This window comes from Mya arenaria, chromosome 4, assembly GCF_026914265.1.
Source record: "Mya arenaria isolate MELC-2E11 chromosome 4, ASM2691426v1".
In the NCBI taxonomy this organism is placed as follows: domain Eukaryota; kingdom Metazoa; phylum Mollusca; class Bivalvia; order Myida; family Myidae; genus Mya; species Mya arenaria.
In genome coordinates, this window is record NC_069125.1 from 62,766,952 (window position 1) to 62,839,040 (window position 72,089).

Sequence of the window (72,089 nt, forward strand, 5' to 3'; positions counted from 1 at the left end):
AACCTTCTTTTAAAACACCAACACTTTTAGCTCCAACTTCGCATTGCGGTGCATTGCAGTATAATTTTTTTATATTGTACATATATATTGAACGTAAGTGCTCGAACTGACAAGACCACGGTGCTTTATGTTGACGTACTGTTTATGTATACAACATATATAGATATATATATATATTTACGTATTTAGGATAAATGAACTTATTCACAATACCTGAGGCACAATGACTGCCTGTATAACCAGGACGGCATACGCATGTGTAGTCATGGATACCACTTATGCAAGTCGCATTGTTCTGGCACACATTGTCAGCACATTTGTCTGAAAATGTTAATTTATACATGTATAAATATAGGTTTTGCAAGGCTTTTCCAAATTAAAATTCTTGACACCAAGTGACATCCAAACACAAGATAATATTTTATACATGTTTTTGAAAAATACTATTTTGGAACGAGTCTTTTTTAAGTTAAGACATGTTACTCAGTACTATAGTCATTTTCGTCTGTGTTGCTGAAAATATTTAAAACGGGATATATATAAGAAACACGGCCGGATAATTATATTTTAGTCCGTTTGAGCACGAAAAACGTGCGCAGAAATGATCTGTACAAAATGTTTTATGTAAGTCTTGTCCGCATAAGGATAACGATGATCAACATAGTGATTCTTGTCATGAAATCGTGTGTTTTGCACATGAAACAAAACAAGCAAGTATTACTCACAGCTGACAGAGCCGACACACTCCTCTCACAATCACACCTGACGTCTATGTTGATAGATACGCCTTATCAAGAGTATAAATAAAACGTTATTTTAAATATGAACGCATTATCAAGAACACTTTTCACAATGGATTTACAACTGACAAGCGCAATTATTTTAACGTTATTATGTGTAACAACTATAAAAGCACAAGGTAAGGATACTTTTAAGCTTTATTTTGTACAACATTTGTTACTTGAAACTATCAATTATTTTTACTTATTTTTTATGTAAAATAAATTTTTGAAAGTCGTTGCGTATTTTTTGTTTATTTTTATTAAATATTTCATAAAAGTAACGTTGGATTTCATCTATTTATCTAAATTTAACCTCACATATCCTAATATCCTTCATGTTTTAAGTTCCAGTCCCAGTACTTTTTAGTAATGTAAACTTATCGAAATGAATGTATATCCAAATGACTTATCTTAATCTTTTTGACAGTTTTAAATGTTTAAAAAAATGCATTTAACGTGATAATGAACATGCTATAAAACCGAATGCATAGACTAACTTTAGCGCGCACATCGTCAATAGTAAATCTGCATATCACGTGACATTCTTAATGCCTAGAATACCATATTGCTTCATATACTAATAATTTTAATATTGTTACTAGGAAGTTATACCAATACGTTTAAATATAAGTTTTTCATAAAATATTTCAATTAAAAGCTTAATTATATTAATTGTTATATTGATTGCAAAACGATGTAATAAGACAATATAACGGCCATGCTTAGCGCATAGTTGAGTTACCTACAGTGCCTACATTATATCATTCATATTGTTATATGTAATAAATTGTCACTGAATTTTCAAGTTTACCCATTTCCTAAAAAAAGAATTATATTAAATATGCTAAACATTCTCCAAAACTTTTTCTGAGCTGATGAATCGGGTCCTACGGTTCGTAAACCAAGCTATATAAAAAAACGTAGCCTACGAGTTTGGGGACAAGTTATTAAATAACCATTATAAATGTCCAAATGCTTGTACTAACAGTAAAAGACATAGGTTTTTTTTTGTATCTTGATGTCTTTTTCTTTAATCAATTTATACAATTGTTTGTTCATATAGGATGTTTTTTATCAAACACATTTTATAGTTTTATTTTACAATAATAATGTTAGCTGGTCCATTTTGGGCAAATGATGAGTATACACTTGAAATATGTACCATACGAAGTTTTGCTTTATTTGAGTTTATTCATGGTGATTTGCATGGTTTGCATTAGGGATTACTTTAATTCTTCATTAAGTTAAATGACAAATGTATGCATGTATATGTTAATTTGTATAAAACCATTGTTGGTTCTCCATGACAATTGTTGTAGTTATCGTGTTACTATAATGTATCCTCTAGAGAAATGATGGAGACAGCGCAAACATAGATGAAGGTTGTAAATTATTTACGCTGTAATGTTTTAAACAATAAGAAAACCAAAGTATAATTAAACGTGTTCTAGTATGAAATATGTATATTTGCATAACAAATACATTATAGCTGCTGTATATACATATATATGCTTATTCGGTAATAGGATGACGTTTGCCTGTCAGTTAAACATAAACGTAGATTTATATTCATATATAGGATGCGAAATATATAAACCTTATTTATAACAGTTATGATGTATACTTGATAAGATTCATTTATACACATTTCCTTTAAGTGTTTAATTTGTATAAAATATGCATTGGCATCATCCGTTAACACTGTTATTTATTTGTTCAAATTGGCCACGACCTTTTGGTTGTTTTGTAAATAAGTCTTGAAATCGGGAATATTTTTACTGTTTAAATGTGTTTTGTTGTACTGACACTTGACCAATGTTTCATTATTCAAGTGCAATGTCCAACCAAATGGAACCAATACGCGACTGATCAAAGACGGACCACGTGTCTTTGGCTCAGCCAGCAGGAGAAGGCTTCGTGGATAAATGCTCATGTAAGTTGTAATGTTAGAGTATTCATATCTACAATGAACAAACATCTAGCAATATTGACAACTATAAAACACATTGCTTGGCTTATACACGGCTAAACGATATGCTCCAGTGCATCAACACAAAGCTTGGCTTATACACGGCTAAACGATACGCTCCAGTGCACCAACACAAAGCTTATTTATACTCGCACTCGGACAATGCCCATTCGGAGAGTGCTCCTTTAAGAGTGTTAGTCATATTAGTTTTTTAGCAAAGTGCACAGAATATAACCAATGTTAGATCTACCCCGGTTTTTAAATGTACAACAGTGTATAACACCGTCACACGGGACCCTCAGTTATCGTCCTTCCCGGACCGGAAGACGATTAGTTCTTTGTAAGTCGTTTGCCGGGGATTCGAACCAACGACCCCTGGATTTAAAGTCAAGTGTTACCACTAGACCATGGATCCGCCACCTGACTATTCCTATGCCTCTCGCTGCTTTTATATTAACTAACATCATGAGACCAAACCGGAATGTTCCATTTGAACAACATTCTTGGGTGAACCTATTATATATAATTTACATTATAGAGTACAGTGTCCATAAATCTTTAGAAAAAGACTAAACCATATGTCAATATCACAATATGAAATCATCACAATATCAATTCTTTCATATCAATTTTATACCAGCTAACTTTAGACATTTAATTACACGGTACACTTTCAGGCCTTCTGTCACCTGATGGGGTCATCCTTGGTAGATGTTTCTGACTTTTATATGAATGTACGACTGGCCAATCTGATCACTCAATTCGGAGGTATGGTAATCTGTTTTCGTTTGACAAAAATGCATGGCTTTGTATTTTACATTGCGTGTTATGTGCTGAATGGCCCATGTCTTTACCCATGTTAACGAAGGATTTAATTATCAGGATCAAAAATGTGTATAACAAAGGACGTCCACACTAACGTCAAGGACATTTGAAGTTACAGCGCTCTCTTTATTGTGCTCACAGCCGAACCACATCAACCTGCTATCTCATACACTAACGTTCAGTTTATTGGTGATTGGCATATTTGTCAAAAATCTGAGTCCGTCCGGCAGCTTCAACTGTCAGATAAATTCATAAACTATTAAATATTAAATTCCTGACAGTTGGCACAATCATAATTATGAAAATATATATTTGGTTACACGTAGGTTCACTGCGGCGAGGTTTATTGCAAATACTTTGTATGATTCCTGAATAATTAAAAAGATAATGTTTATGTCACTCTTGGGGAGTTCCAAAGTGCATAGGTGGGTTTGAAATACCAAAATATGAAAGTGCTTTTTATTTAGTTTTGATGTGTAAAACATACATCTCTAGAATCAATTGTATTACATACGTCCTTTGAAACATGAGGAGAAAATACATCATTTGAAGCAAGTGTAATACATATATCCTTTGAAACATGTGTAGTACATACAACCACTGAAGCAGGTGTAGTACATACATCCCTTGAAACATGTATAGTACATACATCCCTAAAAACGTGAGTAGTACATACCTCCTTTGAAACATGTGTAGTACATACATCCTTTAAAACATGTGTAGTACATACAACCACTGAAGCATGTGTAGTACATACATCCCTTGAAACATGTGTAGTACATACATCCCTTGAAACATGTATAGTACATACATTCCTTGAAACATGTGTAGTACATACATCCCTTGAAACATGTGTAGTACATACATCCCTTGAAACATGTATAGTACATACATCCCTTGAAACATGTACAGTACATACATCCCTTGAAACATGTGTTGTATATACCTCCCTTGAAACATGTGTAGTACATACATCCCTTGAAACATATTTAGTACATACATCCCTTGAAACATGCATAGTACATACATCCCTTGAAACATGTGTAGTACTTTCATTCCTTGAAACATGTGTAGCATGTACATCCATTGAAGCATGTAAAGTACATACATCCCTTGAAACATGTTAAGTACATACATTCCTTGAAAACTGCGTAGTACATACATCCCTTGAAACATGTAAAGTACATAAATCCCTGTAAACTTGTAAAGTACATACATCCCTTGAAACATGTACAGTACATACATCCCTTGAAACATGTGTAGTATAAGCATCCTTTGAAACATGTGTAGTATAAGCATTCTTTGAAACATGTGTAGTACATACATCCTTTGAAACATGTGTAGTACAAACATCCTTTGATATGGGGAGTACATACATCCTTTAAAACATGTGTAGTACATACATCCTTTGCAACATGTGTAGTACAAACATCCCTTGAAACATGTGAAGTACATACATTCTTTTAAACATGTATAGTTCAAACATCCCTTGAAACATGTGAAGCACATACATCCCTTGAAACATGAGTAGTACATATATTCCTTGAAACATGTCAAGTACATACAAACTTTTTAACATGTAAAGTACATACATCCTTTGAAACATGTGTTGTACATACATACCTTGAAATATGTGTAGTACATACATCCCTTGAAACATGTGTAGTACAAACATACCTTGAAATATGTGTAGTACATACATCTATTGAAACATGTGTAGTACATACATCCCTTGAAACATGTGTAGTACATACAACCTTTGAACCATGAGAAGTACATACTTCCCTTGACACATGTGTAGTACATACAATCATTGAAGCATGTGTAGCATATACAACCATTGAAACATGTGTAGTACATACATCCCTAGAAACGTGTGTAGTACATACATCCCTTGAAACATGTGGATTACATACATCCATTGAAACATGTGTAGTACATACATCCCTTGAAACATGTGTAGTGCATATATCCTTTGAAACATGTGTAGCACATACATCCACTGAAGCATGGGAAGTACATACATCCCTTGAAACATGTGTAGTGAATATATCCTTTGAAACATGTGTAGTACATACAACCACTGAAGCATGTGTAGTACATACATCCCTTGAAACATGTATAGTACATACATCCCTAAAAACGTGAGTAGTACATACATCCCTTGAAACAAGTGTTGTATATACATCCTTTCAAACATACGTAGTACATACATCCTTTAAAACATGTGTAGCACATTTATCCTTCGAAACATGTGTAGTATATACATTTATTAAAAATGTGTAGTACATACATCCCTTGAAACATGCGTAGTACATCAATCCTTTGATATGGGGAGTACTTACATCCTTTGAAACATGAGAAGTACATACAACATTTAGATATGGGGAGTACATACATCTCTTATAACATGTGTAGTCCATACATCCCTGGAAACATGTGTAGTCCATACATCCCTTGAAACATGTGTAGTATATGCATCCCTTTAAACATCTGTAGTACATACATCCCTTGAAACATGTGTAGTATATGCATCCCTTTAAACATGTGTAGTACATACATCCCTTGAAACATATGTTGTACATATATCCCTTGAAACATATGTAGTACATACATCCCGTGAAACATGTGTTGTATATACATCCCTTGACACATGTGTAGTACATACATCCCTTGAAACATATGTTGTATATACATCCCTTGAAACATGTGTAGTACATACATCCCGTGAAACATATGTTGTATATGCATCCCTTGACACATGTGTAGTACATACATCCCGTGAAACATATGTTGTATATACATCCCTTGACACATGTGTAGTACATACATCCCTTGAAACATATGTTGTATATACATCCCTTGACACATGTGTAGTACATACATCCATTGAAAAATGTGTAGTACATGCATCCCTTGAAACATGTGTAGTATATGCATCCCTTTAAACATTTGTAGTACATACATCCCTTGAAACATGTGTAGTACATACATCCCTTGAAACATGTGAAGTACATACATCCCTTGAAACATATGTAGTACATACATCCCGTGAAACATGTGTTGTATATACATCCCTTGAAATATGTGAAGTACATACATCCCTTGAAACATATGTAGTACATACATCCCGTGAAACATGTGTAGTACATACATCCCTTGAAACATATGTTGTATATACATCCCTTGAAACATGTGAAGTACATACATCCCGTGAAACATGTGTTGTATATACATCCCTTGAAACATGTATAGTGTATGCATCCCTTTAAACATGTGTAGTACATACATCCCTTGAAACATGTGAAGTACATACATCCCTTGAAACATATGTAGTACATACATCCCGTGAAACATGTGTTGTATATACATCCCTTGAAAATTATGTAGTACATACATCCCGTGAAACATGTGTTGTATATACATCCCTTGACACATGTGTAGTACTTACATCCCTTGAAACATGTATAGTTCATACATCCCTTGAAACAAGTGTAGTACATACATCCTTTGAAAAATGTGTAGTACATACATTCTGTGAAACATGTGTTGTAAATACATCACTTGAAACATGAGTAGTACATGCATTCCTTGAAACATGTGTAGTATATACATCGCTTGACACATGTGTAGTACCTACATCCCTTGAAACATGAGTAGTACATACATCGCTTGACACATGTGTTGTACATACATCCCTTGAAACATGAGTAGTACATGCTTTCCTTGAAACATGCGTAGTATATACATCGCTTGACACATGTGTAGTACATACATCCCTTGAAACATGAGTAGTACATGCATTCCTTGAAACATGTGTAGTATATACATCGCTTGACACATTTGTAGTACATACATCCTTTGAACCATGTGTAGTACATGCATCCCTTGTAATATGTGTAGTTCATACATCCCTTGTAACATGAGTAGTACATACATCCCTTGAAACATGTGTAGAATATACATTCCTTGAAACATGCGTAGTACATACATCCCTTGAAACATATGTAGTACATACATCCCTTTAAACATGTGTAGTACATACATCATTTGAACCATGTGTAGCACATACATCCTTTGAAACATGTGTAGTACATACATCCTTTGAAACATATGTAGTACATACATCCCTTTAAACATGTGCAGTACATACATCCCTTGAAACATTTGTAGTACATACATCCTTTGGAACATGTGTAGTACATACATCCCTTGAAACATATGTTGTATATACATCCCTTGAAACATGTGTAGTACATACATCCCTTGAAACATGTGCAGTACATACATCCCTTGAAACATGTGCAGTATATACATCCCTTGAAACATATGTTGTACATACATCCCTTGAAACATTTGTAGTACGTACATCAATTGAAACATGTATAGTTCATACATCCCTTGAAACAAGTGTAGTACATACATCATTTGAAACATGTGTAGTACATACATTCTGTGAAACATGTGTTGTACATACATCCCTTGAAACATGAGTAGTACATGCATTCCTTGAAACATGTGTAGTATATACATCCTTTGACACATGTGTAGTACATACATCCCTTGAAACATGAGTAGTACATGCATTCCTTGAAATATGTGTAGTATATACATCACTTGACATATGTGTAGTACATACATCCCTTGAAACATGAGTAGTACATGCATTCCTTGAAACATGTGTAGTATATACATCGCTTGACACATGTGTAGTACATACATCCCTTGAAACATGAGTAGTACATGCATTCCTTGAAACATGTGTAGTATATACATCGCTTGACACATTTGTAGTACATACATCCTTTGAACCATGTGTAGTACATGCATCCCTTGTAATATGTGTAGTACATACATCTCTTGTAAAATGGGAAGTTCTTACATTCCTTGAAACATATGCAGCATATACATCAATTGAAGCATGTGTAGTACATACATCATTTGAACCATGTGTAGCACATACACCCCTTGCAGCATGTGTAGTACATACATCCCTTGAAACATGATTAGTACATACATCCCTTGAAACATATTTAGAATATTTATTCCTTGAAACCTGTGTAGTACATTCATCCCTTAAAACATATGTAGTACATACATCCCATGACACATGTGTAGTACATACATCATTTGAACCATGTGTAGCACATATTTCCCTTGAAACATGAGTAGTACATACATCCCTTGAAACATGTGTAGAATATACATTCCGAGACACATGTGTAGTACATACATCCCTTGACACATGTGTAGTACATACATCATTTGAACCATGTGTAGCACATACATCCCTTGAAACATGAGTAGTACATACATCCCTTGAAACATGAGTAGTACATTTATCCTGTCACCTGCATACAAATCGGTCCAATAACAAGGTGCCGTGTAAACTTTAGTTTATTAGGATAGTAGACCACGTGATGTTTATCTACAGTCAGGTGGTCATGTGACCGCGAAAACGAACTTCTTTTATATATTCTGCAATGTCAGAAGAAAAGCAGAACTGCCGTTTCAGTATCTTATCAATGGACCACTAACAGCCGACCTCAGCAATCACTCGCCCATAAAGTCCCATCATTATGCAAAATAATGACACTGGCAAAACAATCGACCTGAAATCTTCATGAGATGTGAAAATCTTACCCCACCCGCAAATGCTGGAAACTGTGAAACAGCATTCAACGATACTCGTCGATAGTTTATTCCATTTCTGTGGTGAATGACAAAATCTCACTTACAACAGAAATGAATGATCTCTTTGCCGGTGCAGTTATGACCATTCAACACTATCAACATCATTTAAATCCATTTAATATGTTGCGAGTGTTTGTAAACACTCGTGATCTTGAATTTTGACCTGTGTACTTACTCTGACTTGCGGAATAATTGTTACATCATCAGATAATGTTCAGAGACTGATCCATGCTTATGCACGTTTAAAAGTATTTTTATGTTTTGAATTGATATTGACGTATTAAAATGCAATGACTTTGAATATAAACGTACTAAAAAAGTTGAACAGTTTTACGAACTATTTTGGGGGCGATTTAAACATGGATACCGAGTGTGATGACGTCAACAGGGAAAAACAGTTGTCCCCCTTACTTTTAAAGATTCTTATTAATTTTAAGGGTTTATAGTGTTTAATTAAACAAAGTAACAGGATAAATAGAATACTAGGTTAGTGCCGTGGATGGAGAAAGTTTATCTGGCTCGGCTGCGGATTTTATCGGGTTCGCCTTCGGCTCACCCGATAAATTCCTCCGCCTTGCCAGATAAACTTCCTCCATCCACGGCACTAACCTAGTATTCTCTATACATCCCTTGAAACATGTGTAAAATATACATCCCTTGAACCATGTGTAGTACATGCATCCCTTGACACATGTGTAGTACATACATCTTTTGAACCATGTGTAGCACATACATCCTTTGAAACATGAGTAGTACATACATCCCTTGAAACATGAGTAGTACATACATCCCTTGACACATGTGTAGAATATACATTCCTTTGAAACATGCGCAGTACATACATCCCTTGAAACATATGTAGTACATACATCCCTTGACACATGTGAAGCACATACATCATTTGAACCATGTGTAGCATATACATCCTTTGAAACATGTGTAGTACATACATCCTTTGAAACATATGTAGTACATACATCCCTTTAAACATGTGTAGAATATACATTCCTTAAAACATGCGTAGTACATACATCCTTTGAAACATGTGTAGTACATACATCCCTTGAAACATATGTTGTACATACATCCCTTGAAACAAGTGCAGTACATACATCCCTTGAAACATGTGTAGTACATACATGCCTTGAAACATTTGTAGTACATACATTCTCTGAAACATTTGTAGTACATAAATCCCTTGAAACATGTGTAGTACATACATGCCTTGAAACAAGTGTAGTACATACATGCATTGAAACATTTGTAGTACATACATTCTTTGAAACATGAGTAGTATATACATCCCTTGAAACATGAGTAGTACATACATCCCTTGAAACAAGTGTAGTACATACATGCCTTGAAACATTTGTAGTACATACATTCTTTGAAACATGAGTAGTACATACATCCCTTGAAACATGTGTAGTACATACATCCCTTGAAACATGTGCAGTACATACATCCCTTGAAACATGTGTAGTACATACATCCCTTGAACCCTTGAAACATGTGAAGTAAATACATCCCTTGAAACATTTGTAGTACATACATCTTTTGAAAAATGTGTAGTACATACATCCCTTGAATTATTTGTAGTACATACATCCCTTGAAACATATGTTGTACATACATCCCTTGAACATTTGTAGTACATATATCCCTTGAAACATGTGTAGTACATACATCCTTTGAAACATGTGTAGTACATACATCCCTTGAAACATGTGTAGTACATACATGCCTTGAAACATTTGTAGTACATACATCCCTTGAAACATGTGTAGTACATACATGCCTTGAAACATTTGTAGTACATACATTCTCTGAAACATTTGTAGTATATACATCCCTTGAAACATGTATAGTACATACATCCCTTGAAACATGTGTAGTACATACATCCTTTGAAACATGTGTAGTACATACATCCCTTGAAACATGTGTAGTACATACATCCTTTGAAACATGTGTAATACATACATCCCTTGAAACATGTGTAGTACATACATCCCTTGAAACATGTGTAGTATATACATGCCTTGAAACATGTGTAGTACATACATCCCTTGAAACATGTGTAGTACATACATGCCTTGAAACATTTGTAGTACATACATCCCTTGAAACATGTGTAGTACATACATGCCTTGAAACATTTGTAGTACATACATTCTCTGAAACATTTGTAGTATATACATCCCTTGAAACATGTATAGTACATACATCCCTTGAAACATTTGTAGTACATACATCCTTTGAAACATATGTTGTACATACATTCTTTGAAACATTTGTAGTACATACCTCCTTTGAAACATGTTAAGTACATACATCCCTTGAACCCTTGAAACATGTGAAGTTAATACATCCCTTGAAACATTTGTAGTACATACATCCTTATATATGGGGAATACATACATCCCTTGACAGATGTGTTGTACATGCATTCTTTGAAGCATGTTTAGAACATATATCCTTTGATATGGGGAGTACATACATCATTTGAAACATGTATTACAAACATCCCTTGAAACATGTGAAGTAAATACATCCCTTGAAACATTTGTAGTACATACATCCTTATATATGGGGAATACATACATCCCTTGACAGATGTGTTGTACATGCATTCTTTGAAGCATGTTTAGAACATATATCCTTTGATATGGGGAGTACATACATCATTAGAAACATATGTATTACAAACATCCCTTGAAACATGTGAAGTAAATACATCCCTTGAAACATTTGTAGTACATACATCCTTATATATGGGGAATACATACATCCCTTGACAGATGTGTTGTACATGCATTCTTTGAAGCATGTTTAGAACATATATCCTTTGATATGGGGAGTACATACATCATTAGAAACATATGTATTACAAACATCCCTTGAAACATGTGAAGTAAATACATCCCTTGAAACATTTGTAGTACATACATCCCTTGAAACATGTGTAGTACATACATCCCTTGAAACATGTGAAGTAAATACATCCCTTGAACCCTTGAAACATTTGTAGTACATACATGCCTTGAAACATTTGTAGTACATACATCCTTTGAAACATTTGTAGTACATACATCCCTTGAAACATTTGTAGTACATACATCCCTTGAAACATGTGTAGTACATACATCCCTTGAAACATGTGAAGTAAATACATCCCTTGAACCCTTGAAACATTTGTAGTACATACATGCCTTGAAACATTTGTAGTACATACATCCTTTGAAACATTTGTAGTACATACATCCCTTGAAACATGTGTAGTACATACATCCCTTGAAACATGTGTAGTACATACATCATTTGAAACATGTATAGTACATACATCCTTTGAAACATGTGTAGTACATACATCCCTTGAAACATGTATAGTACATACATCCCTTGAAACATTTGTAGTACATATATTCCTTGAAACATGTGAAGTACATACATCCCTTGAAACATGTGTAGTACATACATCCCTTGAAACATGTGTAGTACATACATCCCTTGAAACATGTGTAGTACATACATCCCTTGAAACATGTCTAGTACATACATCACTTGAAACATGTGTAGTACATACATCCCTTGAAACATGTGTAGTACATACATCCCTTGAAACATGTGTAGTACATACATCCCTTGAAACATGTGTAGTACATACATCCCTTGAAACATGTATAGTACATACCTCCCTTGAAACATGTGTAGTACATACATCCCTTGAAACATGTATAGTACATACATCCCTTGAAACATGTGTAGTACATACATCCCTTGAATCGTATGTAGTTAATCTTCCCTAGAGACATGTTTTATTGTACAAGTTGAGCAATTTTATTTTTGCATTGTTTTTCGAAGAAGTTTTTATTACAACTTAAAAATAGGTTTTTCTGTCAAAACATTCTAAACTATACAATCAACACATGTATTGAGGCTTTGTGATTGTTGCAACTTTTTTAAAAACAATATAATGTAACCTGAATTTTGTTTCCACATCACACATTTCCCTCACTTAAAATTCGGCAAACACAAAACACGTTGGACCCCCTGACTAATACGTCGACTCGTTTTTATTCTTTAAAAAAACGGACGAGCGGAAAGGCGATATCCAGTAATGTTAAACAATGCTTATATTACATTCTGAGTTAAAGCTGGTGGCCTTAACCTTTTTAACGTGTACAACTAACTGGTATGTAGTATTTTGGATTAAATATATTCCATTGAAAGAGCGTTCTGTCGCGACTGTTAATCAGTTACTCCAGAGAATACAGTTTTACGGTAAAAATCTGACTTTCGCATGCTTTTTTATTATCTACACAGTTTTATTTATTTTGTAGAGTTATCTCGTTACCCATCAGATACGCAAATACATGAAACGAGATATACGGGTAGACCTGCTTCAATATTAAATGGTGAAATTTAAATTGCTAATTGAAGGTTATACATAAACATTGTATATAACATAACATAAATAATACTATTGTTATAGCATCTAATAGTATAAAGTTACAGGTAAATATTGGATAAACGCCAATGATGTCGAAGATGACGGGACATTCAAGTCGACAGTGTCCGGCAAGGGGCTGACGTACAATAACTTTATCGGAGGGCAGACGATCTTAGATCCCGCTAAGAACTGCGTTAGCATCGATCAGAAAGGACTATGGACCATTGATGCTTGCAAAACTGAGAACCACTTCATTTGCCAGAAAAAGCCATAGTTGCTTACGACATTTACAGGGACATATATCACATGTACTTCTATTGTATTAGCACAGGCAAATAAATAATACTTCAACATGAAAATACGTTCAAACATTGATTTAATTTACAGCTTAGAAATTGGTTGACATGTGCACGTTTTGAAAACAGGCATGACAAGTATTGAGATCGAACAATTTTCGGCATTGATAAGTCCTCCATTTTTAAACACAGTATACAATTAAAAATACAGGAAAAACCCAGTAGCCAAACTATTCTGAAGACCCTGATTTAGGGCACAGGGATAATGCACAACAGTCACTTACACGACAGAACCACACATACATCAACATGTATGTATTACCAATAGTGCATAACATTTGTTTAAAGACCTCTTGCACTTATTTCATATTCACTACAAAAGAAGTGATTGACGTTAATAAAATTTAAAAGTTAACGTTGATAATAAACACAGCAACCAGTGCGAAAATGGAATTAGAAAGTTCCTTAAAATTTCATTTAGTTAAAAATAATAATTGCAATGTCGTTCATGTAGTTTTATTTGGTTTAGTTTCGTTTAAGTCGAAATTACATTAAATGTAAATAAATCGGACTTCGAGATAATCAGAATTTAATAAGATTTCTGTCTTGTATATAATACACAGGATTTATTTTAATGAACGATTTTTGTCAAATCGAAGCGTGTTCGTTTTAATCTAGAATGCATTGAAAAAATGCCACCTCAGATTTTATGTATTTATTAATTGTTCTGTCGAACGTTTTTACATTAATCTTCAAATGTTATCAATAATGTCCTATGGGGCAAACTACAACAATTCAGAAGTGCCTACTCATTGTTGCATGCCTTTATTTTCTTTGATTATCACATGACAGTGAATCACAGCATGGTTATACCATCTCAGACTATTGGCTACTTTCCATATTTATTGATTTTGAAGCTTATGCAGTGCTTGAATTCATCATAGTACGTAACTCAATACGACGTGACGCCCAATGACCTGTCTGGCGTTTTGAATTGTTATGATTCGCAATAAAAAATCTTACATAGCTTGAAAAAGATTAAACTATCATTTTGTTTGTTTAAACATTATACAAAGTATAAAAAGAAACAAATGCCTGGTTATTTTGAAAATAAAAACAGAATATTTAATAAAGGATATCAATTATATTTTAGTAGTTGTCTCTGCCGAGAATGCTCCATTTCGGATTAAAAAAAGATTAAGCTCGGTAAAACTTTCCCCATCAGTGCCAAACCCCATTTAGTAGTTGTTGGTTTCGGTCACCAAAATATGTACGGTACATGAGAGATTGAACAAAAATATAAACACATTTCCTTCTGCTGTATCTGGACAGTATTATCGTTGAAAACACCTCTAGTCTTAGTCAATTTTTAAACTTAAAATGATCGAAAGATGTTCTTAAGTGTAAGTAAAGCAGCCATACATGGCATCCGCGTGACTAACGATTCAGAATAAGTAAAAAAAGAGTTAAGTTCACTAACATGTATATTTTGCGAAAACATTCTGATTTTTTCAATTGAAATATTTTCCTTCTCTAATAAAGTCCATAATCAAAACGAGAATCCTTTAAAAGGTTTGCCAACATTTCATTGAACGGCTTGTAAAACTGATAAAGAAGAGTTCGTGTTGAAAGCCACATATCTCCTATGGAAACGTCTGCTTGCCGACGCCGATTACTATGTTCGCCACGAGAAACCAATTCTAAATCTGCCTTTGACATTGGACCTTAAACAAACAATCGACACATAACTTAGTAATATTAAGAAAGACAAACGAGAGATGCTTTCCTTGGGAGGGAAAATCTGTAACAAAACAAAAACAAAGAAAAACATATCAGTATTAAAATACAAATTTATGTTTGAACACTTCTTGGATTTTACAAAATTTGGAGACGGCATTCAAATACATTCGCCTTAAGGGGCTAGACACCAGATGGTCCAAAATCGGCAATATAATATTTCCACAAAACAAGCCTAGATTTGTCAATACGAGCTTGAATGAAGCCGATAATATATAATTTTACATGATTCATATAACATTCTGTCGCTGTCCCATCTAACCAATTAGCTTTAAAGTGACTCGCTAATGTTTTTGGACCAAAAAATTAGTTTTCCCGATATTGCATCTGAAAACACTTATTTTATCATTGTTTTACTCTATTATATATCGAAATTGCAGAAAATATACAGTTATAGCATAACAATGTATTTTGTTTAGTGGGATTCGAACCCAAGACGGTAAAGTCAATATTTATTTAGAAAACAGCCGACTAATCCACACCGCCAGCGGGAATTTAACAACAGTTAAAGATATGTTGACCTGTTAAGGATACATTGATAACATTACGTAATAATGTCAATCAACCAATCAGCAACACCATAGCCGTAATCGATTTTCAATCGTCTTCAAAAACGATATTTGAGCAAATATCGACATTTGCTGAAAGGTTCCAGCTTTAGGTATTTTTGTTTTAACACTCCTTATGATATACCAGACTTTATTTCGTAATTAAAAAAGTGAATTTTGCAAACCATAAGCGAGTCACTTTAAACTAAATTGTAAGGCAATGTATGAATGTCATATACATGAAACGCTAGAAATGGCATTTTTCCCGATCTGTGTTGCATGTTTACATTGAAATAGACAGGAAAATTATTCGTGTAAAATGTAAAATAAGAACTTAATAACTGCATACATTCATCTGTACGTATTGAGGTATACTTTTATAGCGCTCAAACAGGCAATAAGGTAAATAAAGCCATTCATCATTAAGATGCAAACCAATGTTAGTGCGTTTCGAGATTATTTCTATGTTTAATTTATATTGGTTAACCAATGTATTTTTTTGCATGGATAACAATTTTGAATAACACTATAATGACGCTTCTATTATGAAATTATATATGAAGGGAAGTTATAAAATAATAATTTTACTATTTATATATCAGCTGTATATACTCGTTTCTTTAATGCCACCTGCCATTATGAAAATCTCTCGACGAAAACGTTTAAAAATAGTTCGTAACTTAAATGAAACTTTTCCAGGAGCAATTGTTTGTATTAATGATGGATGGCTTACCTTAAAATGTATTTTTTGATATTTGGCACTGTAGCAATATAAAATGCGTTCAAGTATAATACTGATATAATCTTATTATAGATCAAATTAAGACCATACTTACGAAGTCCAAGAAATACATGTGTTGTATTAAGAACATGTTCCCTATCATCAGACATGTCCTCGAGTCTGTGCACGAGAATCTGATCACGTGGAAAAACAGACAAGTAGTCCGCGAGAAAAACGCTGTACAGCCCGCGACGAAGGTGCATCTTGTAAAATATAAACATGTTTCATATCAGTGATCAAGTTAAAAAGACAATTAAAAGGTGAATTATTGTAAGCGTCAATACAAAGGCAAATGTTATTTTTGGTACTTCTTTAAATAGCACTTTACATTTCAGTTAGTTTATTAATTTGAATATACATCGATATATAAATACTTAAAGATATAATTAATTTGGATTAAAACACAGAACTTGTAAATACCGCGGATCTACTTGCTCTACTGTTTGGGCAGTATGGTATTAATCTTAAAATCGTTAGTATACGTACAATTTTCTCGGGTTTGCGTATGCAGTTGTCCGCTGCCATGTGTCTTTGTGTATTATTTATCTGGTAAGGAAAATACATTCTAGTACAACAATGACTTTCTGAGTATGGTATATGTGGATATAATGAGCATAGAGCAAATACAGTACGAATAGCCATTGCACATACCCGTCTAATGTCTTCGGGTTAAAGCAAACTGCATGAAATAAAGAAGATGACAACCTTAATTAAGCTGAAAAATGTTAATCAAGTGTATTCATTAGTGAAACAATGTTGGAAATTGACTTGATTTATCTCTTGCAAAAGTCGTTCGTCTACAGTAGTTATTAGTCATAACCTCTCGAGCTAATACTATCAATAAAAATATCGTAATTGGCGTACATCAACAGTTCTATCTTAACAAGTAAAATATTAAAACGCCCCATATACAGTAAGCCAGCTTTAGCCTGCAAAAAATATTATTGTAAAAATAATAATGATTTAAAAAACAAAATAGCTAAAAGCCAAGACAATAAAAGGGTAATGAAGCAAACATAACATCTTGATTTCTGACTTGTTTTTCTAACTTTCCAACTGTATATTGAGCTTTATTGCATTCTTAATCTAATTCGTCATTTAAACAACTAGTTACCATCGCGAACAATCTAGGGACCAGGCTACTTGGCAGTTCAGTTCAGTTCAGTTCATTTTAAACGCAATGCCGGTTTGTAATAATCTGTAAACTTGTTTAATCTCATGTTGGTACTTCAGGAGTATTCCATATATTCAGAAACTTCAGATCCTTTCATCACATTTATTGTGTTTAATGGTTTTATCGACTAACAATTCATTAAGTTATGTAAGAAAACACTTTGTAACAGCACGTAAAACAGTTCCATATTTTACAACAGAAGGCGCAAGCTCGGATTGTTATACGGAACTGGCAAGATAGAATAGCAGCCTCTTTGCCGTTCCCTATGAAAAGCATTTGTATAAAAAAAACCCGGAAAATATAGGCGTAGCGCCGCCTGGTGTTACACTTTGAGACACTCGTTTTATGCAACCGAGTGGCGAATTGCATTATGTTTGCTACATTCGGCAAAACGCTATTCGTCGATCGGTGTTGCTATGCGTTATTCGTAGATCGATGCTCGCTATATTCGGTTATATGTTAATCGTCGATCGATGTTCGCTATATTCGGCTATGCGTTATTCGTCGATCAATGCTCGCTATATTCGGCTATGCGTTATTCGTCGATCGATCCTCGCTATATTCGGCTATGCGTTATTCGTCGATCGATGCATGCTATATTTGGCTATGCGTTATTCGTCGATCGATACTTGCTATATTCGGCTATGCGTTAATCGTCGACCGATGCTTGCTATATTCGGCTATGGGTTATTCGTCGACCGATGCTCGCAATATTCGGTTAAATATATGCTTGATATATTCGGCTATGCGTTATTCGTCGACCGATGTTTGCTATGTTCGGCTATGCGTAAATCGTCGACCGATGCTTGCTATATTCGGCTATGCGTTATTCGACGACCGATGCTTGCTATATTCGGCTATGCATTTTTCGTCGATCGATGCTTGCTATATTCGGCGATCGATGCATGCTATATTCGGCTATACGATTTTCGTCGACCGATGCATGCTATATTCGGTTATGCGTTTTTCGTCGACCAATGCTTGCTATATTTGACTATGCGTTAATCGTCGATCGATGCTTGCTATTCGTTATATTCGGCTATGGGTAATTCGTCGATCGATGCTCGCTTTATTTGCTATGGGTTATTCGTCGTTCGATTCTCGCTATATTCGGCTATGGGTTATTCGTCGACCGATGCTCGCTATATTCGGCTATAGGTAATTCGTCGATTGATGCTCGCTATATTTGGCTATGGGTTATGCGTCGATCGATTCTCGCTATATTCGGCTATGCGTTATTCGTCAATTATCGATGCTCGCTTTATTCGGCTATGAATTATTCGTCGACCGATGCTTGCTATATTCGGCCTTGGGTTATTCGTCCATCGATGCTCGCTATATTCGGCTATGCGTTTTTCGTCGATCGATGTTCGTTATATTCGGCAATGCGTTATTCGTCGACCGATGCTTGCTATATTCGGCTATACGTTATTCGTCGACCGATGCTCGCTATATTCGGTTATAGGTTAATCGTCGATCGATTCTCGCTTTATTCGGCTATGGGTTATTCGTCGATCGATTTTCGCTATATTCGGCTATGTGTTATTCGTCGATCGATGCTCGCTGTATAGGGCTATGCGTTTTTCGTCGATCGATGTTCGTTATATTCGGCTATGGGTTATTCGTCGATCGATGCTTGCTATATTTGGCTATGGGTTATTCGTCGATCGATGCTTGCTATATTCGGCTATACGTTATTTGTCGATCGATGCTTGCTATATTGGGCTATGCGTTTTTCGTCGATCGATATTCGCTATATTCGGCTATGGGTTATTTGTCCATCGATGCTTGCTATATTCGGCTATGCGTTTTTCGTCGATCGATGTTCGCTATATTCGGCTATGGGTTATTCGTCGACCGATGCTTGCTATATTCGGCTATGCATTATTCGTCGACCGATGCATGCTGTATTCGGTTATACGTTAATCGTCGATCAATTCTCGCTATATTCGGCTATGGGTTATTCGTCGACCGATGCTCGCAATATTCGGTTAAATATATGCTTGATATATTCGGCTATGCGTTATTCGTCGACCGATGTTTGCTATGTTCGGCTATGCGTAAATCGTCGACCGATGCTTGCTATATTCGGCTATGCGTTATTTGACGATCGGTGCTTGCTATATTGGACTATGCGTTATTCGTCGATCGATGCTCGCTATATTCGGCTATGTTTTATACATCGATCGATGCTTGCTATATTGGACTATGCGTTATTCGTCGATCGATGTTCGCTATATTCGGCTTTGCGTTATTCGTCGACCGATGCTTGCTATATTCGGCTATGCGTTATTTGACGATCGATGCTTGCTATATTGGACTATGCGTTATTCGTCGATCGATGCTCGCTATATTCGGCTATGTTTTATACATCGATCGATGCTTGCTATATTGGACTATGCGTTATTCGTCGATCGATGTTCGCTATATTCGGCTTTGCGTTATTCGTCGACTTATGCTTGCTATATTCGGCCTTTCGTTTATCGTGTTGAATAACGCAAAACGAATTGAGACTGAAAGTAACCCAAAAGATAGCAAGAGTAAGAAGCTAATAAAATACATATTCAACAGTTTAAGAGACATTGACTGTTTAATAATTGAGCGCTAAATAAATCGGAAAACATACGCATGCACAAATATGTACGATATAGGAACGGTGAATGTCACTTTTGACCAACCACGATACCCGAAGCCAGCAATACAGTTGCTTAAAACAAATTCATGGTGCGATTAAGCAAGACCGAACAGGCAAAGAGCAACTTTATTTATTCAATAATATTCCATACACACTATACTCGTGCATTGTTACGATATTTCAAGCCACCATAACTGCAGTCTAACCATTTATTTGATTTAAGGATAAGAGCAAATCAGGATGGCAGTGTCCTTTAAGAGAACGTAACACTTATGAGATACGGCTAAATATCTAAGGCCTAAGTTGTGTTATCTCATCTCATCTCATCAATAGTTTCTTACCATGGAACACATCGCGAGAGCTCTGTCATACACACATGACCGTAGAGAACGTTTTCGAAGGCAATGTTTAAAAGCAGTTATCTGTTGTATGACTAGTTCGTGAAACATGGCAGGAGACTTCTCTCGCCGTGAAAATGCCAAGTACTCTGACCACAATCTAAAGAAACAATCCATACATTCATGTTTAAAAGACACCAGCCTCCTCTTGAATCAAAAATTGTATTATTTCTGAAGTTTAACATTAAAAAAATTAAGTTTCTGTTCCAACATGAAAATAAATAATAAACCGATCATGAGAGTTCGATTTTAAATATGCATAGGCTTACATTAGTAATACAATCGATGATTTTGGAAACGAGGGCACTCTAATTAAGCAACATGTAACAAGATAACTGATGATAGATGATAAATTGTGTCACAAATTCAATTTAAATCATTACCATTTTTACAACGTGTATAAGTCCTAATATATATCTTTTTTTCCCGTAACTTCATGATTAAAATATACATACATCTTTTATCAAAAATCATTAAGTTAAGTTCATTACAATAATACACGTATTGAATTGTTCAAACTAAGTGTCATTACCTGATTAAAAAACAAGACAAAAATGAAAGCATCTCTCAATTAAATAAATCAATGGAAACTACAGAGACATGCCAAGAAACCTCAATTTTACCACGAGCCACACAAACACTTACGAGATACACACACATATCAAACTAAAGTGTGATTGGCAAGTGTTTGGGCAACCAACGTGGTACGATAAAAGGCTACGCAAAAATTTCATAAGTCATGTCATTCAGTTTAAATAAAAGTTAATGGCCGGCAATCTTTGAGCCCTTCATCTCAAGTTGAAGTAGTTGGAAGTCGAAGCGTAACCTTAACATCGGGAACATGGATCGGGCTTTACTTATTATTAGCTTGTATGAGAACCTTAAGAAAACCCACCGAGATCCCGTTGTGAACAAACCAACTTTGGACCTCCATTAGAAATTACTCTAGGAAGTCTTGGCCAATATCTTTATCTTAAATGAGTACGATAAGATGTGACGAATGACAAAAGTCTGTACCAACATATATGTAACGGTTATATGGATCAAAGTGACAGAGATGCCACGTCATGTAATGGTATTAATAAAATAATGTTTAATACAGACCTATTGACAGGGTTTCGCACACTGAGAATGATCCTGGTGCCGTGAAACATGTGATATATATACTGCGGGTTGTTTTCAATCGGCTCCATCTTTCCTTTGTTGTTTCCAAGGTATTGCCAAAAATGGCTGCCCTCCAGGGTGTTGATACTAAAATCTCCTAAAATGTCAGAAACACGTAAGTACTTAAACACCTTTAAACTCCCTAAGGCTACACCACCAAATTGATATTCCTTTCCACGGATTTACGGCGCCTATTTATTTAATTTTCTTTTAAATAAACACCAAAATGGTTTTGTTGTCTTTTTGCCACCACACCTACATTTTCATCGCGGACTGGTGTTTTGTGTTTCCTTGCTTTTTGGAAGCTGCAATTTAATTGATTTGAGTTTTACTATGCAGTGACTCACTCTTAATTGTAAAGGGAAGTACCCGATGCGAGGAGTTTTATTGGTTTAGCATTGGTAAACATCATTTCGAACAATTAATAGTGGCCTCTGGTAAACATGTGTTACATAGTTTTTAAACTGAATTACTGTTTTCTCTCATAAACGAATACCTGTTTTCCGACGATTGTTTTCAAAAAGTAAGAATGCCTATCATTTGACAGTGCAGTATGTTCCATGAACACAATTAGGAAATATTTTTCAAGGTGATAAGAATATATTGCAGCTTGCCAAAGCCTTTGAATGTAGTGACTTCTTAAAGATGCACTCTTACTCCCAGATAAGATTTACCACAATTAATAATATTGGTTTAATATTCCAAAAATGATGAATAAATGTTGATCAGTCAAAACTTCTGTTTGTTATACATGTACATGTGTATGTATTGATTTTGAATAAGAGTGTCACTTTAAGTTCTAAATTGTTTTATGTTGCATATTTCAAAACATGCACTAAAAGTTTTAGCTTATCATTGATAGACGTATTAGGCACAACTAACCATTTAAATTCCCCAGCCCCCCAAAAAGTGTCTTAATACAAGTGAGGTAGAATTGCAGAATACCTGTAATCCAATTGTGTGCTTGATCTTCAGTAGCTGTACGTAAAGCCTTGGCAATAGGAGAAAAGAACTGGCTAAAACCTTGGAATCCAAATTTCATGTATCGTGGCCCTGAAATGCATTGTTGAAAATATAATTATGTAGTTGTTTTTGAATAAAACAAAAGCGAATTCTAAGTTCTACCAAAAATTGTTCAAGTTTATCAATTATTAATCAGATAAGAGAATACCAGTACTGGTTTTGACCCTGGTAACGACACAAGAATGATTCATATCTGTTTATAGCTGCCCTTTCAACCGTGATGAATTAGCATAAAGCAAATCGCTTAAAATAGTATACATGTAAACGACAATCCCAGAATTGCTTACGTTACACAAAGAAACTACTGACGAGGAGAAGCGGACAATACAAACAGTACTTCATAATGTAATTAAAGCTACGGGGACCAAAACTTGAGCTCTCTGTACAATAACACTGATTGCAGCATTAGCAGAATATAATTTTCTTAGTTTGAATGAAATGAAAAGGAAGGCAATTAATTTCCCTTTATTGAAAGTAATGTCCGATAGGTGGCGTTCATAGTTTCAAGTTATGAAACGAGGAGTTTTGGCGCTGAAAGTCATTCAGCTTTGGACATTTGACTGAGTAACAGCGTTTTGTTTAAGTTGAAATTTCATAATAATATTGATAGTATTACGAAGATTATCTCTGATGGATCTGATATGTGTGTAAAAATGTTTACCGTTTTCTTACATATATTGTTAGCTAATGATATTATCGAGTGACTTGATAAAATATGTTAAATTTAATTGTATAAGTAATGTTGTATGTTATGATGTACATCAGTCAATGTCCGAGTACTCTTCTGCATTTCAATATTTGGAATAATTGAATTTATGAAATGATATTGTCTTGTTTTGTTATTTCTAAGTAGTTAATGAGGACATGGAGTCGATTATGGGAATAAGTGTTGCGGTTATATTCTATAAATTGGCAGGACAAATGATATACTTACAAAATCTTTTATCGGATAACCAGCCTGGTTCTTTCGCAATTGGGCGTACAAAGTCTGGATGTGCAATAATTTTCCCAAACAAATCCGTTGTTCCACACTTTGGAATGCCCACAAGATACATGTAAGGAAGGCAATTCAGAGATCCTTCCTCGTTGTACCAACAAGGATTTTTGAACTTGCGTGATAGACTGAAGTTCTGCAAAACAATTTGAGGCAAAGATAATGCACTGTGTGTTTTACATACTTTAGGACCAGAACTATTTTTTTCTTTAATTATTAAAAAAAAATCGATTTGGAAGAAAACTGGGATTTGGGATTTCCAACTGAAACTGTTTCATATCATTAAAAAAATAGAAGATAAGACATACGATATGTTTGATTCAAAACACCTTGTATAACTTTCTGTAAAATGTCATAAACAATTCATCCCAGAGAATTCAAGGTATTGTGTCAATCCCTTTTGACATATTTTCTTTATTTATTCTAATTATAAAAAGTGACACTCTTCATATTCAAAATCAATACATTAGCATGTATAACAAACCTAAATTTTAAACTAATAAACCTTTAACTTCTTACTAAATAATGCATTTATGGAAACTATTAACTACTGATATAAAGATGGTGTGTTTGATAAATGAAAACGCAAAAAATGATTGGTGAGTACTTAAATATTTACTTTGATTTACTATCGTCTTATAAGGAAGAATAACTCTGTTTTCTGCACCTTTCTGCACCTTTCTTTCAAATTAAACTCGGTATCATTCATATGAACCATTGCCTTTGACATGTATTCATCCTTTTGGTATATTTAAACAATTGGTAAATCTTATTTAGGAGTAAGAGTGCATCTTTAAATGAATAGGCTGTATTTACAATGTGAAGTTTTCTATCAACATATGTTTAAGACAAACACATGCATTAACCCAAAACTGATTTTGCCATATGAAGCGTTATTAGGTTTAACATATTTTGTTTACAAATCAAACAATAAAAACATTCAGATGTGGAACAAATGTTCTTAAAAAGAACATGTGAACACAAATAGTTGAAGCAAATTCACGTCTATGGATAGTCTGTCTAAACATATTAAACATCCTATTGTCAGACCATTATTGTTTAAACATAAACAATATCAATACGAATAATTTAAAAGACAAAACTACCCTAAATATTTAAATATCTTAGAATCAAGGCAATAAACAGTAAGGTTCATAAATAACCAGAATGGTTATGCTTATTGAACGTAAAGTCTTAATATTCACACCTCAACTTCCATTCTTTAAATGAACTGCCTTTCGGCAATTGCGTTTATCAATCGATGAACGCAACATCTTCGGATATGTTCGGATCGCAATTTATCGCATAACAATAAACATGAAAACTGTTGATCTTGTTATTGTTTGTATTATGTCAGCAGGTCCCGTAAAATATAAATAAACATTTTAGAAAGTGTTAATTTATTATATTTGAAATGTATTGTTGCCATAAGTGTTTCAATTTTACGTTTAAAAGTGATTTCAAGTGGTTGATCTTTTCCCAAGTTATTGTGACGTCATTTGAAAAAAGATGTTTCCAGTTACAGTCGGGTCGTTCTATTTTTCAGAATGGGTAAGGAAGGATTACTGAAAGGTTTTATTAAATGAAATGAAGTATTTTTTAAACAATTCTTGAATGAAATAATGAACTATTGGTGTAAATATAAGGAATGAATTGCGGGATGAAATCAAGCCCGCAATTCATTCCTTAATTGAACGTAAAACGTATTGATAATATATGTTTTAAAACGTAAACACTAAGGCCAAGTGTTAAAAAAGATTATTTTTTTTGTGCGCCCGCTCCTATTTTTTATCGCCAACCAGACTTTTTGTAGCAATATTTTTTAAAGGCTGAAAAATAATCAATTATAATTTTTTACGCTAGTTTCAGTGTTTTTGTAAAGGGAAGTAACCGATGTGGGGTGTTTTATTCTGTATTTCGATCGATTTAGCATTGGTTTCAATAAATTCAATCAAAATTGCGGCTTCCGTTATAAACACTGTGGCTTAAAATTTGGAAATTTTATCTTATCTTTGACAATTAATGTATTTTGACCATGCTGGAATCATTGTTCATTGCCTAATGCACTAAAGGATCATTAATTGAATCAATAAATATGCAATTAAACATGTGTATCTGATACTGGTACCGTTATCATGGTTATTAGTGTAGCTACAATAATGAGCGATCAGGGATTCTTTTTTCATTATTTTAACATTTCTCATGTATCCTTGTAACGACGTCTCACATCTGCCATAGTGGAAAAAAAATCAAAATACTCGATGACGGCCATTAAGATGGACTAGATATTAGTGATTCTTTCTGAGTGGAAATCAGAATGATGAACAATGACTCAATAAAGTTTTATTTGATTCAAGTAATAATACAAGTGACCAAAATTTTACCTAATTACATAGATGCTAAAAACTCTTCATTCAACAGGAACATGAATCATTATTTGGTCCAAATTGATGTATCATAGTCATTATCGACCAAACTCTGACAAACAACAGTTTCGAACAAATATCTTTTCACTATAAAAAGCGATATTAACACTGGGCTGGTCAGATAGGTAAGCCTAACCTAAGTTTATCACTTTAATTTCAGCTTTCTTTTTTAGCATTATCCAGGATTATAAAAACAACTCCCTAACCATAAAAGTACTCTGAACATATTATTATACTGGTCATTTCGATAAGCACATCCCATTGCATTAATTGTGATAATCGAAACGAAATTAAGTCAAGCAATTTAAACTTTGTAAATTGAGTCTGATGTTTGAAGATGCCAGTGTAAAACATCCAAAATCAAGCCTAATGATTATCTAAATACAGTTGCAAATGATGTTAAAATGTTTCAGGAAGATTTATATAGGTCATTTATTTTTTTCCTAAAAGCAGCGTTATTTTTTATTATGAATGATCGTCAAATTAAAAATATGTTTTAATTATATTAGAATTTTGTTTATCCTAAAAATATGTTTTAATTATATTAGGTTTATCCATATAATGTGTGTTTTAGATGAATATATAGTATGTATTAGGACATTATCCCAATGTCCATTAGAGGTTCAGTTCAAATATTGCATTCAAAAAGTGATTTAAAGGCAGTTTTATTGAACAAATTTTTCTATGTATATTGATCATTAGAAAAAAAAATATTTTTCGCTTTTCGCTCGCTTCGGGTTTTATGAACACTAACAAAATTGTGTTTTTTTCACTCGCTCGCTCGCTTCAATATTTTTTGTCAAAAAATCTGAGGAAAAAAACATTAATTTGGTGTGGCCTAAGATATGACTAGGGATACTATGTTTTAGGTTATAGTTTTAAACACTAGTGAAGATGCTTTGCTGTTTAAATACAGTATGTTTGACATACCAACCATTTTAAGAATATTCATTTGTTCATCCACTCCTACCGGTATACATGCCCTTTCCAATACTGCAAGGTATGATTCGTTGCAAACACTGTGCTCTGTGTTCAAATCGTTCAATGTTATATTGCCACCGCTTTTGTGTCCCGTTTCTCCTATCTCTTCCGCTTTATCTACTACAACTTCATGATCCGTGATGTTATTGGTACCGTTTCTGTATGCAATGTTTGCCTTCATCATCGAATGAGTAATTTTCAAATTATTCACTGTAAAGTTTTGGGCAGCAGTTCTGTATGCTTATTTCTTCTGTTTCATTGCATGGGGTCTCATCGAGGCGTTTTTTACAAAAGCTATGTTTTTAGTGTTACCCTCTACTATCACAACAATATTTCCAATTTGGTGTCCTTTTATAATACCTGAGTTGTATTCTGAATCCGCAGTACTGCCTTTTAAGGTATCCTCCGCAGCAGTATCGACAGCATCTGTATGTGTTCGGTTTCCTTTTATCACATCTGCTTGTACTCTGATTTCATATCTTGTGACGTTTTGGAAAGTATTTTTTAGCATTGGACTTCGTTTTAAATTATTTGAAGACCTACCAATTACATATAGCGTGGCGAAATATCGTAGGTAAATCAATAACCAACTAATTCCAAGGATCACAAGCCACACGATTAGAAAAGAAGGAATGCTTTTAACGAAGCTGCGACATTTCTTGCGAATCAGAAATACAAAAGCCATTGCCGATGCTGTAATAAGTAAACTGATATAAAAGTATTGTTCAATATTTTCATTTGTCTAACGTGTGGACGAAATCGTGTCATCTAACTAAGTCACACTTCATAGATCTTATTCATTGCTTACCTCGGTTATCAGCCTTAAGTACACGTATAGTTTCTTTAACATTAAAACTTGTTATTAATTCTTATTCACATACATACACGCATTTCTTTCATGCAATTGAAAGTCTACATCAACATCTTTGTTCTGGATTTTAGTCCAATCTGGTTGCCATCGTGAGTTTTCACTACAAACTGTTTCAGTTGTAATGGTTTTAATTGTTTTATTTGCAAAATTGATCTTGAGTGAACCATAATTATTGTAAATATAATTAGTTATTGGATGATAAAACGATGCATACCAATGTTATCATATTTCATCACAAATGCTCGAGGACATTGGTTTGTCGTTTACAATACCATGCATACGTGTTCACCATATTAATTCTTATTCACATACATACACGCATTTCTTTCATGCAATTGAAAGTCTACATCAACATCTTTGTTCTGGATTTTAGTCCAATCTGGTTGCCATCGTGAGTTTTCACTACAAACTGTTTCAGTTGTAATGGTTTTAATTGTTTTATTTGCAAAATTGATTTTGAGTGAACCATAATTATTGTAAATATAATTAGTTATTGGATGATAAAACGATGCATACTAATGTTATCATATTTCATCACAAATGCTCGAGGACATTGGTTTGTCGTTTAGAAGGCTTCACATAACTTATACGTATAGTAGTACGAGTATTAGATCGTTTTTACAGGTTTAAACATGTGTTAAATAATACAACAAAGACTGGCTGTTATCATGTTAAAGTTTATTTTAATATTCGATACTTTATGTTTCACGGTAACGTGGACAATATTTATATGAAAAACTACAGAAACAAGCTCAATTGCTACAAGTTTAAACATAAACCCAGTCCATTTTATTTCAGGCTATATTTAATCATTTGACAATAAAACAATGCGTTACATCATTATTGAAATCAAATGACAAGAATGAAATAAATAATAAAAGTTGGTTTTGAGACATACCAACTTTTGTGAGATAAATGCTTAGTTCAACCATTAATTAATATTTCAACTTTTTATTGTACGTTGTTTTCTTATGTTATGAGCGAGTTTGCATGATATATTTTATACCACATTTGTATATGTTCTAGTATTGTATTAACACGTTGACCAAACGTAAACGTTGCATAAGTATTAATCAATGTATGTTGTGTTTTGTTTTGTTCCGTTCTGTACACAAATCATTTACAATAAAAACGAATTTCAAAGCAACGGTATTCCCTTATACCGCGTCTTAGGTAGCAGTCAACATTTTCGAACTGATGAGGTAAAATACATTGGGGGTCAATTTGGTCATACTGGTCATGCCCTTTTCCCCCTTTTTCTGCTAATTTTAACATTATCGGGTGGTTTTACTAAAAACTGTATTTGAAACACATTCAATGTAAAATATGTGGCTCGGCTGAAAACCTGTCCTTTTTTTCATTTTTTTTAGACAACAACCTTCCGATGGAGTACCCCCGCTCCACTAAAGACGTACTCTTTTAGACTAAGGCGCTTATGCACCAGGTTTCGAACACTTCGGTCAGCTCTACAATTCACTTACGTCATGTAACACTACGCTCTGCAGTACGAGTGTATGTCCGTTAGCAAATCTGAATATAATCAAGTAGGACCAGCACTGATCACAATGTAAAACATGAAATGAAAATAGTTCTCCTAGCCAGGCATTCTGACGTTGAAACTAACAGCCGCCATGTTGTTTTGGGTTATACGAAACAACCACATTAAAATGACATTTAAGTGAAGTTATTTAGCAGTAAGAGTGCCAATGGAATAATTTACACCCTATTCATTTACAACTTTTCATGAGTAGCATGGAAAATAAGACACGAAATATTATATGCAATACAATTCGTTGCATCCCGATCAAAAACGGGGTCGAGAACTGGTCAGTCATTACAGTTTTGCAAACGGAATGACATTAGAAGTTTCAAATATATTTAAAATATGCGAAAACAAATTCATAAGGTTTCTTTCTCAATGAAGCCAAATGTCTGAATAGTATGTTGCTATATACTTTTGTGTTATTAGTGATTATTTTGTGGATGGAAATTTGAATGATTAACAGTGACTTTATTATTTGATTCAAGTCATGATACTCGAAACTAGAATTTAACTTATGACGTTCTTGCTTTATAAAAAAGCTTAGTTTAGTTAAAACATATTTATTTAACACCGATTGTGAAACAAGTTATTACAACATTATATTAATCACTCTCGTTGGTACGATTTTATGCGAGAGTGTGGTCTCATGTTGTGGGGTACACCGGAGAACCCGGAGGAAACCCACTTTTCCGGCTTGGTGACCACAAACCAAACTAAAAAACTAAAACAGCTTAATTCTACGGGAATATGTTTAATTGTTTGGTTCAAAATTGATGTTTTAAAACTATTTTAACCAACTACTGACAAAACAACACTTGCAAGAAAATATTAGGATCAGTATATTGATTTGAACACTGGTCCGGATAGACCAAGAAAAAGGTAAGCCTAACCCTTTTTTATTTTATTTTATAGCATAATCAAGAATGAATAAACATATCTCTGACTTTAATAGTACTCTGAGCATACCCTTACACTTTTCATTTCGGTAAGCAAATGACACTGCGCCATTGCATTTGAGAACTGTATTATTCAAATCCAAAAATAAAACGTATATTGAGTTGAAAATAATGTTGAAATGATTCGGGTAGATTGATATAAATGGTTTCAATCCTTTTCGTAAAAACAGGGTCGTTTAAATTATGAATGATCATTTGCTTAAATATGTTTTAATTATCTTAAAAGTCCATACATTGCGTTTACTGAAAACGGATAATTTTATAGTGATGCATTTGATCATTTTGCCATTGTCCAATGGAGAGTAAGTTCAAGATTATATTTAAATGGGATGAAGGGCAAACATATTGAACAATATTTCTTCTTCATATTGATTATCGGAAAACAATATAGTTTGCTCTTTGCTCGCTTCGGGTTTAATGAAAACTGACAAAGTTGTATTTATTTATGTTTGCTCGCTCGCTCCAATTATTCTTTTGCAAAAAATGTGATTTTGTTTAAAAATTGAAAATAAATCTCAATAATATTGTCTAATAGCTATTTGTTTATTATCCCGATGTCAAATTCAGAATGTAGATGTCGAAATGAGTACCACACTCATCAAACCCTCTATAACATTTACCTCCCATTGCAGTACATTATCATTTACCACAATATATCCCTCAATTATTATGTAAAGCTAAAATTATCATCTTAATATTTGTCATATGCATTTGCAGGTGTTCAATTAGTTTGGAATTCCTTCCCCTAACCTATCGTTATCGGATCAGGCAAAGGCCAAATCGTAACAACTCGGCCATCTCCGGCAAGCTTCGAGATAGACCTCGTAAATAGTAGTAAGGATATACGCAAGTGCGATGCGGCTACCGGCGATTAACACCGTTTTCAATCCGCGTAAAGAAGGCCCATTGTAACAAGGAAATGAATTGTGTTAGATTAAATGTGCTTGTTTAAGAGAAAACATTTATTGTAACCTGAAACAATGTTCGTTTTATGTATATTTAGATGTTTCCTTATACATGAAGCACTCTGTTTCCTCCAGAAAAATTATGAGCACACAGAAAATGTACTTGACAGTGATTGAAATGATCATACGGTTCATGGCATGCATGAATCATTACATTAGATTAAATGCATGCAAGTGTCAGCATTTTCTCAACAGCCATACGATTACCCTATGAAATGTAAGTTTTAAGTCAAACTTTGCTTGTGTTATTTTTCACACCATGCTTTGCCATTCTAACAACATTACTATTCTGTAAAATCATTGATAGCAACATTGCAGAGTTTTGTGGGTTGTAGGTGGGTGTGAGATTGGCACCCAGTCAGCCTTACCATTTGATAGCCATGTATGCCTTTACTTCAGCATTATTGGGTTTTGGCTGCAAAGTGAATGTTTTTGTCTAAACAGTTATGTGGCCAGTGTGGGGTTGGGGTGGGGCGGTGACAAGCCACCCAGTAAGCTCAACTGGTAGTACCATACAACGGTCATGTGGCTATGCACCAGTCACCGGTCCGGGGAATAGCGGGGACTTTGACTTTCAGTACAGCCAACCCCGGCTAAAATCCCCGCCATGCGCGGATGATAAAATGGTAAAATCCCCCATTCACCCAGCAATGCAGGGCCACCTGCAGCCAATTGTATAAACAGATTTACCCAGGGTAATATTTTACCGGTGGTAATTTTTCTGGTAAATTGGCGGTAAGCAATTGTATAAAACAAAATTAAGATTTTACCAAGCTATTTACCGTGGTAATATTAACCCTCCTCCAAGAGGTGGGTAAATTGATTGTCCGTCTCAGTTACCAGATTCAAGATGGCCGACCAGACATAAACAAACGCTCGATTCACAACTCATTTTGTCGACTTTAAAGACAAATTGAAACTTCGTGAATTGGAAACTGTTCCATTACATCCATATCAATAGAAGACAGGAATACAGAGGTAAGAAATCGCAGATAACCACTGTCTGAACAAATTAATGCATTGAAAATATTCCAACGAACACATTTCATGTACAAAAACAGTGACAAAAGAAATCTGAAGTTTAAGAATGTCTTTACCTTGTTTCCAAAATCTTTCAAAATTCAATGCGATGGTTCGAGACCAACACTTGATTGCAGGTCCCGACCTTACTTTGTTGAAGTGTATCCAACTTTGCACATATTTTGAGAATATTGCACATAAATATTTACAATCAAATTGAACCGCCTGTAAACATTGAACAATAAATGACAGCTATGACGTCATTTTCTATGAAAAATAGCCTTAGTCTATAGTCTTTTTCTACAGTTTTCTTTTATAGAGGCACAAAACCAAATACTGTAGAGTGCATTGATAATATTATAAAAGTTTACTGTATATTTGATAAAAACAACAGCTGTGGTATGACAACATACCGAAGTATGATTTTTTTGAGTTTGTTAAAATGTATATAAATTATACTGTTACATATACAGTTCTGTGATTAACACATATATGTTCAATTGTACACAACTATTTCATAATGAATATGAATAATCATTTTAGGCTTTTCATCAGCGGAAGCCAGCAGAGCCAGTGTGATGTTAGAACATATAACAGAAACATGATTAAAGACACCAAAAGCAGTGAGGTAATAATAAGATGTTGTTTTTTTCTTCTGTAAATTATCAGTACTGTCATTTGAGTGAAAGAAAAATATTAATAACTGGTTTGTTTATTGTGAAAGCCATCATTTCTTACCGACGCTCTTGTGAACTTATCTTTTAAATTTAAAGAAACACTGGCCTCTCCGGAACGCCGTCATCCCCCTCCCCCCATATTTCCATATCCGCGCCAAATATTCATTAATCAGCCATTTAAGATATGAAGCTGATTTTCACAGACAACATATAATTTTAATGTTTTCAAAATAATTTTACTTTTCTTTAGATTGCCACCAGTGGAGGACCAAGTTTATATGAAATATGTGCCGTCAAGATAACATCAAAAATGAACTTCATGGAGCCGCTAGTGTATTATATGCTGTTTAACATTGCTGATTCTTGTTATTGGTATCTATATAAGAATTGACTTTGATTTTGAATTTAAAACCATTTATAGTTTAATGAAAATAGAAAATAAATGTTACACTCCTTGTATATTGACTTTATGCTCCTGTAAAATGGAAATATGGTGAATATATGAGTAAGTACTTCTAACACTTAAATTTGACATCAGCAATGGGACAGCTTAGTTTTTAAATAGTTAAAACATATTATTAAATAGTGCTGACAATAACTGAAGAGATCATGTTTCATTCTATTTTAAACAGAAACAATAATGAAATAAATAAGCAGACACTAAAAATAATTTCATTATGTTAATTATACATGATTGCACTTTAGTTAAAAACACGGCCCATATCCTCGTTAAACCCCAGTATACCCCCGGACCTTGGGGGGGGGGGGGTACAATTGACTGGTGCACTAAGTTGACAGACCTTGTCTTCAAATAGTATTTGTTCACGGCAGGTTATGCTTTACTTTACCTCCTAGGCTTTGGAGAAACCCACTCATTAAAAGTTCCTTTACACATTTTTAATCAATAATTACAAGTCTCAATACCTTTGAGTAAATTGTCAGTTTTTATTAAAAACAACACCAAAACAGTAACTGATAAGATACTCAGTTGATTTTTTTAACAAATATTTAGCCTTGTTACTAAGCTTTTCAGCAATGTATACCAGACCTTTTTTCATTAATACTAAATCTATTTCGAATAATTAGCCTTTAGATCACTCCTCACACACTCCTCACACAATGACTCTTAAATGTCCAACTCCATAAATTGCAAACAAGAATAATTACAATTTTGATCAACATGTCCCTTAATTTTATTTTTAATATTAGTCAAGCAATAACAGAGCCATCTGTATGCAATCCAATGTAAAATTAATGATAATTTAGTTTTTGCTCCCAATTGTACTGTCATTTTTGTGCCAAGCCCTTTTAGGTGCATTGAGTATTTTGGGATTTTCTCATAAACCCAAACAACTGGTTCTGAAATATTTTATTGGTTAAGATTTTTAAGATAGTTTTCCCATACAACTTCTGTTTTAGTGAGCATGCTGTACATATATAATTGATAGGCATTCATAGTCGTTTATATGATTTTTAAACTTCAAAATTGACTTACGTTTTGTTTAAGCAAATGTCTTGAGTCTTGGTTTGCGGTGACGGCAATGTTCCAAACAGTAGTTTTTAATCTCCACTATTAGACAGCGTTGTTTATGATATTCACTAAAGTAAATTGTCCATTTCAGACTCAATGGAGACAAGTAATATACAACCAGTTATGCAGTTACTCAGCTATAGATGTGGCGAAAGTGAGGATGTCAACTTTTCCTGTTACCGGTACGCCTGAACCCTGATCATGTTGCCACCATACAGAGCCCCAGCCCACCAACATGTCCTGTACAAATTCTGCAGGTGCTCACGTGTTCATGACACTACTGACTAGAGTAACTGGTAAGGGTTTAAGCTAAGATAATTTTAAAAGTTATGAAGTTTTTTCTTGTCATGAACGCGTCATAGTGGCTTTCAATGGAACCAAATACATATTTGACAGAAGTGAGTGTCAATACAAAGTCACACCTTTATTGTTTTTCCCGGAAGGACCCATTTCTCTCAAACATAGCAATTCTACTACGAGAGCAATGCCCCTTAACTGTCATATGACTCAAGTACTTGACAGTAGATCGCAATTGGTATCACTTTGAGGCTTAAATGTGAATCGTCCTGTACCTACAATTAATACTAGCTAATTTTGTTTCAACCGCATAGTGAAACTTCAATGTGAACAGCTTAAAATCTCATCAATTCTATAATCTTCTAGAGTTAAAATAATTTAAAATTGGCCTTATTTAAAGAAAGAAGACTTTAACTATGTATTTTAAACTTGCTTCTTATCATCGAAAGCTAAATTCAATGTCATATATTTTTCAGGGAAAAAAGACTTAAAATAGAGGAAGACAACTGCCGGTTGAGAAAGAAAAGGAGGACATGGGCGATACATATTACTGCACTGCAGTATAAAATCAAATCATCTACCAACTCCATGTTAGTTGCTGTGGGAATCAACATTGATACAGATGTAATTTTGGAAACTGTTCAAAAATATGAGTTACACTATCTTCAGCCATTGAAATTAGACTTTCGGATAAACAAGCCCGAATTCTTATACTATTGCATGGAATCATGTTTTTGAACAAGCCCTGCTATATAAACTTCAGAATTTGTGCAAGCCCGGAAAACATTTCACCAGTGCAGAGCTTGCAGGCTTGTGCTAATTTCGACCACTGTATCTTACCTAGAAAAGAAGTAAAAAACTGTTCCTGTATAGTGAGGGACTGCTTTACACAAACTAGATCCTGTCAGAAAAAGTTTGGCAAGTCGCAGTGATTAAATAAATTTGAAACTTATACACATTCTACCCTAAAGAAGAAGAACCATCATCATCTACAATGATTACATCATTTGGCAAGGTCTTAGGTGTACATACTCACAACAGTGTTATGTGTCATAAAAAGTGGAAGTGTTATAAATAGACGACTTCTTGAAAAAAACATAGAACTGTCATATTTTATAATGAATAGTCTTGTTTCATTATAACTTCTTAAGCCATTATGAAAAACAATGTATTAGTATTATAAATTAATGTGTGTTCAATTGCATAACTATTAAAAGTACATTCATTAGAATATTTATATGATGGTCAAGTTTAATTTGCATACAATCCACTAATAGTCTATTACAGTTGTGATCATCACATTTCTACATGTTTATTGCATAACATTCATAGTTTCCAATTATTGAGTAAATTGTTGTGATCATAGTGAAATTTTGTTGATGAGTATCCATGAAATTCATAATATTAATTTGCTGCAAAGAGTTCATGAAAGAAAAATGACCACTTATGATGAACACTTAGTTCAGTTACTTTTAGTTCATGAAGTTCTTGAAATTTGGTTCAAGAACTCTAGTTGATTGACTTTTAGTTCATGAACTTCATAATTAAATTGGCCATTTTTCCTTCATGAACTTTTCATTAAAAAGATCATGAACAATTTCATGAAGTTCATGAACCTTTAGTTCATGAACTTCATGAATAAATCGGCCATTTCTCCTTCATAAACTTTTCATGAACTATTTCATGAATAATTCATGAACTTCATGAACCTTTTTCGCCGGGGGCCAAAGCCAAAATACATTTGCTTCAAACAAAAAAAGGACATTCAGAATAACTTTTTTTACATCATTTGAGAAAATAAACTCATACAATCAACAAAATCAACATGCATCTGTATAATCACAAGTCATGTTATGTGTTCGTTAAATTCAACTTAATAAAGAAAATAAATATTGGTTGCAGTAACAATGCTCATCACTTCTAATAAACATTCCAACAGACTGAAAAACAAATCAACACAAATGGAAAAACTGTTTGCAATTCAGCTAGTATCTTATTTTATGCCTATTCAGATTGCTATGCAAGCTGGAAGTATGTTGCCAAAGTAGAAACAAGTACAGACATCCTTTTCCTGAGGTCATGAGAAAGTATCTTGGAGGGGCTTGAACCCACAACCTTGGATTTGAGGCTTATCCTCTAGACCACTTTCACCTTTTCACATTTTAAAGAGCCCAGTTTTCAATATGGCATTTGCAAGGATGTGCCCTATTAATGGCTTTTCTAAAGTCTTAAAAAAATAACTGAACAAAATAGTTCTCCTTTATTTGGTCTGCCAATGCCATCTGTTTCTGATTTTGTAGTTATCTTCCCTGCTTAATATAGGAAAACCACTTTAAGCGTAGATAGATCCTTTACCATATAACCCTTTCAAAATATGTGTCTGGGTGTATCTAATAATCAAGGGCCAAAAGATGACTTTTATCTGCAACTTCAGTATTGAGTCATCAAATATTTGAGATGACAAGATGTTTCAATGAACGCTTTGTTTCCATCTTGCACTCATTTCCCAGTGCCTGAAATAAAAAAAAACATAAAATACAACAGAAATAATAGAAATTATATTTTCAGATCAATTATTTTAAAAGCCTGTACAACAACAGAAAAGTATTCACAAAATATTAAGTGCAACACCAATTTAAAGCTTCATCCTCACAGTTTTACTGTTCTGCCACCTTTTTATTTTTGTCTTTTAACGAGCTTGTGCAAATGTATGGAAACCAGTGATATGAGACTGCTGACATAATATCAGATCACAGTCTTTCATATTCAAGATTGAAAATTTGGTATGAATGCCTTCTACTTAGTCATATAAGGTCACACATAATAGAACAGATTTATTTCAATTGTTTGGAAAATAATTTGTTGCTAATTTGTTGATATTGCTTTAAGCCGTATATTTGTGTAACACTTGTCGTCTGGATCATCTTGTACGTTTGTGTCGGCGTTTTCCCTATTTCACTACAACACTTTATAACCACCCGAGCTTCAATGCGATCTGATGAGGCCATTTCGTATGGAGGCTATTCGTTGCCAAAAGTCCAGACGTGTACGTGTGTATTTTATGTTAGTAACATTGATGATTTACCCATGTACATTTTACAAACGCCAACTCATCGGTTGTATGTTTACATTTCACACTGTACATTTTCTTTTTTCATTGTGCCGATTGCAGTTTTATTCTCGTTGCATCTATTCAACAAAAGGTTCAGTCGTGTTTATAGAGTCGTTTATGGTTAAACATTGCAATAACACTTGTAATTCTGTGAAAGTCACATGCCGATTTTTACGTTGCGGTTTGTAGAAGACAGATTTCAGTTCGTAGTTCTACAAAGTATATTGTATGGTGGTGACTTTTCATTCGCAGTTGAACATGTTTACAAGATTAATTTAATTTTATTTGTAGATAGCTCCGCCTTAATTATGTCTTAACTCCTGCTTACGTCTTTCGGAAATTTCCGCTATCACTCGGCTCTATTTAAACCAATTATGGATACTTTGGACCATGGACATTGCGAACCTTATTATGGACATTACGAATCATCTATATTATGACCCTATGGACTATGATTTGGAAACAGGATGGATTATAAAATATTTCATGTCGAATAAAATAATATATGATATTACAACATGTTTTTATCTATATAATAGTAATAAATACGCACATATGACATGAAATGAGATTATGCAAAATGATACTTGACTCAAACACAACAAAATGTAAGTCATTAGCATTAAATTGTACTTCAAGAATGAAAAGTCCCATTGTCTTATTTTTCCTTTAAAGCTGCACTTTCACAGATTGACCGTGTTGACAACTATTTTTATTTTTTGTTTTGGAATGAGCCAATTTTTGAATAAATGTCTGGATACCAGTGGTATAAGACTGCTGACAAAAGATCAGATACCGTTTTTCAGTTTTACGTTCGCAAATTGATGTTTTATGGCTAAAAGTGATACTACAGTAACGTTTTAAGAAAAATGAAAAATGTCGGCAGTTTTCCAAACAATTTAGATCTGTTTTAGTGTGAGTAATCTTATTATTTGTATAGAAAGCATTGCTGCCAAAATAAGCCGAGTCTGGGACAAAAAAAGGTTGTCAAAACTGTCAATCTGTGAGAGTGCATCTTTAAATTACTATAAACACTATTTTAAATTCTACCATTAGAGGACACTTTCTTGCCTTATTGCAATGTTTAAGATTGCAAGTAATATTAGATCTGACAAATATACATTTTGACTACTATAATGACAAATGACAAATCAATACGGAAAAACTGACGAATAGAAACAACAAATAGCACGTCTACATTGACAAATGTAAGAGATATTTAGTACGATTAAGAAGCACACTGTGGGAATTACACGTCTGGACTTTTGGCAACGAATAGCCTCCATAATTTCGTACACTGTGATTGCTGAAAATTGATAACGTTCTCTACCTTGTTTAATTATTTGTCCACATATGGAACTTCCTGGCGGTGAATTAATATCGCAGGTGTTCGCCATGGTTCCTAGAAACTGAAAACCTTTCTGTAGAGTAAAATAACTTGTTTATACTGGATTTTCATGAAAAGGAAACAATCATCAGCGAATAGTCTGAATTGTGAGGTAAATCAATGGCGGCACAATAATGGTGTCTCGTGCAATCGTTATAGTACTTTTACGGATTAAAAGTGTTTTCAATCGATTGCATTTTCATCGAATGGAAGTTGCCGGTAACAGCGTAAGCCTGTGAATTTTTTTAAAGGAAGTTTTTTTAAGCACTTGCAAGACTCACTGCAGACAGAAACGGAATCTAATAATACAAACTATTCATTGAAAAATTAATGCATTAAGAACATATCGATCTTAACTGCGATTCAAGAAAGATTTTTTCACTTGCCCGGTAACGTTTCGGAGGGCACCTGGTGGTTTTACACGTGCTCATTAATTTTGAATTACAGTTTTATTATGTAGGTATAAGTAGTTGAAATATTGTGTCACATATATATATGTATAGAGAGAGTTAAATAGTTTAGTACTACGGTATTTGCGTGAGATGTTTGCTTCACAGGCGTAATAACGATACTTAATCGTTAAAAGGGATACGAAGTCGTTATATTGAGACAAATGTCCGTTAAAGCAAGACACCTAATCGTTAAAAAGAGATACATACCAAGGGAATAACTACGATCAACGCGTAACTTTAAACTCTGATTCATCTGCCACGTTAACAGTTAACGTTTTACTCCCAATTATGACTGTCAAATGTCTTTAAAGAACATTAAAGTCAATACATCAAACTAAGTGAGGTTTGTATGTATGTATGTATGTATGTATGTATGTATGTATGTATGTATTTCTTTAGACCTTGCGGTCAAGGATAACCCGTGAAAGTGCAAGCACTTATTTCCAAAGGGTCCTTTGTTTTTGATGAAGGTTCTTTTACGTGCTCGGTGTAAAGCACCGATACACGGGGTAATACTTTCCTGGGTTAAACCAGTACTGAGTACACCACTTTTCCAAGCACTACCCTTTAAATGCCAAGCGCCAGGCAAGGGAGCTACTTGTACCAACTTCTAACGTCTTTTGGTATGACGCGGCCAGGGATCGAACCCACGACCCCCCGCTCCGTAGGCGGACGCTTAACCACTAGACAACGGAGACGGTTATGCTTCACTTAAGTTATGTTTCACTACAGAAGTATAAACTCTATATATATTATTTCATACCCCATGATATGCTGGATTTTCTTTTTTGTATAATTGTTATGGCTGAGCTAATATTTTACATCTAGAATACTTGAACTGGATCGAGTTGATACTTGTAGCTAGAGAGTTTATAGAGTTTAGGGTGATAAAAAGTTGTGCGTTTTGGATAATCGCTATTTTATTTTAATCTATAGCCAATAATAATCAAGAACATATCTGACTGGTAAAGTACTGTTAAGTGGTCATCATTTAAACAAAATGGATAGGACAATTGTGCTATGTTGTATGTTAGCTATCGGAGCTGTGTTTGTTGCCATCCGGTTTAATCAAGGCGGTGGGAAGGATGGGTTCTTATTCCTTGATCCGGGCCTGTGTACACCAGAAGTCGCGCCTTGGGGGTGTTGGAGGGTCCCCGACAGAGAGGATACCATGACTACTGAAACTTTCAGCAACAGGGTAAGCTATTTTAGCTCTGTTTTGAAAACGAGGAGCTTATCGACTTTTTTATAAAGATATTTTTATTTTTTAAAATGTCATTACATTTTGCTATGTTTCATCATTGTCATCATCGACGCCTTTTATATTAGAAATATTTTTTGTTTAAAATTATTGGCACTTATAAATATAGTAGACCGCAGTCAATATCCTTTTAGTACCATCGTAATATTCAACACAACTAAATGTTATATGTTTGATATAAATATGACTATGTTGTTCAAATATTTCTTTATGTATGAAGTAAACACTTTTAAATTACTATATATTTAGCACTTTATGTATCGATTATGACATTTAAATGAACAAAACTTATGTGCTATTTTAAAGAATGTGATACCATATTTTTTTATCCAACGTAATTTTGTAGGTAGCCTTTAACGAATCGTTTCTTGTCACACATCTTATCCCATGAGCGGGCCGTTATGTCTATACCACTTGAATTGATACTCCGCCGAAACCTTGTGCACGCTCTCAGAAAAAGAGGACGGGCATTCCCCTCGAGAACTGTATTTTACATAATTATGGACAAAGCATCGTCCCATACTGCACAGCCGACACGTTAAGAGAACGGGTTACTCGGATTCGAGACAATTTCCCACCCACCATATTCCTCAGATTTAGCACCTTTTGATTTTGCCATCTTTCCGACAATCAAAACCTAATTAAAAGGAAATCGTTTTGATTCGCACGACATATAAAGATGAAAAATCTATATTTAATTACACAGTATTATCAAAAGTGTATATGTGTAATTTTATCTAGAAGTATTAGCTTTATATTGTGAATGTTTATTCTAATATAAAAAATATCACTTTGTACTTGAATCGTCACATTTATTTGGCTTGAAAATAGTTGAATTATTTCGTCAGCTTTGGAAAGGAACGCTCCCTTAGGAGCACAAATGTTTTAGAGTGATATTGTCACAATTCATGTTGCTCGTTACTTAAACCAAAAAGTGATACATTCAGTCGTTCTTATAAACTTTCAGTGATTAATGTTTTATTTTTTAATAATTTAAAACATTAAAATCATTTTCTGTAATTCACATTTAAGTGATTTAAGTTAGACTGAAATGCCAGGGACGGAATAACTTCGAAAAATCACTTAATACTTAAACAAAAATACTACTATGATAATGGTAATGGGTGCAACTTCCAACTCCAGCTTTGTAAGCATACACATTAATTAAGTCCTTGAACTATTCCGTTACCAACGTCTTACTTATTGCTCAATGGTGCGGTGTTACGCCGCATAGCAGCATCGCTGATTTTCAACGCATAAACAGGGCGACAACGTTTATGGGGCGATGCTCAACGCATAAAGAAGAAATTGCTTATATGCGGCGCAACTGTGCCTTTTTGCCACATAAAGAGGATTAACTAAACCATGTATTATAAAGCTAAACAAAAGTTCTAATATTTCAACAAAAACGATGGTGATGTTGTTGTTGTTGTTGTTGTTGTTGTTGATCATGATAATGATGATGATGATGATGATGATGTCCGTCCGTCCGTCCGTCCCGAAATCTTATGACATGGGAGTCTCCATAGTCACTTACATTTATTCATTGGTGTATGCACCATGATGGTTGTGACTGTGGAGATGATGGTGGTGGTTGTGATGATAATGTTGATTATGATGATGATTAAGATTAGGGCGTAGCATATTACTGTCATTTTGAAAAAAATACGGGAATGATGATGATACTGATGCTGATGATGCTGATGATGATGATAATGATAGTGATGATGATGATGATGATGATGATGATGATGATGATGATGATGATGATGATGATGATGATGATGATGATGATGATGATGATGATGATGACGATGATGGTTGTGGGGATGATGATCGTGTTGGTGGTTGTGATTGTGGTGTTGAATGAGCATTGTGCACGGAAGTAGACAGTTAATTTTCACTGGAGTACAGGATGCTAGACATTTCCTTGTGTTAATTTGGATTTATGTTGCTATCGTCGTTTATACGGTGTTCTTGTGTGCCGATGTTTGCATAATCTGGTTCGCAGAAACATTGTTGTCATTCATATAATGATTAAATTTCTGGACAAGATATTGTCTGGTGCTGTGATCAGGGAGGTGTTTGTTTGGATTTAGCCCAGCCTCATTCACCATTTGTTTCTTCGTGGAATTGAGTTTGTTGACACCGACATGATTTCTTTTGAAACATGGTTTCTAATGTTTGTTTACATTTTTTGACAGCGCGTTTGAATACATTTTTCTGTGATGCCTAACATCATGATGCCTGTTACCTAATTTGCATAGTTATTACACTAGTGATATATGAAAAATATTGCATGGGGTTATATCACTCCTGCGCCGTATGTTATGTTATAAATAAAACTAACTCTAGGGGCATTGGGCGGGTGGTGGGAGTTTTGGAGGAGGAAATTATGTGTTACCCTTTGAGGGAGTTTCGGAAAGGAAACACAAATGACGTCATCAATTATTTCGGTAAATTTTGCGTAGGTCACAAACAAGTTACGTAAAGCCGTTACCAAATTGATCGACATACATCATGCAAGTTCAAATTATTGACGGGCGTCTTTTGCCTACTGTTAATGGTACCTGTTATATGATTTGCCCAACGGCTTCAGATTAGGTTTCTAGACGCTGAACTGTTCACGTTACACCACAGTATGAATTAATTAAATTAACTTTATACATCACAATTTATTATCAATCAAGTTATTAAAGTCTGCGCATATTAATCATCTAATTAAACATTAACATTAAACACATTGATAATGTCTTTATATGAATGTTGTTTAATCTCATGTGTTGGTAGAAGAGTGCACGGTTTTTAAGGACAGTGGGATACGGGACGTAGCTTGCCCAAACATGTTTTCCCGACCACGAATATACACAATGTCACGAAAATTAAAAACATCAAGAATGTTCACTAAGTACACAATCCATCAAAAGGTCACAAACGTATTTAAACTTAGAATCATCATCCGCAGCGGTCCCTAGTAATCAGCAATACTGGACTGCGTACGAGGGTCACCAATTATTTGAAATCTTTTGGCACAACGAAACCGCCATTTGGAGCCCGTCAATCAATCGGAAGGGATAAATCGCCGAAAAGGTCAACTAGGTAAGATAAGATAAGAAAATTGTTTATTATAGTGACATGTGTAATGGACAATATACATAATATCATGCAAAAAAGACAAAATATTTTACACCCGGCCCAGTGGACCTATAAGTCACCATACAACATAAATGGTAATAATCATAGCGAGGTCAATTAATATACATTATTACAAAACAGTAATGGCAGATAATACAAATTAAATAAACATGGTAATACATGTTGTTAGCGAGAAATATGAAAATATGTTGGTTTTAAGAATACAACAAACTTCTTCTTAATAAATACGCCTTAGTTACAAATTTGGCAATCTTTCTGGGATGTGAATGCATAATTGAACATAATTTATCAGATAATAAGCGTCCAGTTTCGATTCGTATTGGTAAAATTCCGAAAGCGGAATTGGCACAACAGAGAGCGTTCATATTTTGGTACATTCAGTAATAAATAGTCTTCCTTTTTAAACGTGGATTTAAACTGTCTGTAAGTGCGAAGTTTTCTCACATTCTGCACGTCATTTGTCCACTGTTCACTGTATAAGTCTCTAATAAGATCATTTACATTTGAGAGCTCAACAAAAGATCTTACATAAAAATGTTGCTCAAGATTTAGACTGATTAATATAGATTTAACATCACTAGACCAGTTATTATTACATCTATTATAATCGTACATAAACACTTTCTTTGTTAGCCTTTCATTGTCCATTATTAATAGTCTGTTCCAAAAACGTAATATTGACAGTTTACGTTTAAACACACTGGGAACCCAGCCAGAGTCTCCGTATAAAGCGAACAGTGGCGCAAATCGATGTACTCCGAAAAAGTATCTTAGAGCACGATGACAGACATTGTCAATACTTTGGAAAGACTTGTATCCCCAGGTTGCTGCACCATATTCAAGAATAGGAGATACACAACAATTAAAAAGTTTCTCATACGAATTAAAAACCAATATCTTTGAGGTTATGGATTTTGTTAATTAAACCGCCTAGTGCACGTCCAGCCCCTTTTGATAATGCATCGCAGTTCAACACAAAATTGTATTTCTCTTCAAAAATTACCCCCAGGTATTTGTAATGGTCCACGGTTTCTATAACATTATCGCCTACTTTGAACACGCGTTCACTGCGTTTCGATCGCCCTTTACGAAAATGTACACACTTCGATTTGTTAGTGTTGATGAGTACTCGCCATTTCTTGCACCATGTGTGACTAGGACTGTAATGGGATCCCACCAAAATAACTTTCGAGCGGTCGATATGCGAAAAGAGGCAATGAATTGAAGAAAATAACACCTTAAGTTGAGTCTAGCTAAATATGAATTTGGTAACGTTTTAAATATTTCACACATTTAAAAAAGGTGAGCCTAGATGTATGACTTTGTACAAAGCTGCTGAAATGTCATTTAAAGAAATTCTGAGCCTAGATTAGTCTGATGAACCCCGTCCTAAGCGTAAATAGGAGGCCAATAATCTTAAGTTTTGTGTGGCTACCAGGTTCTACAGAAGATTGTGAAGCAGAGCTTTTCCTCTTCTTGCGGACGGACTCCGTAGCTTTAACTTCGGACGAAATTGGCCATATAAAAGGTAAACTTACAGACCAAATCAACTTTGTCCTGGACTGCTGCTGTTTCTTGAATTCTAAAAGTTTATCAAACTCGGACATAATATCAAAAAAATTATAAAGATTTATTGGACCGAGATCAGTATCTCGTAATGTACGAGAAGGTATTGTTCCTATCATACAACACCCTAAATTTTGACTTGTTTGAGGGACGAAGACAATGGTCAGACCTAATTGTTAACCTTTATGTATTTGAAACAGATCGGCGCCGTTAACCAGATTTCGGCGAATGTATCTGCTGACCGGCTGCGTTTGCCATCGCCCGAACACCGGTATCTGCTCAGAAGAAATGCTCTTGAGAGTGGCTATGGTGACCACACCAATCCTAAAGCTATAAGAACCGAAACGCGAATAGTCAAGACATGTGTAAACTGATGCCTAATGACCAGGGAGCCATCGAAATGGCTGAATAGGGGTCCCACAATTTCGGACGCACGTGCCGATTCTAGACAACGGAACCAAAAATATGTAATAATTCGCGATTATTGCTTAGGATATACTGATAATGATTCGTTTAATGATTTCATTTATCATAAACAAGTAATTGAAAGTAACTGCAAAAATGGTTTAACAAAATCGATTTTTGGACAAAAAATATGTTAATCTTTGAGTTTGAATTTCAAAAGGGAAAAGTTAGTGACGTCATCATTTCTTTCCGTATATTGTGTTCATCTTATTAACGAACGTACGAAAAAAATCGTAAGATGCAATATTAAGCAAGTGTCAGAAATATAAATGAAAGTTTTACTTGCAAAATCAAATAAACTTCGCTTAAATTGACATTATAGTTCACCGATTTTAGACGTTCGATCAAACATCAAACCACAATTCTCTTTATCACAGCTCAATGTGTGTAAGCGGTATCTCCATAGCGCTAGAAATTAAACTCCTAAGAAGTGGAACATTTGATGCATCGCGGACGGTGCTTTTCAGAAACTTTATGTATAGTATGTATGCAATGTGCTGTTAGTGGAGTTTTGTGCTGTTTTTCCATGTTTCTTGTTCCATGTCTTTGGCGTTTACCCAATGCTATTAAACCGGGGTTATTTTTAAACTTTGCTACTGAGCTTGTTTCTGTAGATTTTCGCATAAATATTGCTCCACCTATCAAGAGCCACGAGCAGAGCGAAGACTGAAATGCTGATGACTAAGGATAATGTCACAATAGGCAGCCCACGCTTTGACCCGTTCATTTTATCTCTGCCCGATTTATCCTTCACCTTTTAGAGATATTTGGTTACATTTAGATTACCTTCGATTAAGGCAATTTTACTACTCTCCCTTGTTATGACTCCCTGTGTTGTTGTGCTTGTACAAGATCGCTTAAAGGTTATTTCATATAAAAAAAGGAATACTCCCCTTTTTGTGGATATTAAGTTCTTCTATGCAACGATACATTTACTATCTCGCGGAAAGGGATTTTCGGAAACACGGGTTGTTCAGACAATCTGCGTTTGAAATGAAGTTTTAAAAATAGCTCGACTTTCTGGTTGCATGGTTTAACATTCTCTTTATGTTTATCTGGTTATTTGGTTAGCGAACTGTTTCATATATACCTGAAAAAGCTTTATGTGTTTCTAACGACCAGAAATATAATAATGATTTTAACAAACCTTTGAATACAAAGCAAACATTTGTGTGGCTATCTAAAGCAAATGAAAAACATTGACAAGTAAGTAATATTTATGCGTAAAACTACATTATGTATTTCGAAATAAACGCTCTTAATTATTAAAGACAATGACTTGATAGTTAGGGTGCATAGCGTTTCTCCGGTCAAATGCTCTTGATTGAAAGTGTTAATGATACCCGCAATAAAGCATATGGCAAACAATGACATGCTAGAAAAGCTGCATTGTGTCTGTCATATTAGATGCTTCTGATTCACTATGTTAAAATATCCGCAACAAAGCATACGGAAAACATTGTTATGTTAGTGAAAAGTATGTTCAACTTGAGACGCCTTCTTTTCACAGGAAGTTTTTTTCAGAAAATTGAGTGAATTGTTATCTTTTAACTGACAGTCCGAAAACAAAGAAAACGACGTGTTTTAAATACATAAAATATAACAAATAGATCAGAACAGAATGGAACATTTATTTACGATAAGGTCATAGACTCACGTTTACAAACAGCATACAAATTGTGACAAGTACTTATCATAATCATTCTGATAAATTGAAATCATAAACAAAATGAATAAAATAAATAAAGAAATATTTAACTGATCAATTGCATGTTTCATATCATGTTTATTATACATAAATCTATGCTTATTATTTTAAATACCACAATGCTAGCACATACAAAACAAAAAGCATAATGATGAAACGAAATACCAATTTTCTGAATGGGAACATAAAAAAACCGTTATTTGAAAATTCTAAAAAATATACGCAATTTTAGATATGAATTCACACAACTAAACTTAAACCACGTTAATAATTAATTACATCTCGTAAATATATGTTCGTCTGTATGAAAAAACAGCGTAAAATAGTTAGTGTCATGAAGCAAAGAAATACCAAACATATCGCTTCATACAATGACACAAAGAGTCATGATTTAGACAAAAGCAAATCTGGTTATGACTCGGCGTTATTCCTTAAAAGGTTCTCAAAGCTCCGGGTTTATTACTCCTCTGGGCAGGCTGTAAAGAGACACATAAAGAGAATGGTTTTGGTAAAAGAAATAACATTAGCATAAAACTCGACGAATTGATGGAAACAGCAACCTAAAATATGATAAATTGCGTACCAGTGTTGCAACAGACTCCGCAAATTAATACTATATATTTCTGACAGTGTCGGGGAGACTGAAACAGTTATTCAACACTAAACACGGGGTATCGCGAGAGTGGGCAGATCACTCCCAAGGAAGTCGCGTTATGTCGTGTATCGTGGGCCACAGCTGATGCAGCACGAGGGTGCATTTCAATCAGTTATGCAGTCAAATAGAGAAACAAACAGACAATACGATAATTATGAAAGTAATTAACGTTCAACACTTTCATTTAAAATATTAACTATGTTTCAAACAACATATATGTTAACATTCGCTCGCTCCTTTTAAAACTTAATTTAGAAGTGCTATTTTTTTGTTCGCTCGCTCTATTTCATATTTTGAATTTGCCAATATGAGAAGAGCAAAAAATCAATTTCGCTCGGCCTAAAAAGTTTATGAATAAGATGGATGTGTTTAATTCTAATTTAATCGGTTCGGCTGAAATGCTTTATATGCTCTTATAAACATTTCGTATAGACGTTTGTGTTGATAATGCACTTAAGAGTGATGAAAATAACTGAGATGGAAACCTTAATGTGCCCGCAGGCAAGTCAGGCAAAATGTTTTGAGTTTTGAATTAAAATCTGACATAACTTAATTGTAAAAATATATTTTGTTATGAATAAATGTTAAAGCAAACTGTTTATTTTGGTGACATGAGAAATTTAAACAAACATACATTCAACATATTTACTAAACGTTCCACCGATCCGAGGTATAAAAAGTTATCAAAGCTGCGAATATTTCATATATTTGTCTTCAAAAATAATGTCAACATACTGAAAATTAGTTACGGTATTTAGGCAACGGCACTTGTTTTGTTCTACGTTTATATTACATTTGCAAAAAAGTGTTTTACCATGGCCAGTGTTAATAAACCGAAACCCGGGATTATCGAGGGTGAGACCCAACTTCCGGTATAGTTCTTCTACTATGAGGTGCATGGGTGGATGGTCCGGTGGATCAGATGTCACAAAGACTTCTGCATACCAACGTCCGTAACACACGCGGTCTTGGACCTGTGATACAAATAACAAACCCGAGGATTTCTAGAAGGATTCCAATATGCACAATGCGCACGATCTAACATGCTAACTGTTTAAATGTTATTGTACAATTGCTGGTTTTGCATAACTGTTATTTGTGGCTTAATAATTTAAAACAAAAATTATATGGGCGATGATGTGACTGTAACATACAACGCAGAAGTTTTTTTGTACTTTCAAAGTCGTCCACTCTAACTACTGAGCTATTACGGCTTGTGAGGAAAGAAATGCGTAACTCTTTGTATTCCATAACATTGTTCAAATTTGAAATCCCATTGAAGTATCAGATAAATTTAACTCAATCGCGGTTACCAACTAAGCTTATGTAGGCCTCTGCGTAGCGGACTGAAAAAAGAAGGGTCCTTCAGCTGAACCTAAGGATGCTAATGGCAGAGTGAATATAAGGATATAATTTTTATTCGATTCACTTCTCTACTAGAACAAGGGGAGGATCAGGTCGGTCAAACGTTAGAAATGCGTTCGTGTACTAAATGCGGAAACACACGCCGATTGAAATATTGATGAAAAAAATAGCGAAGGTGAAACCCGGTTTCAGGTGTTAGCCCTTTTCTGTTTGGGACCTGGTGTATAAATAGGAATTCATGTTTCATGCCTTGTTTCCACTGTTGTTTTCTAGCAACAAGTGCAGTGGAAGATAATGGAGCGGGTCACAAGGACTTCCATTTACCACCGTCCGTAGCACATGTTGTCTACGACTTGTAGTACCAATAAAATATCAAGTATCATCCAGGGGGTGCCCACTCCCCTTTAAGGAACATGGGTGAATGACTGGAATTAAGTCGTACCACCGCCATTAACATACGACGAATCGGACTTTCTATTCATTGAATGGTTTCATCTTTGGTCTTGGGGTTCAAAAATTCTTAACCTGTTTTTTTGTATTTGAATTCTTAAACTTAGGATTAACAAATTCTAACCCTGTTTTTGTATTTGAATTCTTAAACATTTAGTCTGATAGATATATTTTGGTGTAAAGCTTCTTCCAATATAGAAAAAAGTTCAGTCTCCACTCGATCCAGATCGTTCATTGACGGTAACGTAATGTTAACCACTTTCAGCAGCCATACGCTTTTGTTTCAGCGGTAATATTTGGCCAAGAAATGTAGAGACACCGAAGAACGTTCATGAAAGTGAAAACAGCGTTAAAATTGTGAATTTATAAAGAGCATTCATCATATACTTGACCATGTATTTCACTTGACACTGACCTGTGCAGGATTGATACAACTAAACAAGAGCACGTAGTCATCAGGATGGTCTGACATGAGCCAATAGCGTGGTGTCATGTGGCCTAGTGGTTCTGGAAACGTCAAGTCTGAAATGCGCATAATATATAAGGTTTTTAATTGATATGCGTATAACGGTTGTACCAGTTTTGTATTCGTCAAAACTACTTAAGAAAATATATAAACATCTTGAATAGTAAGTCATGCGTATGCTGATTTATGTATATTGACATGTCAATGGGTGTTCGTGTGAACTAGGACTGTACGCGATTTTTAAAGGGCGTTTCACATTCGCCTGTGAGATTGAGAGGTTGATTTCTTATTAGCCTGTGTACTCGTTTATCTGTATGTGCGTATTAGCGATCGTTGTTGCTTAAAAGGCCGTTTGAGGTTTAAACTCGACTGCAATGTGCGTTTGAATGTGTTTACTGATAATTGCTAGAAATGTCATTTTCGGGATATCGGTTTCCTTTAAAACAAATTGATATTCTTTTTAAAACTTACAAACCTAAGTCAATTATAGCATGGTCTCCACGGGTCAGATTCCCTTCCAATTCAACCTTCCTACACGGGGCGCCGGGCTCTTTTCCTTCCCTGTAATTAATAGTTGCCAAAATCACACTAGGCCACGTTCCTACTACGTCATCAAAAATCTGGCAGGACGCAGTCAGAACTTAGTCAACAAAGAAGGGACGCAGAAGACACCTATAACGATGATGACAGGATGAAAAACTGGTCGTGTCACGGGTTTTAAAAGTAGTAGTAGTAAAAGTAATGTCCGGAATACACGGTTAGTCACGAAGTCTTAGTCGACTATGAAGCAATATTGTTATAACTATTAGCTGTCCAACGCTCACTTCGAAAGTATCCAAGTAAAACAGCATACAAGTTTTAAGTGTTTTATTTGATTGTGATAATAATGAATAACAGTGGTAACAATTCCTTTTCACTTGTTTAAAATGTTCATATATTTTGTAATTTTGATAGGAAATCCTAACAGAGGTGTATCCTCGACGCTTGTCAGAACCAGAATAATGTTTTATCAGTATCTTTTGGTCAGTATCTACCACGTGACCGTCACAAGGCTATTAATAAGTTAATATTACATTACCTTTTTCCATGCTGGACCGCCGCATTTAGAAATAAGACGTTTTAACAACAAAATGCGCTTAGGGCGACATGCATTAAAGATAAATATCTAAAGTATGTACTTGTAACGTGGTGGATACGTAACGAACAAAAGAACATTGTAAAATTAATATGCAATGTACATTTGAATATTGCAAAAACATATATGTATTCTTATAAAATAAAATTCAGTGACTAAAATGCTACAAGTAAATTATTGCAAATAATTGGCGTTGTAGCAACGACTTGTTATGGTCTAAATGGACGTGAAGGAGGTGGTTGGACTTTGATCACGTTAAAGAAAATGTAGTAAAGACGTGGTCGAATCAGGACGTGGTAAGAATGTTTTAACGACGGCATGGACGTAGTAACTAAAACTGTGTAGGTAATTGATTGATGTAGTGCGAGCGTGATACTGGACGGGAAATATTGAACGGCGTACTCATCGCTTGTCTCTATGTTGTCTTTGCATTCTTGCTACATCAATGGAGTTCTCACCACAACTCTCCACAGTTTTAATACGACTATGGTACGTTCATGCCACGTTTTAGAAGACCTTGTTCGGTTGTAAATACCTTTTTTTCGGGGCTTTACACGTCTTAGACAAATTTTGTATTATGTTCTTACCTTGTCCTGGTTCTGAACAGTGATCATGTATAAATACGGGATGGTACCCTCTTACAACTTCATTTTAAACCAACATTGGATATGAATGAAAAATAAGCCAGTTATAAATCGAACACGGTAATTCCCCCTCGATAACATTTACAATTAAAATCTAATCATACGAACGTAAGGAAGACGTGATGAGCACTAGGTAAGCGCGTTGTGCAAATATCCTGGTCGTAGTCAGAACGTACAAAGAACGCATTGAACGTAGTGCGCGCGTAAAGATACGTGCAGTAAGAACGTGTTAGAACGTGTGAGACGCAGTAAATGCCTGACAGGCACGCAGTAAGGACTACGTTCTGGCAAGTTCGACTAGCGCCAATTTTGTTTTTAAAATGCTTCACTCAAGTTCATACTATGTCAACGTTAACTCTTCTCAGATAGATAAAGCAAACTATATTTAATCGGTAGGCATTTCAAATTTATCGTAATATGCTTATTTTCTTTTAGCTTTATGGTTTAAATTATTGTCTCAACTGTGACAAAATTGCTTTTTTTACTGAAAAGAAGTTCAGGTTAGCATCAGCATATAAACCATTCACGTGAACAACAGCATTTTTTGAAAGCTCGATATTTATTGCTAGAATTAAAAGACAATTTACCAAAACTTTCGTTACATGACAGTTATAAAAAACTTTTAACGTATGTCCGAGTTATTTTATATTACTCATTCCTGTGAAGTGCATACAAAACAAAGAACCACGGCGCACACAGCGTTGCATCGTTCTACAAATTCCGTCGAGTTAAAGGCTTAGCCAAGGATTGCATAGTTAAATTGTAATCAAATCTCAAAAAGTTCACATGTGTAGAAGAAGAAGATAGCATAGTATTTAATATGGTAAGAAATACTTTTCTATATTTTGTGTCAAAAAGTCATTTATAAATCAACGTCATTTGCTTGTATGTTTACATCGGTTTTGGCCCGTGATGACCATGTGAGAACCACGTTGAATTCACGTCATTGCTTACCTGAAGACGTACATGTTTGTGAAAAGTAAGCCGATTAAGGAATGAGAGCTGTTCAGCGGTACCGTTGTCATTTTCTCATTTAAAAGATTGGGGGATCTCTAAATAGACATACGTTCTGGCCTTATTTCCCGAAACAAATTAAGTGCCTTATAACAAGATTAGGTTCACTATTTTAGTTTTGGTATATTTTGTGTTAAACATACCTTTTTATGAGTTTATATATTTACAATAACCATGATAAACCAAGTGTGAGTGTAGGTTTTTCTGACATCATCATGAAGTAAGGTACGCATGCACCAAGAATATGTGTCTGTACTGTGGTATGATATATCAAATTATGTTTAACGTAACAGTGAGTTTGCTAAAATACTGTTGAAATAGTTTCCTACCTGTATTTGAAACCAACGGTCACGGAGTCGTCGTCATGTAATGTCCACCGTAACTGGCTATGGTATGCATTTAAAATGTTTTCCCGGTAGTAGCCTATACCGTCAAGAATCCACAGCAACGTCAGTTCTGTGCCAGAGGTCTGAAAGGTATTTGACAAATACGGTTGACATCGTGGCTTAAACAAGGGGCTGATCAATAATTTGAAGATTGGGGAACCTTTGGAACCGCAGCCAGTTTGTTCAAATAGTCTTTAATATAAATGGTTTTATTTGCATATGACAAACATTGTCAACATTCCGAGAACTCAACTACGTTTTTGACACAATGAAATGGATGTAGCTGCTGCTGCTGCTGTTGATGATGATGAGGATGATAAGGATGATAAGGATGATGATGATGATGATGATGATGATGATGATGATGACGACGATGATGATGATGATGATGATGATGATGATGATGATGATGATGATAATTGATGACGAAGACGACGACCGTCTTTTATATCAGAGCTTACTTGATTTTTAAAAATTTCAATATTCATAGTATCCGCTTCGTTCGGGACTCTCCAACATCCCAAAGGCGCGACTTCCGGTGTACACAGGTCCGGGTTAATGTTTATGGGCCTTGCCCCCGGGTGATCATGAAGGAATAAGGGCCTGGCGTGACCATATCCTTGATTCAACCGGATGGCTTCACACATAGCCCCGATAGCTAGTATGCAACATATCACAATTGTACTATCCATAGTTGTTAAACGCCGATCACTTAACAGTAAATTATGTCCTTAATATATAATAGCTGAAATTATCATAAAACTTGTGGGCATCCAAACCGCACAGCTGCTTATCGCCCAAGAATCTATGCAATCGTTAACTGCAACGTAATATACCAAATCGATCATGTTCAAGTGTCCTAGGTGTGGTATATTAGCTTATGCATTACATGTATATAAACGCGTGCATCAATCTAATGACGTATGTAATACAAAGGCAGCTGTTGAAGATGGAATGATGTGGCCAAAATCCTCATTACTAACTTAGACAATAGCCGATTACAATAATGATTATTGGTGATTTCCACAACTTAAGAGTTATTAAATTGACAACATAATTATGTGTGGCTTTTATTTTGAAATTAGAGTTTTGGAAAAGTTTTAATGTAATTGGTCGGATATGTATCATTTTTATGAGGCTGTTTTTATCAAATAATTTGTAGATATGTGTTGTTATTGTCATTCAAAACAATAATTAATGCGAATGCTTTGTTTCCCAAACCCTTGTTTTATGTGTTTCGTTTCAGCCTGTCCCGATGAGGTATGAATCACTGAAGCTTTGAGGGCTTTTTTCGGCATTACGCAGAGTCAAATCCAGTTGCCTTAGTGATGACCAATATTTACTAAGAATCTCGAAAATGATTATGACCAAGACAGTTAGGCTAACACACATATATAGATGTTTTAATGTCATCTTGTACATAATGTTTTATTGTCTAAATTAATACTGTTTTTGTCCTAATATGAAGTGATTATTTTTATACTTCTTTGTTTGTTGACAATTACTATGTAAGTCATGTATGTTCGGAACTTACCCCTTAACGTGTTGTTTGTTTTCATATTTATATTATCATTATTGTTGGAAATTTCAATGTTACGATATCATTATTAGTACGGAATGCCGTAAGGGCCACCGCCTATGAATGTGTTGATCTGAAACGCGATACTCGATAGTACGATGGTGTAAACGCGAAATCACGAAACTACGATGGTGAAAACGCGACAGTACGATGATGAAAACGCAACAGTACGATAAGGAAACCCCGATAATACGAAAGTACGATGATGACAATGCGATAAACTATCGTGTTTTTACCATCGTACATTCGTGTTTTCACCATCGAAATATCGTGATTTCGCGTTTTCATTGCTGTACTATCGTACTGTCGCGTTTTCTTCATCGTTCTATCGCGTTTTCATCATCGTGCTGTTTTGTTTTCATCATCGTACTAACGCGTTTTCATAATCTTATTGTCGTATTTTCATCATTGTTCTATCGCGTTTTCATAATCGTACTGTCGTGTTTTCATAATTGTTCTATCGCGTTTTCATCATCGTACTGTCGTGTTTTCATCATCGTACTATCGCGTTTCCATCATCGTGCTGTCATATTTTCCTCATCGCACTATTGTGCTTCAATTTAAAATTTTAACCATAACGACAACACGACAGTACAATGATGAAAACGCGACAGCACGATGATGAAAACGCGATAGTACGATGATGTAAACGCGATAGTACGATGATGAAAACACGACTGTACGTCACTTCGATGTTGAAAACGCGATAGATTATCGCATTATCATCATCGTACTGTCATAATATCACGTTTTCGTTATCGTAATGTCGCGTTTTCATCATCGTACTTTCGAGTATCGCGTTTCAGATCAACACATTTACAGATCAATTATAGAGATATTAGCATATCATTTTCCAATAGCGTGCATGAATTATAATCACTGAGGTGTTAACCATAATTATAATAATTGACGTGTAAATGTAAAACAAGGTATGAAATATACAATATATCAGATAAGCATTCCTTGATTTATAAATATTTTGTTTATTTTGGTTTCGATTGATAAGGATGGTTATAAAGCATGAATACATGTAATAGATGTTTTTAATCTTCACCATGTGTATGCTGCCTATCAACTTGCGTCTTTGATCTTCATATTAATAAATTTTCTGTTATGTTCTATGTAGTATAATCATTGGATTAAAAGTGTCGCTTGCTCGTTTAGGGACTGTCAATTAGTTTAAACTCTTTTTTATTCTTTTACAACGATTTGAAAACATTCTGTAAATCACCCTCGCTGTTGGAGAAACCTGAGAATCCGCACTTGTCCGGCTTTCCCCACATATTTTAAAAAACATAGCAGATGTTTTGAACTATTTAATGGCACAGGCACTGGATGGGGTCCTCTATCAAGTGAGTTCGGAACTATTAAATGACACAGACAGTGGTTGGGGTCCTCTATCATGTGAGTTCGGAACTATTTAATGGAACAAACAAGGGCTGGTGGGCCTTCATCAAGGATGTTCGAAATTGTTAACGGCGCAAACATTAGCTTGTCGTCCTTTATCAAGTGTGTCAAAACTATATAATAACACACACATTAGCTTGTGTTTGGTATCAATTGTGTAAAAATATATCCCTGGTATTCCTGTTATATGAAATTGACTTCCTCCTTGCTTAACAGTCTTTTTAAGGTGATAAATATATGCTTTCTTGTATATAATCTCATTTTCATTACTGCATTGTGTTCAGTTTACGTGTATATGGTTACAAATGTATTAAAAGAAACAAAAGCGGATAACACAGAGTTTTTTTATAATACAAGGACACATGTTGGTGCGGTTTAATGACATCCATTTAAAAATGTATGATTAAACCTCCAAATAACCTGAACACTAATTGCAAATTAAAGTATCTGTTCTATCTCATTTTGTTTTATTATTGATGAACTTTTAAAGAAATATTTGAAAACTAACAGGTTGTACTGTCAGATACTTTACGGAAAATTAATAGGTATTTTAAGTTGAGCTCGTAGATGGAAATACATAATGTTCTTCTTAATCCAGAAGCATCATACAGAAACCTTCAAACTTATTGAAGGCAATGAAGGTTGTCATATTTAATAAGACATACTGTCAAATGAGGATCTTCGTACATTATAGTGACCGACTTGTCTGCCAACAACTAGTATACAGAACGTAACCGAAGGCTAAAGTCAAGGCGTTCGATGATTTGGCGTGACTCAAAGTATTTACTGTTTTATTATGTTGTGTGGTACCATTCTTGTATTAACATAAATGAAAGTGTGCAACATGGAAAGGAATTTTATATTTTGAATTCGCAAATTTTCATTCAGCGATAGTTTGAAGTGTATTTGCTACTAGTCACTACATAAAGTGTGAGCTCCCAAGCGAAACTAACAACAACATAATATAAAAGAATGTTCGATTTTTGGTAGAAGATCTATAGTCTGTCATTTGATGTAAGATACAAGTGACCTTTTTGCTTACTCCTTGCGTGTAAATAAACAATAAGATCACCACGGCAGCGACCAACCATGGCCCTAGGGATTCGAATTGAACACACTTGGAAAGATTAACTGGTTCTACGAGCCATATAGTTATTTATACACGAATTATTTTACTTGAAAATGTCACTCCTTTTGATAATGTTAGACATTGGTATATAGAGCAGGGTCAAACATTTAACCCAGTATCGAAGTTCTGTGACATCTTATTTAATACTCGAAGGATCTTTATAACTAATTTCTTTAGTCCATATTAAAAAATGATTACCGGAGAAGGGACCAAACATGGATCCAGGTGCAAGAGTTGAAAAGAATTTGAAGAAACCCTCTTTCTGATGCGATATATCATATTAGCTAAGATCTGTAGCTTCTGATCCAATTATATAGGAATGCTGTACCAGTGAAAGAAGTGGATGTTTACTTGTTGATTTGAATAGCATATATGTCAAAGGCAACAACGATTTTAAGTGTTGACAATAAGGTATGACCATATTCGTTTTACCTTTTCGAACAAGGAAAAGAAGCCGGTACCTTAAAGCCAACTCTTATTCGAGTATTGCTATTCTGTACATTTTCAGCATTTATCTTTTCTAGTAGATGAAACACGGGCGTTAGGTTTGTTTCTGGTTGGTGACTGTTTGTTTTTGTGTTATATGACTTTGGCGTTGACCCTGTGCCATTAAACGGGGTTTATATTCAAACTACGACTATTGATACAGTTTTTCATATAAATATTAAAATTCATGTTTTTTTATTATATATAACAAGGTACTGATGCTGGTTGAAAGAGCGATTGGATCAAACTATCCCTTATAAGACTTGGCCATTAATTCTACCCAATTCTAGACCCGACAATTCGAACTACAGCCATTTTTTTTGTCACGTGATTTTCCGCTATTTCGATACTGAAACTTCATGTAATTCTACTGTAAGAATTACTGAAAGTACTCGCTAATTACCTCGAATCGATAAATAAAAGGTATAAAGTGAGTAGCATATTATGATTGTTCATTTACTAATCAATCCTGAAGACCTAGAATAGATTTGCTTTGTTTGTATACGTATAAACAAAAGGCAACCTTCTCTTTTTAAAAATGAACCAATAGAAATAAGGTCAAGACAACTCTGGATTAGCTCGAATCCATGACCTCCTTAATGAGAGATGAGTATAGATCTATATTACTAGACTTCTGTGACCCCTTATATAAAAATAAATATATTAAATAATTTAATTTGTGGAAGGCCAAGCAAAATTGAATATATGTGTAGGTCAATCTGGCTAGAATGAGATTGTTCCTTGAACAAAATATGAACTGTTTTTAAAGCACGATATCCGGCAGAGATAGTGAAACTAATAAAACTACTTAAGTATTGAAAAACGTTCAGAGATTAATTATAAGAAAATATAATATGATAAATGCCGAGCCTAGTATCGAATGAAGTTTTATCGACCTTGTTGAAGGGCACAGCGGTCAAGGCCAAACAGATATTACGAGATATACACATCTAGAAGAACAAGTAAGTATATAGATTGATATTCACGTTTTCCTTGAAGTTTACTGGTTCTGAGTGCCTATTATCAAAATAACTAGGAGCTTGAATCCATAATATTACGTCTGATATGACTACACATTTGCAAAACGATATACTATGTAAGTTTTAATATTGGGAAACTAATGATAAACATACAGTTTTGTTGGTAGGCATAACATCATCGAACTGAATTATACAGCATTTAACTTTTTCTTTGAACTAAGCCACACTGAAGAAGTCTCCTTGATATTTTCAAAGTAAGTGACAAATTGACAGCTGCATAACGCTTTAACAATTGATGTCAAAAACAACTGGCAATATAACCCGTACAGGTGATCCGAGTCTGAACAACATAAGTCTACGAGGGTTCGATTACACTATAGAAGTGCTACGAACTGTAAATTGTATCGCGTCTTTCGTTCGAAACGCAATTGTCGTCTTCATTATGTGCAGATAGAAATATCGAAGCCAACCATCGGCGATAATATTTCTTGATTTGGCGACGATCCTCAGAGCATTACCGTTTTTGCTGAACATACGGCTTGGCGTTGAATATTTCTCATGTACTATGTACGATTAAGGTTTGTATGCTGTTTCGATTTAATACGTCGTTAACGTGTATTCTTCGCTGTTTATTCGTATGACTATTGAGAGATAAGTATGCATTGCTTTTCCATACAGAGTCTATGAAATATTGTTTTTCGTGTTGTCACTATTTGCGTTGTGATGTATATTTTTTTTCTTTCCTCTGTTCAATGTCGTTTTCATTTCCCCAACATATAAACACGGAGATCGTACAGATCGTAGGTTCACTGTTTTCTACCCACGTGAGCAGAGTTATGGTGACATAAACAAATGGATAGATGCTTTTCAAATTTGATTTCAGTCGCAGATATAGAGCCTTCAAAAGCTTTTATTATGTACAAACACGTTTTAAGAGCGTCCAGTGGTACAAACTGAACAGCACAATATACAACTTACAACGTCGTAATTTATTTCATCTTGTTCACCTCGAAAGATATTTAATAGTCTTCTTTGAAGAAGAATGAAATGCTTACCATCTGCAAGATATTCAGTATTTGCAAAACAATCCAGAACTGCAACGCAGTTTATACTTTTTATGTGTATGTCCCTGCTGGAAACAAAATAAGAAACGACATTTTCGAGCTAATGTCTTGTCTGATTTCACGTTGCTTGCGAAAGCTTAGATGAGCCATTCCTCCAAATTATGAGACCCTCCCTACGGAAATCAAATAATGATAAATAAGATGAGTATGTTATGTCTAGTAAGTAGTAACTGTTTGATGACAATGTCTAAACTTTCCTTGGAACCCAAATAACCCTGAGTCCCTTCTAGCTGTAGGTTCCCCGTATAGGTCTGAGGTTCTTATTCGGTAGTGCCAATAGCCATGGTTAACGATGTTTAATTAATATATAAATTCTAAGTGTCTGTGTGTCTTCTGAATTAGCGTGATGTCAAATCAGTCTTTTTCTGTGACCTTCTTTATAAAAGGCATGTACGAAGTCTGGAACAAGTGGATGTCTATCAGGTTGAATTCTGCTCTTTTCGGTGCACAACTGCCAAAGGAGTTTCACCAAATCTTCAAATATTTCGTTTCCTTTAAAATTGGTATGGATGTTAAGCCATACAAAGATTTACCCCATTACCCATTCCGGATATTCTACGGGACTCGGTAAACCTCAGGTTGGAATACATCTATATTCCAAAACGTACTATACCAAACAAAGGAATTTGTGAAAACATTACATCTGTGTCCTTATATCGTATGATTACCTAAAGTTTTGATTTGCTAAACAATACCAACCATGTAATAACGCTTCAATATTCTTAGAACCATTTGTCGCGCTGTTGGTACTCAGACGAATCCATCGAATGGTGTAACCAGCTGATGGTTCCTTATTGCAATCATGGGACGGTTAGTTTACACGGAGTCTAGATTAACGAAGTAAAGAGGACAGACTAAGAGCAATGTTCAATGATCGTCCTCCTGGAAACCTATTAACCATATTTTTTAAGGTAGTTTTCTTTTCTGCTAAGGCGACTTGGGTCCTACTTAAGACTGTCGAGTTACAACGTCGCATGAATAATGCTTTCGTCGATCTACATTATTGACAGATACCGTTTGGAAATACGGGTAACATGTCTTTTACCGTAATCACGCCAGATTAAAATTTTTGATCAATTATGGTGTGTGTCCGTTTTAAAAACATTGCGAGTTTGTTGACTTTTTACAGAATTGATACCACCGTGACCCCCAAAAACGTTTTCGCAGTTAGCGAGTAACAACCATTCTAATTTTACCAACATTATACGGAGGTCCCAAGGCATGTATCTGAACATCACTAACAATTTTCCATATATCTATAACATGTTTTAACGACAATATCAATGTGGGTTAGGACAAAGGGGGAATGGGATAGGAAGTATGTTACACTCGGATAGAATTTTATTCTTCGTTTAATTAAAAAAAATAACAGAATTGCAAAACGTAACGATAGTGTAAAAAATAGAAATTTATGCCAACAGCAATAACAGGAATTCACTATTACACATCTAATACAAATGACAGCATTTGGTATGTAGTACCGTAAAGGGTCTAATTCACATATTATATATGTTGTATCCAATGTTGAAAGTGAGTCATTTTACTCACTTAAATTAACAAACATTAAACATAAACTGACAGACACTCATTTGAACAGAGTTTTGTAAAAGTGTTGTTTCAGAAGCGTTACAAACGCTTCCCGTCAAAATATAGGATGTTCATGAATATAACCAATTGAGCTCTTATTTGAAAATTTGATGATGTTCATTGTTACAGGCACCTCATTTTCATATCAAACAAAACTATGTTTTTCGAAGTCCGGGTCCCTATTACAGAAGCATCTGAATATGTTTAACATATATAAATTTAAGTGAAAAATATGGATTTTTTCTATTTCTTTAAAATGGGGTTTTCACTTTTTAAAACAAAAGTGTCCATATTTTAATAGCAGAATATACACCTAGCATTGCACGTTTTACCAGTGAAATAAAACAGGAATTTGTTGAATTTTAGGAAAAGGTAAAACTTTTACTGAAGATGCATCTGTAATATATATGGCCCCTGGCCCTAGAAAACGTGAACCAGTCCCATGATCTCCTTCTTTCAAAACACGTTCGTACGTAAAAGCAGTAAGCGTTATTTCAAAGAAATATTGTCAGTTCTATCACAAACGTATAAAAAACGAAACTATTTTATAAATAGTCACCAGTGAAGAGAAAATATAAGAACACTGTAACAAACGAGAAGAGTTACAAATAAAACCTTGTCCACGACGTTAGCCCCTGAAATATTAATAGTCGTTAATATGTAACATCCAAATATAAACATGTATTTATGAAAGAGCACTATCCCTGATGACAGCGGCAACTTATGTAAATCCAATTATTTAACGACTAACATTCGATTCCAAAAGTGAAGGCATATACATCAAATTACTAAGCATACTGTTGTTAAATTTGATGTCAGCCAGCATTGGCCGGTGCACACTACTGAAATTGAAATAATTGTTCGAAAAGGTGTGGTGACTGCATGCACTTGAATTCAGTTTTAAACACTTACACTTCAACAACAACGTCTACCAAAATATACAGTTATAAGTTTATAAGATTTCGCGGAACTGTTCTTTTCTCACCTTCTCCACCTCCATGTCCGCTATCAACTGTTAATCCTGGTTCCTGTGATAGAAATACAACTAGTAATAGGTTATATAGTATGGTACTTCCAGAGCAATACTTGAATTACAACAATGCCTGATTTATGTGGACGTATATGAAGAGACAAGTCATGTAGTCAACAAAGAAATATTTATACTAGTCAGAATACAACGTTATAATGGTGATGTGTGGTACAAAGATGTGTGTAATATCATTTATCATATCTACGGGGTTTTCATACAGCTTAAGACTTTATTTCAAAAGTGATTATTGTAAATGCTCTTCTATTTAATAATTTGTACATCGTGTGTTATCAATACTTCACAAATTGCTACTGACTGGGTAACCCGATCCTACCTATAAAAATGCGCCGAACCTAATTATTTTTTCCGTTTCAGAGCAAAAAAAATATTCGTTAGTGAATAGAGAGTTACGAAGGGCGGATAAATGCAGATTTCAATCAGAATTATTGTTTATATGATAAAACAAAGTCAGGCAATGACAGTAATGTAGGAAAGACTGCCATGTGCAAGAAAACACTCTGAACTTACGACAGATTTTGAAAAAAAAATTAAAAAAATAAAAAAAATCCCTACCTACCCTACCTAGAAATTTTGGGAAGGTTACCCGAAACAAACAATTTTATTTTTGGCCCTACAAGTGAACCTTTTTTCGCTAACCGTTCAAAGACGGAGAACCCAAACTCTGGATAGTTTGCACCATGTGTGGGTTGTCCGTGTTTATGTACTGTTGTTGTCTCTCGGACAGTGTTTGTTAGGCTTAGGCCTTGGACATGAAAAGATATTTGTTTAATTCTTTGGTAACAAGTCTTGTCATCCTCGATTCCATTGTCTTATCAATATAAAGAACACAATTGCGTTGTATACAATCTTATGATATACATGGTAAATCTATGGTTAAATGTAACCACATCCATTAGCATATACTCTTTTGCAGCTTACCAATCCTTCGTTGTTTGCAGATGCTCATTTTTCGTTTCTATAGATATAGTTTGTTTGCTCCGGGTACTTCGGTTTCCCCCCCAAAAAAAAGACCACACTCTCGCGCAACATCGTGCCAAAGAGAGTGACTAAATAAGCTACCATAGCTTTCTTCACAATCGTTGTAAAATAAATAACGTTTAAATTAAAGCTAGATCAAGAATAATTTCCTAAAGCGTTGATTATTAATTGGATTTATAGTTGATATTCAGAAATTGCACTGGCTTTCCATTTTAGATCAAATGTGGTGATAAGATTAAGCCAAGAAGTAACAATAATGCATATAAACATGCTTCATACTTGAGAGTGTTTTATTGGTTTTCACCTTTACATTGACTTCTAAATGAGAACGGTAACCAAGTAGGCAGACATTAACAGTCCATGTAGTACACCAGTCAATTTAAACCACGCCCCCCCCCCAGGTCTCGGGGTATACCGGGAATAACCGGGGAAATGCGCCGTGGTTTAACCTTCCGGTACCTCCGCAGTACCGGGTGAATGCGGTGGTTTTGTCTTCGCGCCAAATATAGCGGGGAATAGGCCTTACCGAGGGTCCCTTGGCGAGGATTTTACCATCAGTTCGTCCCCGCATGTAGAAGATTTTACCCGGGCTTGGCTAGACAGAAAGTCAAAGTCCCCGCTATTCCCCGGACCTGGGGGACGGTGGTAACAGTTGACTGGGGCATAGTAGTAAGTGGGTACAAAATACACAGATCTGTAGTTATTTGCTAATACGTACCCAAGTAGTAGCCGTGAACGAGTTTAAATAATTCTGACTTATTTCTAATTTAAGTTTCTAATAAGTAATTATACCTGCAACGTGCATGCGGAAGGATCTTTTGGAAACAACTTTTTACCACTTGCATGCAACCTTTATCATGAGCTTGCAAGGGAGTTCTATATTTCAGTCTGCTAGTTAATCGGCTATATATTTTACAAGCCACAACAGCTTAAAGGAAGAAAATAGGATATACTGCAGCTTCTTTTTTTAAACTGAGATCAAACCTAATTTTAACAAAACCTCAATTTTATTTTCAACAGTGTTACCCCTAAGCCTTTCTCTTTGTTTTTTTTCCTGATTATTTCGTAAATACACACAAAAAAACAAAATGCGTCTAAGGACTTTACGACCTTAAAAAGTTGAAATGCAATTTCGAGTTTGATTATATAATATAATACTTTTACAATTTATATATACACATCAATCATATTACCATAAAAGCGTCATTGTCCTTTACACATACAGGCAAATGTACGTGGATATCAATCTATATTTTTGTTTAAAAGACTTAAAATATTAACAAAAATCTTACCTTTAGATACTATTATTAATATTAAATAACTGAACATTGCAAATCATTTCTATTGTAGGACTTGTAAAACTGAACAACATTCATTTGAACATAAAATGCAAAAGCCTTTAAATAATGGACCATGGTGCATAGTATCCATACTGGTCAGGGATACTGGTCAGGGACATGGTCAATATATGGTTAATACGAGCATACACATAAGCCAATACTCTTTTGCAGCTTACGAAGCCTACATTGTTTGCATGACGCTCATATTAGGTCTCTAGGGATACAAACATCATTATCAAAATGACAAGCGAAAGTCAAGTAAACGACACGAATAGCAGTTGTAAGGTTTTCAGACTGCCCTTTTAGTTCAAATGTATAACTAAGCTTCATGCACCCTGTCTAGGGAGCAGGACTTTTCAACCCCAATACTTTTCAACCCCTTCTCAAAACGAAGACTTTTCAACCCTTAGACTTTTCAACCCCTATTTTAAAGACTTTTCAACCCCTACCTGTTTGGACTTTTCAACCCCTAAATCAATGACTTTTCAACCCCTAGTTGAAATAGTTTGATAGCCATATTGAAGACTTCAGTGAGTGTCCATTACTAACTTGAAACATATTTGATATACCGATACCGGCTAAACATCGTCCATGGTGGGATAATATATTTAATTAAATCATCACAATCATGCATCTGTGATGTGTATCATGTTGGACAGTATTTTCGTTGTTTTTATATATGCATAATCTCCCATTTAAGAACGGTAAATTCGGAAGTACCATTGCAATTTGTTGACTGCGTATAAATAACAACGGTACTTACTTACACGCTACTAACGTTGAACGCTGTCTTTAAAGATGCACTATTACTCACAAGTAAGATTAACCACAATTAAAACAATTGTTTTCATTTACCAAAAAGAATGAATACATGTCGAAAGCAATAGTACTTAGAAGAATATCAAGTTTAATTCAAAAGAAAGGTGCAGAAAACACGATATTTCTACCTTATGACACGATAGAAGATCACAGTAAATCTTTTAGCACTCACCAATCATTTGATATTTTTTTGCGTTTTCAGCTATTAAATACACGGTTACAATCTTGTTATCAGTTATTAATATTTTCCATAAATACATTATTTATTAAGTAGTTAAAGGTTTATCACTCAAAAGTTATGTTTGTTATTCATGTGTATGTACTGATTTTGAATAAGATTGTCACTTTAAAACCATATAGAACAATAACGTCAATCACCGCAGTCGTGATAGAAATTATTTAAACCGTTCTTCGCGCTCATGTTTAATTTCAATAACTAGGGCTCCGGTTGCATCAGCTATTGCTTCTGCTTTTACCCTTAAACATTACAGATAGAAAACTGCCAATACATTTAAATTATTCTTCATTGCAGCTTGAGTATTCATACATCCAAATAGAAAATAATTTATAAAATAACAAAACTAGCATATCAACAGTACGAAGGCAATCGAAACTAAAAAATACAAAATTTAAAACAATCGCAAAACCTTTCTGGACCAACAACAACTGTACTCTAAAATTGAACAAAACTCTTACAAAATGAGCATGTAACTCACGTTATCGGATGTTGTTGAGTCCTGTGTTGCTGCAGCTGTCGTTGACGCTGATGTTGCTGCTGATGCTGTCGTTGTTGGGCTTGCTTCTACAACAGTATGACTGTCATTGATTACAATCATAACTACCCTTCTATTATCTTAATTCGAACATTCAAATGACACTAGTGTTTATTTTTATGCGCCAAGACAGAAAAGAGAATATTGTGAATCTTGGTCATTACTGTATGAAAGACATTTTGGCACAACACTGATTATAATCGAGTACCTTTGTTAATGGGTAACATATGTACGGCGAAAGGCTGGCCTTTCTTAATGATAAGCATAAACGGCGAAATGCTGATCTTTGTTAATGATAAACATATGTTATTGATTTTCATGTGTGTCTATACTTTTGTTAAAGCTAGACTTATAGTACTACAGTGTAGGTTTTCTCTTATTATATCATTGTTCCAATTGACATGTTGATCAATATATGTTAGTCATATGAATATGTGATATTTCTTCAATTTCAGCCATGTAAATGTGTGATACATCCTATATAATATATTTTTTTACAGCTCAAATATATGTGTATCTAGATGTTTATTTTACAAGCGAAACTGCTGTTATCTTATTGTCCCTCCTCATATCTTGTCATTGATGGCAAGATCTGGGATAGAGGAAATACATAAGTAAACATACATCTTTAGATTTACCGGGTGGCTAATCTTGTATTTCGCTTTTTGACAAGATTATGTCCCTTAAGTATTCAATCTATTCTTCATATAAAGTAGTTCAGTAACGCTATATACATTTGTTTGGATAATGCACATAAATATAGCAGTTTAATCTATTTCATTAGGATATCACAGTTAATCAATTAAAGAAATATATTATATTCCATCATATTGGTATAGCGGTGTCTATTTCTATACTGTACATTAAACGTTCAACAACACGATATATAGGTCAGGCGATATGACCATATTGATTATCTCCCAAAAAATCGCACAATACGTAATGTTCGCTATCAGTAACCAAAATTGTTTGGACAATACACATTTATATACAAATTTGTTCCATTTTATAAGATAACTGCAGTCAATTATGTTAAGAAATTATATTGTAACTATGTCAATATATTGTTAAAGGTATAGTGCGGCGGATGTTACATAACTCGATATACAGGTCGAGTGATAAGACCATAGCAATTATCTCCCGTGCACAATCAAATCAAATTTGTTAAATAAATTCTTTAAATATTACTATTGTCGAAAATGGTGTATGCAGTATGTAAAAATGTATGTAAAATTCACACTTTTGTTATTAATGTGATTTAAATTCAATATTCAAATGAGAAAGGTTTTAATTTGTCAAATTATCTACAGCACTAGTGATAGGTCTAATCTAATATGTAAAGTCAGTACAACTGGATTTTTGTCACACTTCTTTATTCTTTTAAGTCTTATGTTGCATATATACTTTTGACACATACGACGAAAATGTGAATTATTATAAACATGTACATCATGTAATAGGTGAATATAAGTCTTCATCTCCTATGTAAAATGTGCTACCGTAATGCATGTATGAGATCATGTCAACTTAATATTGATGCACGTTTGCCATATCATATATTTTGCAAATTGTACCACATGGGTCTATGACCTTCTGGGAAAAGAGAAATAAACTTGTAAACTTGTATATAAATCGTTTTCACAGAAATTAAATTTCTAAAATAACGAACTCGTATGATCGGCGACCAGTCAATACAAAAACACAGACAATAACTTTTTTTAAATTTCCTGTTTTAAACATTAGGCTTATTCGTTTTATTTGACGTTTTGGAAGTTTTACACGCATCAAAACGGTTATTGACGACACTTTTTAAGTAAAGTTGAATAAGAGTTGATATCATAAACAAATCTCCTTTTTTTCATAACTAAAATTTATCCGTATACACTTCCCCATTGACAGCTGCCAATGACATTTACACACGTGCCACCGTTTTGGCAAGGAATGGAATGACACTCGTTGACATCTATGGGATATTAATAAGAAGAGAAGGTTTTGTAATCAGAAGAATATAAAACATGAAGTATATCCAACACAATCGAAAACAGTAAAACACAGCGCAAAAACACTAACAAATTAACAAAACAACATGGAAAAATAAGACAGACAAATGTGACAAATATAATGAGCAGAATAAGGCTTTAATTAAATGAATGCTTCAAACAATTAGATATCCAATTCAGCTCATCATAATTTACACTTTATTAAGGCAATTCATATACATTCAAAATGAGGGTTCTTTGGAAGCACAAAATACAACCACAGTATTACTACAACACTCTCGGATTGATTGTTTACATCTCTGTTCGTTGACAGTAAATGAAAAAGTAAATAACGTGCGACGTTACATAAAGACCAGTGGACCCCTTCAAGGTCGAACATGCTTTTCTCTGAAGGGATCTGTAGGTGTTTGTATTACGTCGCTCGTTACAAACGGTGGCAGCGGTGGGATATTGACAACTGCTGGAACGGAGTTGCCTTACCCTTGAGCTACCAAGACCAAGACTCGGGGACGAGTCTTCTCGGAGGAGAAAGTAATGTAACGGTCCGCGGTAGGAGGCGGATGTGCGTTCATAGTGTAACGCTCGGCTGTAGGCAGTTGGTGTGCGTCCATAGTGTAACGGTCCGCTGTAGGCGGCCGATGTGCGTTCATAATAACATTCCGTTATAAACGGAAGCAAGTTCATAGAAAGGATGTTAACTAGGTTGGTAATATGCAAATTAGCAAAGCCCGGGCTCTGTGTGAAAATAAATTTAGTGTATATAAAGACCAGCGGACCCCTTCAGGATCGAGCATGCTTTTCTCTGAAGGGATCTGTTGGTGTTTGTTGACGTCGCACGGTACAACCGTAACAACTCGGCCATCTCCCGCAAGCTTCGGTACGTATCTCGTTAATGGGCTTCAGGATATACAAGGATGTGATGAGGTCGCCGGCGATTAACTCAATTATCATTACGCTTAATAGAGTCGCACCCGATAGTGTTAACAATGTGCTGAAATGAATTATTTTGATTTGTGCCTTCGTTACGCTTTAGAGAAACTTGAAAATGAACTTACAGGACCAGTTTAATGTCATAACATCTCCTCCGGTTAACATACGATATGTCCCTTGACGGTTGAAAAAACATACAACACGTTTTTCAATAGGGTCGCCGTCATGATGGACTATTTCAAATACCAGTATTATTTTCAAGGCCGATTATATGTTGGATAATGACTAAGGTGTTTCGATTGGGAAAAAAACAACACTGCAAATGCGCTGGGCACCGATATTTTATTTCCAGGGATCGTTATAATTGCGACATATTCAATATTGTCAATGGACTAGCAAATAACCGAAGACTGACTTTAACAATTTCACATTGTTTGCCCGAGAATCCAGCCCTACACAATGGAATAAACCTCGTCGACACATGTGGAATATTTAAAAAACACGGTTTGTAATCACACGCTCACTAATCGCCAGCTCCACCGCTTAAAGGTGGTGCAAAGAAAATGAGATGTCGACACTTCCGTGGTGCAGCTGTGCCTATGTTTACCTGTACACACGTGAGGATGCTATTTTTTTGAGAATTGTATTAAACGGACGTATTTCGAAAATCGGAGAATCTGGTATCGTGTAGGAACACTTTTACTGCAAGATGGCTACGATTTCGTTTCTATATTGTGCGAGCTGTGTTGTCAGGAGCTTTTCTCCCGAATCGGACATTGAACTGCTTGCATTTCAAGTACACTTCGTAGTTTACACACATCGTAAGAACATTCTGGTGCATGCAAATATAACTGTTATGTATAGTTCTTACGTCGGAACACATC

At 34.7% G+C, this 72,089-nt stretch overlaps 2 protein-coding genes across 3 annotated transcripts; one reads left to right on the plus strand and one right to left on the minus strand.

The window, feature by feature from the left end:
• The first annotated feature begins 781 nt into the window (after window positions 1–781).
• On the plus strand, window positions 782–15,158 carry LOC128232129 (perlucin-like protein). 2 transcript variants are annotated; one of them, XM_052945507.1, is made up of 4 exons: window positions 782–919; window positions 2,615–2,715; window positions 3,429–3,519; window positions 13,783–15,158. In XM_052945507.1, the coding sequence occupies exons 1-4, from the start codon at window positions 823–825 to the stop codon at window positions 13,995–13,997; spliced, it is 504 nt and encodes a 167-aa protein (XP_052801467.1). In that variant the 5' UTR covers window positions 782–822; the 3' UTR covers window positions 13,998–15,158. The 2 variants fall into 2 exon arrangements, with proteins under 2 accessions (XP_052801467.1, XP_052801468.1); XM_052945508.1 differs by having other exon boundaries at window positions 13,789–15,158.
• Window positions 15,159–48,814: 33,656 nt separating this feature from the next.
• Window positions 48,815–55,773, minus strand: LOC128232411 (uncharacterized). The gene is made up of 6 exons (XM_052945940.1): window positions 55,484–55,773; window positions 54,966–55,105; window positions 52,319–52,404; window positions 51,793–51,899; window positions 50,377–50,536; window positions 48,815–49,383 (listed from the first exon to the last, which is right to left on the minus strand). Exons 1-6 carry the CDS (start codon window positions 55,712–55,714, stop codon window positions 49,367–49,369), a joined length of 741 nt encoding a protein of 246 aa, XP_052801900.1. The 5' UTR covers window positions 55,715–55,773; the 3' UTR covers window positions 48,815–49,366.
• Between the last annotated feature and the right edge of the window lie 16,316 nt (window positions 55,774–72,089).

Coding starts and splice junctions, on each gene's coding strand:
- LOC128232411 (XM_052945940.1), bottom strand. CDS start 55,714: ATGGATAGTACAATTGTGATATGTTGCATACTAGCTATCGGGGCTATG. Junction 52,405..54,965: donor ACCGTTGGTTTCAAATACAG/GTAGGAAACTAT, acceptor TATTAATTACAG/GGAAGGAAAAGAGCCCGGCG. Junction 50,537..51,792: donor GTTGTATCAATCCTGCACAG/GTCAGTGTCAAG, acceptor TTTGTATCACAG/GTCCAAGACCGCGTGTGTTA.
- LOC128232129 (XM_052945507.1), top strand. CDS start 823: ATGAACGCATTATCAAGAACACTTTTCACAATGGATTTACAACTGACA. Junction 920..2,614: donor AACAACTATAAAAGCACAAG/GTAAGGATACTT, acceptor TCATTATTCAAG/TGCAATGTCCAACCAAATGG. Junction 2,716..3,428: donor CTTCGTGGATAAATGCTCAT/GTAAGTTGTAAT, acceptor GTACACTTTCAG/GCCTTCTGTCACCTGATGGG.